Source organism: Diospyros lotus, chromosome 15 (assembly GCF_014633365.1).
Source record: "Diospyros lotus cultivar Yz01 chromosome 15, ASM1463336v1, whole genome shotgun sequence".
NCBI lineage: Eukaryota > Viridiplantae > Streptophyta > Magnoliopsida > Ericales > Ebenaceae > Diospyros > Diospyros lotus.
Window position 1 is genome coordinate 642,078 of NC_068352.1, and position 67,461 is coordinate 709,538.

General features: G+C 33.9%; 5 protein-coding genes across 6 annotated transcripts; 3 read left to right on the forward strand and 2 right to left on the reverse strand.

Annotated features, from left to right (window-relative positions):
• Positions 1–2,868: 2,868 nt before the first annotated feature.
• On the forward strand, positions 2,869–4,765 carry LOC127792525 (scarecrow-like protein 23). Its single transcript, XM_052323046.1, has one exon. The coding sequence runs from the start codon at positions 3,233–3,235 to the stop codon at positions 4,586–4,588; it is 1,356 nt and encodes a 451-aa protein (XP_052179006.1). The 5' UTR covers positions 2,869–3,232; the 3' UTR covers positions 4,589–4,765.
• A 2,672-nt stretch (positions 4,766–7,437) lies between these two features.
• On the forward strand, positions 7,438–13,527 carry LOC127791497 (uncharacterized). Its single transcript, XM_052321408.1, has 2 exons — positions 7,438–7,821; positions 13,147–13,527. The coding sequence occupies exons 1-2, from the start codon at positions 7,496–7,498 to the stop codon at positions 13,349–13,351; spliced, it is 531 nt and encodes a 176-aa protein (XP_052177368.1). The 5' UTR covers positions 7,438–7,495; the 3' UTR covers positions 13,352–13,527.
• A 379-nt stretch (positions 13,528–13,906) lies between these two features.
• On the reverse strand, positions 13,907–22,884 carry LOC127791496 (uncharacterized). Of its 2 annotated transcripts, XM_052321407.1 has the most exons (6): positions 20,162–21,334; positions 20,016–20,076; positions 18,826–18,910; positions 15,148–18,408; positions 14,863–15,021; positions 13,907–14,738 (listed from the first exon to the last, which is right to left on the reverse strand). In XM_052321407.1, the coding sequence occupies exons 3-6, from the start codon at positions 18,868–18,870 to the stop codon at positions 14,490–14,492; spliced, it is 3,714 nt and encodes a 1,237-aa protein (XP_052177367.1). In that variant the 5' UTR covers positions 18,871–18,910; positions 20,016–20,076; positions 20,162–21,334; the 3' UTR covers positions 13,907–14,489. The 2 variants fall into 2 exon arrangements, with proteins under 2 accessions (XP_052177367.1, XP_052177366.1); XM_052321406.1 differs by lacking the exons at positions 20,016–20,076; positions 20,162–21,334 and adding an exon at positions 22,711–22,884.
• Positions 22,885–38,990: 16,106 nt separating this feature from the next.
• Positions 38,991–57,931, reverse strand: LOC127792641 (uncharacterized). Its single transcript, XM_052323230.1, has 16 exons — positions 57,746–57,931; positions 57,481–57,621; positions 55,820–55,911; positions 48,414–48,510; positions 46,831–46,874; positions 45,080–45,168; positions 44,046–44,137; positions 43,817–43,963; positions 43,482–43,629; positions 43,257–43,333; positions 42,477–42,548; positions 41,420–41,467; positions 41,160–41,287; positions 40,892–41,048; positions 40,252–40,462; positions 38,991–39,257 (listed from the first exon to the last, which is right to left on the reverse strand). Exons 1-16 carry the CDS (start codon positions 57,854–57,856, stop codon positions 39,208–39,210), a joined length of 1,704 nt encoding a protein of 567 aa, XP_052179190.1. The 5' UTR covers positions 57,857–57,931; the 3' UTR covers positions 38,991–39,207.
• A 4,310-nt stretch (positions 57,932–62,241) lies between these two features.
• On the forward strand, positions 62,242–66,813 carry LOC127792410 (probable pectinesterase 8). The gene is made up of 5 exons (XM_052322884.1): positions 62,242–62,677; positions 62,767–62,938; positions 64,485–64,691; positions 65,140–65,399; positions 66,599–66,813. The coding sequence occupies exons 1-5, from the start codon at positions 62,271–62,273 to the stop codon at positions 66,765–66,767; spliced, it is 1,215 nt and encodes a 404-aa protein (XP_052178844.1). The 5' UTR covers positions 62,242–62,270; the 3' UTR covers positions 66,768–66,813.
• The last annotated feature ends 648 nt before the right edge of the window (positions 66,814–67,461 follow it).

Below are 67,461 nucleotides of genomic sequence, written 5' to 3' on the forward strand. Positions count from 1 at the left end.
AAACATCTTAAACATATTTTCGACTATTAAAATTTAGATGAATTTTGGGTGTCGAAGACTTTGATAAACAAAGTTGTTAAAATTGAGATTTTAAGTGAGATTGAAGAATGGTCTATAAAATCAAATCGTAAAATCGTAAGATTTTAAAAATAATTAAAAGTTCCTTTAATATATCTTAAAAATGACATAACTTTATAAAGAAATAATTAATATTACTTAATAAAATAATTATTACAATTTACCACCATATATGTACCTATTGTAAAATTTTAATATTAATTTATATATAATATAAATCTAAAAAATTACCGACTTTATAAATTTACCATATTCGCCATCAAGTTTATAATTTTGAATCACGAAAAACTCCAATTCTATAAAAATCTAAATTTATAAATTAATTAACTCATTTAAAATTACTTGATCGGTCCAAATTAACTCACAAATTTAGTAATAATACTAATAAAAGTCACGAGCAAGTGAGAAAACCCGAGAAAGAATGAATGAATGATCAAAATTTTAATATTAATTTATATATAATATAAATCTAAAACCTTACCGACTTTATAAATTTACCATCGAGTCTATAATATTAAATTGCAACTCACCTCCGATTCTATAAAAATCTAAATTCATAAATTAATTAACTCAATTTGAAATTATAAGACTCATACAAACCGACAAGTGGGAAAACACTAGAATGAATGATGAAGAATAAAGTGAAATCCATACTTTTAATGGACAAATTCAAAGTCTAGGCGGCGGCCCCCCCCGTGATTTACCCTTCTAGTCAAGTCGCCGAGTAGTAGACTTTAAACAGGGATTAGTTAGTGTAATTCTTGTAAACTAAGACCTTTTTCATAGTATATATAATAATCATAGTGTAATAATGATAATAAAGAAACAAATAAATGAATAAATATGGTGACAAAAGGCATTCAATTTGGCATGACAAGACAAAGTCTCGTGTCTTTTTATAATCTCCCACAAGTTTCAAGATTCCAATGATGATGTAACGTAAATGCCACGTAATTGTTAAATATTTTTGTTAATATATATTTATTAACATCTAACGTATTAATAAATTTATTAATAAAAAATATTATTGTCAAATTTATAAAAAATAATAATTAATAGGTACAAAAAAAAATTTCTGTACAAACAATCTGATACTTAATTCAAACACTAAATTCCTGTTCTCTTTATTATTTTTAAATCGTTTTCAATTTTTATTTTTTAAAATAGTAAAAATGTGCTTAATTTTATATTTTTAAAAATATGTTTTTGAAAATGATAAAAAAATTTGTAAAAAAAATTTAAAATAATAAAAAGTTATTTTGTCTGTTTTCATCACAAATACATTCAAAAATTTTAAAATACACAAAATGCTACAAACAAAATGAATACATTTTTAACAATCTTAAAATATGCACTCAAAACATAAAATTAAAAATAAATTTAAAATTTAAAATTAAAAACTAAAATACGAAAATAACAATTACTAAATACTTGAAGATTGTATTGAGATCAATATAAGATGTATAATTCTTTTAAAAAAAATTCATCTATTTATAGAAAAATATAAAGTTTTTCTTAATCTCCTAAAATTAACCGTCTTTCATATAAATTTTATCTTAATATTATGAGATTTAAAAAGATTAACATTATTGAATCTATTAGAATTAAGATGTTTATTGTTGACGTTCAATTTCAACTGACCTTGATTCGTTTTGGACTGCGATGAGTAAGTCCAAAGTGCCAAAAAAAAGAATACAAAGGTTTCAGATGTGAGTCAACACTAGGATTTTTACGTGATTTGGCCAAAATGATGTCTACTTCACGATCGTACTCTGATTATTTTCTCAGAATGGCAGTGTCCGATTATTTTTTCTGTCTCTGCCCCTTATGATATTTCTGATTCTTATTTATACTGAGGGGTCTTTATAATTTAAATAACATATAAAAATACAATGATTACATAATGGGGGACAAACAGCCCTTATCGTCTACACAAAATCGGGAATGGGATCCTCATTACGAGGGGCATGAGTTGTTGCAGATAAAGTGAATAGTCCCTACTTCTGACTTCTCAGCAGCTTTACCACTTATGCGAGCTGGCAGTTTTAGACCAGCGACCTGGACGGTCCAACGAACTGAGGGTTTTGCTAAGAGCTCGTCAGACGATTGTTGAGAACTCGCTGGGGGCTTCATCGGGAGCTCGCAGAATGCTTACTTTATGAGTTTCAAATTTTGGTGGTTTATGGGCTTTCTTTGACGAGGTCGCTTGCGTTATTCTAGATTCCGGGCGATTGGGTCAACCCATTGGACTGAACTTGGCCCCATAAGAAGTGATGTGAGAATAGCGTATAACATTTATAGATAATACTTATCATTTTCGTAAAACTTTTAAGAGAATTTTTGAAAATCAGAATTATCTTGTTTGTACTTTATTCGAAACTTTTTTTGGAACAAAAGAAAATTATATATTTTTAATCTAAAACATTATTTTAGTCTTTGAAATTTTTTCAATTTTTTAATAAACTTTTCCCAATGATACACCTATAATTATTTAAAAATACAATATAGTTAATTTCAATTGAATATCATAATAATGTTAATTATTATTTTGATATCAAAAAAATATCTAATCTTTTAAATAAAACATATTTATTATATATATATTTTTTAAAATACATATGAATAGACATGACATATATAAATTTATAATAATTGTATGTAAAGTTAGTAATAATTTTAGATATAATTATTATAAAATTGTATATGTCACATCAAGGATTATTTATTAAATTTATCTATAAATATAATATTATATATATATAATATAAAAATGTAAATATTTGGCAAAACAGTGGTCACAAGAACCAGACTCGTGAAGACGGACGAACAGAGAGAGGGAGAGAGAGAGATGTCGATACCTCCAAAAAGCCCCAAACCTTTTATCTCTCTCTTTCTCTTTCTCTCCGTCTCTTTCCACTGAATTCGATTCCATGGTGGTGCGTCTCTGACAGCAAGCAGGGTTGGGTGGTCTTATCTTCTCTTCTCTAACCCCTCTCCCTCTCTCTCTCCACTGCAACTGTCTGCGCAAACTTGGTTGTCTCGTCGCGGCAGATTTGTCAATTTTCACTCGAACGGTTTCGGGAAAGGTACTTGGACCTTCGATTCTTTTCCTCTCTGATCTGGGTGGGGCGTGAGATTCAGGAATTCGGTGATCATGCTTCAGAGTCTGGTGCCTCAGTCCCCCATCAATTCCAACACCACCACCACCACCAACAACCACCCTGCGGCTAGTAATTCTTCCTCCATGAGAGCCAAGCGCAGCGTCGACCGTGGAGAGTCCTCCGGCGACCACGACGAGGACTCGTCCCGGAAGCGCGTGAATTTGTCCGCGGAGGCGTCTATTTCCGGCGAGAAGACCGGCGCCGCCGACCAGGACGAAGCGCTGGTCGACAGCGAGTCCTCCGGTCTGCGGCTTTTAGGCCTTCTGCTGCAATGTGCCGAGTACATCGCCGTGGACAACCTCGACGAAGCCAGCGATCTGTTGCCGGAAATCTGGGAGCTCTCGTCGCCGTTCGGGTCCTCGCCGGAGCGCGTCGCGGCGTACTTCGCCGAAGCTCTGCAGGCGCGAGTCATCAGCTCGTGCCTTGGCACCTACTCTCCGCTCAACATCAAAGCCCTAACCCTTGCCCACAGCCAGAAGATCTGCAACGCTCTCCAGTCCTACAATTCCATCAGTCCGCTCATCAAATTCTCGCACTTCACCGCCAATCAGGTCATCTTCCAGGCGCTCGAAGGAGAGGATTGCGTCCACGTCATCGACCTCGACATAATGCAAGGGCTCCAATGGCCGGGGCTGTTCCACATCCTCGCCTCCCGGTCCAAGAAACTCAGATCAATGCGAATCACCGGCGTCGGATCGTCGATTGAGCTGCTCGAAGCCACCGGCCGTCGCCTCGCCGACTTCGCGAGCTCCCTCGGCCTGCCGTTCGAGTTCCACCCGCTGGAAGGCAAGGTCGGCAACATAACCGACCTGAGTCAACTCGTGGTCCGGCCGGGCGACGCCACGGTGGTGCACTGGATGCACCACTGCCTGTACGACATCACTGGGAGCGACTTGGGGACGCTGAGACTGCTGACTCTTCTCCGGCCGAAGCTGATCACCATCGTGGAGCAAGATCTGAGCCACAGGGGCAACTTCCTCGGGCGGTTCGTCGAGGCGCTGCATTACTACTCCGCGCTGTTCGACGCGCTGGGGGACGGACTTGGTGCGGACAGCGTAGAGAGGCACCAGGTGGAGCAGCAGCTGTTCGGGAGCGAGATCAAGAACATCGTCGCCGTCGGGGGCCCGAAGCGCACCGGCGAGGTGAAGGTGGAGCGGTGGGGAGAGGAGCTCCGTCGGATCGGGTTCCGACCCGTGTCGCTGGCGGGCAACCCGGCGGCCCAGGCGAGCTTGTTGCTGGGGATGTTCCCGTGGAGAGGCTACACTCTGGTGGAGGAAAACGGGTGTTTGAAGCTGGGCTGGAAGGATCTGTCGCTGTTGACCGCCTCCGCCTGGCAGCCGTCCGATTAGTTTACTCCGTCGTTTTCAGCCGTCCATTTTGGAAATGCCAGTCGGCTTGACATTGCAATCGGGGCTCTCTCTCTCTCTCTCTCTCTCTCTCTCTTCTCTAATAATAGGTGCTGAAGAGGCAAAGGGTCCTCCTTTTCTTTCATATAACATAATTTAATTCTTTTGAATATTGCAAAATGTCTATTTTTTAATTTGAACACTTTCTAATAGTATTTTGCATGATTTTTAATAATAATATAATATAATATGTTATTATCAAATGTCACACCAAATATTAATATTCTATGTCTAAATAACATTTTTATAAATAATAATAATAATAATAATGATGATGATGATGATGATAATGGCCCTCCTCACCTCACCTCTCCTTATGGTGATGGGATCTACCCTACTTGATGTAGTAGTTTAGGGTATATAATTGGGATTCTTTAAAGGGATTTTTAATCAAATAAGGTGGGCATAAGATTTATATATATTATCTTATTGTATTTTACTTATGAGATTAAGATCAATATCTATTCATTGGGTTTGAAGATTTCTTACAAAAATTTAATAGGATAAGATTAAGAATGATATTTTTATATTTTTTTTGTCTCATTCATTAAGTAAATCAATTATATATATAGGTATATAATTGGAATATTAAAAATATATTCCGTGTTACACATATATAAATAATAAAAATACATTTATTAACAGAGTTTCGTGATATTAAAATACAAAATTGGATTATAAATAGAATATATAATGTACCAAAATTCATACTTAACCATCTATTGAGTTATTCCACACTTTCTTTGGGTGCAAAAGGTAAAATTTATTACCTTAAGGGCCTCCACACACTGTCCCATACACGTAACATGGGTTAATGACGGAATACGGCAACATACCAGGTAGGAGATACAGTGTATGGTGCCCACAAAGAGCCACCTTCATAGGAGGGTGAAACTCCTATATTGCAACTACCATGATTCAAATCTGCATTATTGGATGTAATTTGTTACCTGAGAATTAATCGTGTCACGCACGTATAGAGGCTATTCCACAATTTCCTAGACCTAAATTAGAGGTGGAAATTGATAGCATGAAAGGTGGCTTTTTAATCAAATTAACGAGGGGGTGTTTGGTTTTGAGCTTATAGTTGAGTTGACTTTAATTAATATTTGACACTTTAATTAGATGTTTGGTAAATTAAGAATTGGTCAAAATTGGTTGAATTAAGTGAATTGTGTGTCTTAAACTCAACCTCACTAAAATCCTGCTAGTGAGTTTAAGACTCTTGAATGTGGAATTAAAAATTTTTTAAAGACCAATTTTGTCTTTATTATAAAATATTCTACACAAATTTTATTTCATTTCATATCCTTTATTTTTTTTTATTATATTATATATATAATATTTATGATTAATTTTATATTGTTTTTAGTTATTTTGCTATCTTAATTTGCATCAACTTAAATATTTACCAAACATTATGACATGTTTATTTGTAAAAAAACTATAGTGGTTTTCGTAAAATATCTTTATAGATATAAAAAATTAAAAATTGTGTCCAAGATGATTTTTTAATTATAAATTTAATATAATTTTTTTCTAAAATTATATTAAATTTTAGAAAAATATTTTACAGATGTTCTCTGCTCATTTATTTTATGACATTTTCGTTGTTTTTCACTTATTTCTTGATAAAAACATGCTTGTCTAATTTGATCCCCCGCTTCGAATCTTGTCGACAATATTGTTTCTCTTTTGCTTTTTTTTTTCTAAATTCACAACAAGTCTCTTTCATTCATCTTGTTTGTGTTTTCACAACCATTCATTTCTGAGCTATTCTCTCCAACTTGTCATCTCCTTTGAAGCTATCGTCGGAACGTCATCACTATAGTTCGAAGTTTCTCTCTTCGTTTATTTGAAAAGACGTTGGTTGAGACTTTCAAATAAAAAATAATATGATTTTCAACACATTCTCTCATTTTCTAAAGTCAAAATTTGGTCTTATATTTGAAATAAATAAACTCATTTTTCATTTTTCTCTAACTTTATGTTGAAATGGAAAAATGGAAACAAAGATAAAAACTATAGATAAAAAATAAAAAAAAAACAATATTCACAAGCAATAGCTCATTCACAATTGCATTAAATTATTGTCATGTTTAAAAGAAAATGAGTTAATTCCGATATGGACGAGTAGTCTCACCCTCTCATTTGGAGACTAATCCCTTTGCCACCCGTAATTTAAGAATTAAAAGAGTTAGTGAGACTTTTAACTAAAACTTATTATAAGTAATGTCAATTCTTTCGATAATACTTTCATGTAATGCAAGTAAGATGCTTAAATTAGTCTAGTTAACCTAATTTTAGGAATAGCTGCTCGACATACTTTCTTCGCTCATAAGTATTATTTAATTTCAAAACAATCTTACATTTAAAATTCGTATCCCTGTTAAATGTATAATTTTTAATTTTTTGTTACCAAAAATAGAAAAGAAAGAAAGAGAAAGCGTTTTTAATTGATCTCGACTTGATAAAATTGAAATTAATAAAATATTTAAATCAAAAATTGAACCGATCTGATTAATGTATAAGAGTGTATATATAAGAGTGTATATATATATATACATTACATATACATAATATATTATTGCATTTATTTAATTTTTAGTTCGAAATTAGAATTAGACCAATACGGATAAAAAATGAAATCAAACTTATTTATTCTTAAATTGAATTTAATTTTTTTATTCAAATTAAAATTAAAATTAAAATATAAATAAAAAGGGTGGAAGAGAAAATGAAGAGAAATGAGTGGCCCATAATAGGAATGGGATTGGATTGGACCGAATCCCTTCCTCTTTCCTTTCCCTTAACGCAAGGCGGCTGGTTTATTCTTTCGTTCCCAATCCCATGGCGTCTCTGCTTGGCGTTGGTTCTACTATTCCCCACTGTTACAGCCCTAACTCCGTACCCAAACACTCCCCAAATAAAGCCCTTCCTCTTCTTCTTCTTCTTCGTCTTCCTTCCTCGGACTTCCTTTCTTCTTATCCGGTATGGTCAACTAGGGTCTTGACCCTCGACTACGAGCGCATCAGCGAGAGGAGAGCGAGGAGGAGACCGGTCGTCAGAGCGGCGGGGGAAAGCATGAGCACGATCACTGAGAAGCTGGGAGTGAAGGTTCACAGAAACCCTCCCGAATCCAAGCTCACCGAACTCGGTGTCCGAAATTGGCCCAAGTAAGTACTTATATCTCTCTCTCTCTCCCTCTCTCTCTCTCTCTCTCTATATATATATATATATGTATGTATGTATACGGGCTTATATATGTTCGATTGGATGTTAATTTGTTGCTCGAATGCTCCAGATCCCGAACGTACTAGGCGCGTCTGTCTCTCCCGCAGGGCTTTATAGTTATGGTGTCTGTATTTTCAACAGAATTTAAATTATCAAAGCTTCTCAAACCGCGTTGAGTTGCGTGTGTCTAGTTCTTGTTCTGACATGATTATCGTTTTTGAAAGAATTGAAAAGTTGCCTTGCTGCACATTGAACTTGAGATGTTTTGGGATCAATTTTCCAGGAATATGATACGCTAAAGAGCCATGCGACCCAGCAAGACTTGGTCAAGTATGTTTAATTGTTTTAGTTGCTTTAGTGGGTTAGATATTCTTCTATTTTCTAGCTTAGTGGAGTCATGTACAGGTTTATATAAGAGCCATCTTGAATTTGTATTGTTTATGTTGGTTAATAAGAATGATCTCATTCCCTCTATTTGTCCTATTTTATCTCTAAATTCTATGCTTACAAATTCTAAACCCAAATTCTTCTATCATTTGGTATTAAAGCGCGGTTTCGACCATGGACACTCGTGGCAAAATCAATGCTGAATTTTGTAATGAAGTTCACAAAATCTTGGCCTGACACGAGTCAAGCATCGACCATTTTCACGCTACTTTACAAACGGTGTTAATCGAGCTTCTAGCTCTCCGACACTCATCAAGCCCAACCACTCGCCAACTTGAAACCAACCCCTTTGCAGCTCAAACAACACCAATGACTACCCCCATCAACACCTCAAATTGTCATTCTCAAAATTGAACGGCGAAGACCCAACTGGCTAGGAGGCAAAGCAATACTTTGATTTCCAAAGTATTGAGAAGGTATTGCATTATAGTGGCATAGGTGGTTGACAAAATTCTATGGTCCACTGACATGAGAAGAATTCACCAAAGCTGTATTACTCCGTTTTAGCCCAACCGATTGCGAAGATACCTTAGAAGCCTTGACTCCCCTTAAACAAACTTCAACAATGGCTGATATTAGGAAGCCTTCGAGAAACTCTCCTACCAAGTAGATAGCTTGCCTGGAAATTTTCTAATTGGTTGCTTTGTGGCAAGACTTCGAGATGATATTCGCTTAGATGTAAAAATCAAACAACCCAAGACCTTGGCAGAGATAATAGGAGTTGCTTGGCTAATTGAGGAACGAAATCAACTACAAAAGATACCAAGCCAACCACTTCACACACAACCAAAATTAGGACCCAATAGTTCTGCTAGAGTTTTGGGCCCCCCACCCACGCTTAAGAGTAGCACCAACGCCATTAATAATGCTAGTCCATTCAAAGGAATTACGAGCCAAGAAGTCTGAGAACGTAGGGAAAAGGGTTTATGCTACTACTGTGATGAGAAATTCTTTCTCGAACATCGGTGTCAATGACTCCAGTTTTTCATGCTTAAAGACATCCTCGACTTCATCCTTGTGGACAAGGATAATTTGAGTTGGGGGGTGGGGGGGATGATACGTGCAATAGCCATGCGACCTAGCAAGACTTGGTCAAGTTTGTTTAGTTGAGACTTGGTCTCTTGAATTTGTACATGACTCCACTAAGCTAGAAAATAGGAGAATATCTAATCCACTAAATCAACTAAAACAACTAAACAGACTTGACCAAGTCTTGCTTTTATATAGACCTGTATATGACTTCGCTGAGCTAGAAAATAGTAGAATATCTAACCCACTAAAGCAACTAAAACAATTAAACAAACTTGACCAAGTCTTGCTGGGCCACATGGCTGTTGCAAGTATCATTTCCCTCTCCCCCCACTTAGATTGTCTTTGTTCGTAAGGATGAAGTCGGGTATGTCTTCAAGCATGAAAAACTGGGGTCGTTGACACTGATGTTTGGGAAGGAATTTTTCATCATAGTAATATCATAGGCTATTTTCCCTATGCTTTCAGACTTCTTGGCTCGTAATTCCTTTGAAGGGACTAGCATTATTAATGGCGCTGGTGCCGGTCTTAAGTGCGAGCGGGGTGCCCCAAACTCTAGCGGAATTGTTGGGTCTTGATTTTGGTTGTGCGTGAAGTGGTTGGCTTGGGATCTTTTGTAGTTGATTCCGTTCCTCGATTAGCGACTCCTATTGTCTCTACCAAGGTCCTGGGTTGTTTGATTTTTACGTCTAAGAGGATGTCATCTCGGAGTCTTGCTACAAAGCAACCAATTAAAAAATTTTCAGGCAGGCCATCTACCTGGTGGGAGAGTTTCTTGAAGGCTTCCTAATAATTTGCCACTGTTAAAGTATGTTTAAGGCAAGTCAAGGCTTCTGACGGATCTTCGTAATCGGTTGGGCCAAAATGGAGCAATACAACTTTGGTGAATTCTTCCCATGTAAATGGACCACAAAATTTTGTCAACCACTCGTGCCACTGTAATGCAATACCTTCTAAATGAAAAGAGGCTAGCTGAACTTGTTGGGTAGGTTCAATATTCTGGAAATCAAAGTATTGCTCTGTCTTATAGATCTAGCCAGTTGGGTCTTTTCCGTTCAATTTTGAGAATGACAATTTGAGGTGTTGATGGGGGCGATCGTTGGTGTTGTTTGGTGGAGAAGAACCTTCAACTACAAAGGGGTTGGTTTTAGGTTAGCGAGTGGTTGGGCTTGATGAGTGTTAGAAAGCTGGAAGCTTGGTTAACACCGTTTGCAAAGTAGCGTGAATATAGTCGATGCTTGACTTGTGTCGGGCCAAGATTTTGTGAACTTCATTACGAAATTTAGCATTGGTTTTGCCGCAAGTGTCCATGGTTGGAACCACACTTTGATACCAAATAATAGAAGAATTTGGATTTAAAATTTGTAAGCAAAGAATTTAGAGAGAAAATAGGACAAATAGAGGGAATGAGATAATTCTTATTAACCAACATAAACAATACAAATTCAAGATGTCTCTTATATAAACCTGTACATAACTCCACTAAGCTAGAAAATAGAAGAATATCTAATCCACTAAACAGACTTGACCAAGTCTTGCTTTATATAGACTTGTACACGACTCTACTAAGTTAGAAAATAGTAGAATATCTAACCCACTAAAGCAACTAAACAGACTTAATCAAGTCTTGCTATTATATAGACCTGCACATGATTCTACTAAGCTAGAAAATAGGAGAATATCTAACCCACTAAAGCAACTAAACAGAATTGATCAAGTCTTGCTATTAGACACACCTGTACATGACCCCACTAAGCTAGAAAATAGGAGAATATCTAACCCACTAAAGCAACTAAACAGACTTGACCAAGTCTTGGGCTGTATCAGAATAGTTCTCAAAACCTGTTCAGCAAATGCTCTTGAGTTTATCTGATTCCGGAATGGTGCTTGGATTGTGTTCTTTCTAGTGATTTTTAATTGTAGATTTGGGGGAAACAGATGTTTGCAAAATTTCTATACTGACCTCAATAGATGAGCAAGTTGAGATAATGGTTTGGTGAGTGAATTTGGGTTGAGAATAAGATAGTATCTGCACATGAAACCAATATTAGGGCGACAGTTATTTGCAATGAAAATGACTTTATTGCTGTTATTGTTACTCTTTTGATAAGTGTTTTGTCCATTTCAAGAGGTCATAGCTCGGATGATTAGAATTTCTGGAGCTTAACTCAACAAACTGAAGCTTTGGTCATCAACATGTTACTTCTATCTGTTTTTTGTTCCCTTTAATACAACAGGATATCTTACCTTTTACCCTATGGTTTAGGAAGCTTATTCTTTTAATTACTATTATTGGCATGAGGGAAAAATGGTTTCATTTTCTAATTGTGGGTTGTTGTAGCATGAAGGTATATTGATCGACCTGTGTTATTTATTTTATTTTTTTGCTAGCATCAACCCCTGTTTTTGTATTGCAATATACTCAATCAGGATTTAGTTTTTATAGTTAGTAGTTATTATTATTGACGTCAGGGAAAAATGATTTTGTTTTCTAACTGCGGGTCGTCGTAGCATGAAGGTATATTGATCAACGTATGTTATTTATTTGTTATTTTTTGCTAGGATCAACCCATGTTTTTCTAATGCAATATAAATCAGGATTTAGTTTTTATAGTTAGTAGTTACTATTATTGACATCAGGGAAAAATGATTTTGTTTTCTAATTGCGGGTCGTTGTAGCATGAAGGTATATTGATCGACCCATGCTATTTATTTTTTATTTTTTGCTAGGATCAACCCATGTTTTTGTATTGCAATATACTCAATCGGGATTTAGTTTTTGCAGTTAGTAGGTGATTATCTGAATTACTATTACTAGTACTACTGTGGGATCAATTAGCTCAGAACTGTCTCTGATGCAGGCTACTTAGCTAATATCTGCAAAACATGCTCCTCTTCCAAACAAGTTCAATTTGGTTGATTATTCATGTAATTGGTCCCCCTGTTACTGTGGCATAGATCAGTGTGTTGAACCGGGAGTTATATTTATTGAGTTAAATCCTTAGAAAGAAAACATAGTATGCTGGACATTCCCTTACTAACTAGATGGTCCTTACAATTCAAAGTTAAATTGAACATGCTACATGTAAATTTATATTCATATATTAACCATTTGGTGCCTCTTAACATGTCAAACTTGGCCAAATCCACATTTTTCTTGTTATTGTACTTTCACGTTTTTTTTCATGTGCGTATCTGAACTTTTTATTATTTCGATTACATCTTTGAATTTGATTTTCGAGTCAATATAATCTTTGTATTTTGACATTTTTTTCGTATGACAACTTAAATTTTTCGTTATTTCGATTACACTAATGGATTTGAATTTTTGACTTAATTTAATCCTTGTTCTTTCATGTGTAAAAAAAAAAAAAAAAAGTAGAATGAGATGACAAGGTACATGTTATACTTTGATCATGTCAAAGTACATAAATTAAATTGATTCGAAAATGCATGTTTATGGGTATAAACAAAATAATGAAAAATTTAGATTATCACACGAAAAAAAAGTCAATGTATAGGGGTTAAATTAACTCGAAAATACAGATATAGGAGATGTAATCGGAATAATGAAACGTGAAAGTAAATGACAAAAATATAGATTTGACCAGTCAAACTTTGTTGGATGCATATAGATAGATGTGTAGCCACGGTTATGTGACGAGTAAATATCCTTTCTATCCTACATGGTAAAGTCAAGTAAAGGAAGCTTAAATCAGAGATATGGTGTGTTGCTTCTTCTTGTGTATTGGGCATCTTTATGATGTTTTGTGGACTGAATAATAATATAGGTGGGGATGCCCGCCGAGCAAGTTCCCATGGACATACTCTAGCAAGGAGGTATGCTATCTGCTGAAGGGAAAGGTGAAGGTCTATCCGGATGGGTCGAAGGAGGCGGTTGAGATTGGTGCGGGCGACTTGGTGGAGTTCCCGAAAGGATTGAGCTGCACTTGGCATGTCTCGGAGGCAGTGGACAAGCACTATTACTTTGAGTAAGGAAAGTTTTACTCTTTTACGATGATGAAGAAGAAGAGCCTTTTGGTTCAAGTCTGAGTGGCAGGCAGGCACACTTTGTTTTGTATGTATTGCTCCCCTAACTTACTATTATGATGAAATTAAAAATGTCTGTGATGAAGCCTGCCTTTATATATATAAAATAAAATTTCTATTTATGTAGTGTAGTGTTATTATACTACTATGGTTAACCATTCAAATTGAAACCCCACCCGTTCCCATGGGAGCCTAACCGTGTCGTGAACTTTTTTTTTTTTTTTTGTGGTGTGTGAACTGTGGGGGTTGAAATTTCCCATATCCCATTCACAAGTTGACATGTCAAAACATAGAATTGGTCTAATTCTATGTTATATCTCTCTTTTTTAAATTAAATTATGAGACTTATTATTATTATTATTTAATTTTGTCATTCAGTCATTAATTTTATTCCAGCGCTATTTAAAATTTAGATACCAAATGAGTTGTAAGGGAAAATTTTCAATATTGCTGACTACAAATTTTGTGATTTTGATTCTTTGTTTGTCATTAATTCTATAATTGGAACAGAGACAAGTAACCAGCGAGTGATGTTATTGAGAATTAGCTCAAAAATAAAAAATAAATAAATGGAAAAACCTTATCCTTGTATTATATGCGCCTACGGCTGTCCCAATAGGATTGGAGGTGAGTAAGGTAAAGCCAAAAAGAGATATTTCTTAGCTCAAATTGCCATTCTCCCTGAGTGAAGCACGACACACACTTATTGGAGGTAATAAATCAAACACTATAAATAAATAAATACACATGACATGAAAAAAAGAACTGTTTCTCGCTCTGCATACAGGTAAAGGATAGCAATGAAAAACCAATTCCCTTACCAACTTCAAGCAACCCACCCACCCACCCACCCCCCCGACTCTGAAAACATACCAACCAACCAACCCACCCCAACAAAAGAAAAAAAAAAAGAAGAAGAGAAAATTCCCATTCTGCTTGCATAAACAAAACTACAATAAATAAACGCTCCTTCCCCACTCCTCCTCTCTTGAGAAATTCAAAAAGATGAACAAAAAGAAGAAATGGCAGAATGTAAATGGAGGAGCCAAAACCGAAAAAGCATGGAAAGCCGTAACTAACAAAACTAATACTTTTTGCCAAGAATTATACCGATGATCACGGACACCAGCCCCACGGCTAAAATGACTTTAAAGGTCGCGAGAGGAGAGGACTCGGTGGTTTGAATCTCCAAGGACGCTGGTGGTGGCTGTGGCTGTGTAGATGTGGATTCCAGCTTTTTCTTGCTCTTGCGTTTTGATGGCGTTGAAATTGTCGATCCCATGTCCCTGGATTTGATCTCCACTCCTTCGTCCTTTGCTTCACCGTGTCCTTCCTGCAACATGTTATGTCTCAGTGCATGCTTATAATTATATATGTACATTGAGGCAAGTGAATCAGCATGGGCATGCAGGCATATATATGTTATCTCTAGGAGCAGTAATTGGGAGAAAGCAAACCTTTTCTTTGGATTTAGCATCAGCGAGCTGCAATTTGTGCTCAAGTTCTTTCACTTGGTTTTGCAAGAGCACGACCATTTTGTCCTTAGCTTCAAGCTCTTCCAAGGAAGACTTTACAGCAGCTTCCCTTCCCAAATCTCTTTGAGACTCGGCTTCTTTCTGTTAACGGGAATTAAAAAAAAAAATCAAAGAATAATTATTCAAACAAATAAAATAACTAAAATAAAAGTAAACAAAAGGAAAGACAATGATAATAATAATGTTGTCAAAAGACAAAAAAAATACCTGGGACTGTAGCGTCTGTCTCTCAAGCGCAAGCTGCTCTTTTAAATCTTCTATCAGTTTCTTTGACGAGTTAAGCTGTTCTACAGCTTCATCCTTCTCACTTGCTGCTGCAGCCAGTTTAGATCGTAGATCATTTAGTTCGGATGCAATCCTGGCTAGTTCCTGAGTAAGGTTTGAATTTGACTCAGCTAGCTGTTCTCTCTCCTTTTCAAGTTGACCTTCCTTCCTTTGCATCTCCTCAATGATGATTTCCAGACCCTCCAATTTCAACCGGGTCTGTTCCAGCTCAATTTTTTGAGTTTCTGCGACACCAGAAGCCTCGCGCGCCTGTTCTTCGTGCATCTTTATTTGCTCTTGGAGTGCGTCTAGCTTTTCGTTTAGGTCTCTAGCTTCTAAATCTCTCTGACTAAATTTCTGAATTGTCCCTTCTAACTCTCTTTGAGTCTCTGAAACCCGGGCTTCAGCTGCTAACTGGAGTTCAGATGCTTTTGAGTGGTGATCTGTTAATTCAGCAACCTTACTCATGTAAGCAGCAAGTTGCTGAGCAGTGCCTTCCTTCTCAGCATGAAAAAGATTTAGTGATTCTTCAAGGTCATTAATCTTGCTTTTTAGCTGCGCATTGGTCTCAACTAGCAGTTCATTCTCTGAAGAAAACTGTGCAGCTTTATTCTCTTCCTCTGAAAGTTTTCTTTTGAGTTCTTCGTTCAATGTCTCAGAAGAAGATAATTTGGTCGAAATCTGATCCAATTCTTCCTTCAGAAACGCAGATCTTTCGGCTGCTTCAGCTATCTGCTCTTCGAAAACCTTCGCCTGACTTTCAAGAATTTTTATTTTCTCATACAGTGAGTTAGCCTCTGAATCTTTGCTGGAGAGGTTTGCACTTGCTTCCTGGAGTTTTAGCTCTGTATCCCTGATTAAAGACTCATGTAATGTTTGGAGCTCTGATTTTCTTGCCGTAGTTTGCTCTAATACTCCACTTTGATGCTCTAGTTGCTCCTCAGCAGACTTGAGCTTCTCAACAACTTCACTTTCTCTCGTCTGTGTATCTTTAAGATCATTTTCCATGATTTCGAATTTCTGTTGTGTTAGACTCAATTCACTCCGTAGGACTTCAAGGAGAGTTTCCGCTTCTGCATGCTTTTCACTGGAACTTTTAAATGCATCTTCTATATTTTTCTTCTCATCTCTCACAATATTCAAGGAATCAATTAATTCTCTTTCCTTGTCATTGGCGTTTAGCAGGGCAGCCTCAAGGCTTGATGCTTGCGATTGAAATTTCTCGAGTTCTGGTTCAAGCTCAGATATCTTATCAAAGTATTTCTTTGACTCTGCTTCTGCATCTCCACATTTTTTTTCTAACAAGCTTATTTGCTCTTCAAGCTCCTGGATTTTGTATTTCTCTGTTTCAAGCAACAGTTCCAGATCACTTACCCTTTTGCCAGCACCCTCTACTTTCAAATGGGACTTCTGGACTAAATCTTCTAGTTCAAGGCTACGTTGATGTGTCGTATTAGCTCGACCCTCATGCTCAGTGCATTTTTCTGAAACAGCCTTCAGTTCCAACTCCAACTCAGAATTACGAGAAGACGATTGATTCAGGTCAGATTCCATCTGAGCTATCTTATCCTCATATACTTGTATTTGGCCACTCAGTTGCTTCTTTTCTTCCTCAACCTCTCTCAGTGTTTCACTAAGAACAGTAATTTTCTCAGAGAACTCTACGAGTTCTCTTTGAGCTTCATTGCTTTTAACCTCTAGCAGATTGATAAGTTGCTCTAGTTCTATATTTCTCTGTTCTGCAGTAATAAATCGTGCCTCAAGCTCTTGCAATTGTGATCTAGCAGCTTCTGATGCTGCATTTGAGGCCTGTACTATGGTTTCCAGCTCAAGATTCTTTTGTTGGGCAGTGGTTGCTGCATACCCAGATTCGTGATGGAGCTCTTCTAGAGATTTTAACTTCTGCTCCAGCTCAGCATTGTTTGCCAGAGCTTGAGAGAGGAGAGAATCCACTTTACAGAAGTTCTCATCTGATAACTGCAACTTCGTCTCCAGATCATTGCATAGTTCCTTCATCTGAATAGCATTACTGTTTAAATCCTCCAAAGCAGCTTCAAGAGCTTCTTTATCTTTGATTACTATGTGCAGTTCATCCTGTACAGTTGAAAACTTTGCTACCTGATCTTTTAGCTCGGCTTCTAACAATTCCTTTGAATGCAATTCCTCCTGCAGCTTCAATTTGACGTCTTCCAACTCAGACGACCTAGTTTGAAGATCTTCTTTTGTTGACAAGAACAAATTCTCAAGTGTTGACATGTCCTCCTTTACACGAAATTCTGAAGCCTTTCTAATATCTAGTTCTTGGGTCAGTTCATGCATACGAGCTTCGTTTGAAGCAAGCTTCTGCTCCATTTCAACCAACTGTGATTTTGAAAGCTCCAACTCTCCACGAACTTCAGAAAGCTCAGCTGCGGTACTGTTGAGTGCTTCCTCAACCTTCTGCTTGTCAGCAATCATCTCATAAAGGCCCTTGAGTTCTTCCTGTAGAGAGGCCATCTGATCTTCCATTTCTTTTGCACTAAGCTTCGCAAGTTCAAGCAACCTTTCAAACTCCAAGGCCCTTTTTGTCTCAGATTCAGCATGTGAACCACTTTGTTTATGCAATTCCTCAAACTTGCGTGCCTCGCCTGCTGAAGTTTGCAGCTCTTGCTCTAGCTCCTGCCATTTATTTCTTGATCCCTCAAGCTCAAGGCTAAGATTGTCAAATGCTACCTTCACATTGGCCAACTCCTCATGCTTTGCTTCTTGAGCATGCAATGCCTCTTGCAAGTCATTAATCCGTTGGTTGTATCTCTCCTCAGCTTCCACGATCTTCTGCTGCACTTTCTTGTGATTAACTTCGAGTTCTTCATATTTCTTTCCACTTTCTTCCAACTTCTCCTTTGTAATGGAGACTTCATCCTTCAGCTGGGAATTCTCTGATTCAGAATGCTTCAGAGCCCCGGCTACTCTTTCCAATTCAAGCTCAAGTTCTTTTACCTTCTCTTGCGCTTCAAGAACTTCTCTACTCAAGAATGAATTGTTTGAGCTTTGTTCATTGTTGGAAGACTTCTCGTCTATAGGAGGTGGCTGTTCAGAAGTAAGTGAAATATCCTTTACATCGAAGGATTCCCTGTCCACTTTTATAAATTCTCCCTCCAAGGCCGTTTCTTCCTCCTCTTTTTTTCCTCCTTTTGGATCTTGATTCAAGTTCCCATCAGAAATCTGCAATAAGATTTTCAAAGAAAAAGAGCTTCAAGCACCACATAAAGGAAAATTATGTGTGTTCTGTTGAATTTTGTCCTTTCCTAACAGCTGGTAAGGAAGTACCAAAAGAATACAAATACGAAGCGGAACATTTAGACAAAAATACCTTAGTAGTCTTAAAAGCATTTGAATCTAGAAATTTACAATAACAAGTTCCAAAGTGCTTGGGCATAGCCCTACCAAAAAGCAAAATGACAATAGTATCTTACTCATGAAACTAACAGTTAATTATAAGGTGATCGGACCAAAGGTTGCATGAATACCAGTAAACAAAAGAATCAGTCCATGTAACAAACATATGTTGCATACAATTTTTGGTATCTCATAACAAATAGCAACCTTGGTCGGATAAGCATTGCTCATCTTTTCAAATACCTTCATTATTGGTATCTCTGGACTTGCTTGCAACTCTTCTTCCATGTCCGAACGTATTGCGCCTTATGTAAGATTCCTTGCGAGCCTGCACAAACATATGTTCATAATTAGAGCAGTCAAGAAGAAAACTGGGCCATCGCAAGTGGCAAGTGATTTTTTGTTTCACTACAAGGCACATGCTAAATGATAAAAGAAAACCTCTATTAAATTTCACTTGTAGAAAATAGGCAGACAACCATACAATTTGTCCATCTGCAAGATTCTACAGTTGGTCTGACATTAGATGTCAAGTTCTTCTGTTTCTGACCAACCCAAATGAAATTAGTCTATTCGATCATATTTGAATTTGTGAATTGGGTTAAATAGTGTGCCAAAGTAGGCCTACAAAACACTGATTCAAATCCAATAGAAATGGTCGATCTCCTTTCTTCATTCCAAGGCAGACTTTTGTTTTTTGTTTTGGAAGTTCTCCTTTTTCGTGAGCATTTATTCCCAACCTCTACTAATTGTGGTCTTGCTAGACCAGCTCATGCTGTTAGCCCATACCATTGATAACAGCCAGAATCTTATACAAATCAGGCTGAAATCAGACCCATACTAATGCAATACATTTTCGCTCATGAAATGAAGAGTTATTAGTATATGCCGTTTTTCCATTTGACAAGTGAGTTTCCAATATTATACTTTCGAGCAGGTTCATAACGAAAACAAATCATATATAGCGCATGACCCTCTTGGGACGAAGTTTATAGATCTTCTAATGAGCTTTCCTGATTCGACTACCCAAGTAATTCTTTATATACATTTGTATGAGTGAGCAATAAATATTAGCTACCTAGTCATACCACGCCATCAAAAAAGAGAGTATAATTGTGATAAATGTTTATATGCAAGGGATGCTAAATGATTATAGAAAAATACGTACATTCAAATATAAGAAACCAACACATGAAAGTATTTTTTTTTTCAGAGAAACACATGAAAGTACTAAAATATAGAATGAATACAATCAAATAGACGAAATCAAGCAGATCAAGTTGGATCATAGAAGAAAACGCGATCATTCTCTTATAACTAGCTCTAACTAAATTTTGAAGTAAAAATAATCATACAAGTTAGACTTAATTATTAACTTATTTCATAAAATATCAAATCTAATAACTAAACTACTTACAAGTAGGTAACAGTACCTTATATTAAAAAATATGGTTTTTTTGGTACTCCTCTTCCTCCTTGCACCATCCCGAATTCCTATGATCGATCAAATGTTAAACAGACAAAACGGGGACAGACTCGTTGTCTTTTGAACGAGCAGCACATTGAAATGTTCACTCACCTAGTTTCTTTGTCATTTCACTGATAAACCGAGGATTGAATAGGTTGGACCTCGGGTCGTGACGAGCAGAATAAATCACGTGTTCCGCGTATTTCAACGTGGGACCAGGCCAACGCCTAAGTAAATAAAATGATCTCGGAATCCTAAGCCTCCCCTTTGGATAGGATATGGCATGCAAAACCAAACTATTTTTATATGGAGGGTTATTTATTTTGATATACTCGTACTCTAGTTTCTTCTTCGGCCAGTCAAAAGAAACAGCCGAAGGGGCATTGACTGTTCCAGAAGCTGAGAAGCGCTGAGGAGGTATTTCCGGTCCAAAGCTATCTAAATCAAACGCCTAACGGTCTCCAAACAGTGAAGAAACGCGCAAGGAAAAATAGGAAAATAAAAAAAAAATGATATAAAGCAACATGAAGCTGTAAGAACTAAAAAGAGAACAAAAAGTAACAAAGGAAAAAGAAAAAGGTGTGCCCGCAAATAAAAAGAAAAATATAAAACAATGACGAAGAAGGCATCATTAGATGGGTGCAGGGGCCTTCCAGTTATTAGTGCGCGGAATGGGGCTTTTACTTGGACACGTGTTCATGGACAGCGTGAATAGAACACCGTTTAATTTGCTAGTGGGGCCAAAATAGCATTCTTAGAAAATTTTAGGCACAAAAATATGATGAAAACTAGAAAGTCAAAAATTATCGACACAAAATGAAATATAAAAAATCATATATAGGATGACAGCAATAGTGTCATAATTATCAACCACTTTGACGACATTTTACCTGGCATTTAAATATTAACGAATTATACATACCGCAGTTACATATAAAATTTTAACAGAATAAGAGGAAGGAAACCGCGGTGCGACTATGTATTTGGGTGAAGAATAGTTTTCCATGAGTAGCAATTTAAAAATTCACGCTCGGGTCAGAGCGTCAGGTGCAATTCTTTACCCACTCTATTTTGATTTGAATGGGTTCGCCTTGGAAAGGTGTTCCCACGTCATCGACCACAGAATTCTTCCTCCGAGTTTGAGTGCTAGTGGAACCCACCACTGGAGGCAGGCTGGCACCGCTCTCTTATAAGTCTTATCTCGGATCTCAATTCTCAGCTCTGATTAGTCACGATTACGAAACTGTCGATTCCACTTTTACCTTAAACAGATATTACCATTTACTAAACAAAGACAAAAGAACAATTTAGCCAAAAAAACAAAGACAAAAGAACAGAAGTATATATAACTGTTATGCATTTTAAATCCCTACATAATTCTTTAGATTTAAGTGTAAAACTAAGATTGAAAAAAGAAATCATAGTTGACATGTATCAACTATAATTTTTATAAGAAACTCATAATAATACTCCTAGTTTAAACATTTTACTAATTAAATTTAGTACACATGCAGTCGAATTTTACAAATTCATTCACATTTCTGTTTGGTCCAACGTGTAAAGACGTCACCTGTTGACTTTAAATTCGCAAAAAAAAAAAAATTAATGTATTTTTTGTCAAACACAAGATATAAAAGGTTTATATCATAAAATTTTTATCAGAATTACACGTAACCAACTAAGAAAAGGACGGAAAGCATGATGTTGCTGGAGCAACAATAACTTCAAGTTGAAGAGTGAAAAACCCAATAAATAAAGAATAAAATGGTTTGAGTATATAAAGAAAATAAAAAAAACACTCCGCAAAACAAATATCATGGAAAAGGAAAAAGTCGATTGAGAGAATAATAGCTGGGTACCAGCCGTGCTTGAAAGAAGACAGGTATTGAGTTCTTCTATAAAGAAAAGGTGTAGAATATTTATATTTTTTTCTGAAAAAATGAAAGTGATTTATGCAATAATTTATAAATGAAAATTAAGGAGAAAAAAAAGAAAGTTTATCATAAAAAATTTAAAGCGACCATACTCCGATGAGAAGGATCATCAGATACCGGAGTAGATAAGGAGAAGCAGTAAGAGAAATTCCTTTTCCTTCTTTCATCGAGAACAAATAAGGAAAGATCGGCAGGGCGCAAACTTATCATAATTAGCAGATCCGATTTCCCTAACTTCAAATTCAAAGAATCAAGCAGAGGTATTCAAGTTTTCTACGATTTTCTTATCCTCCTACTCCTACTAAAATACAGATAATACGATCGGCGGTTTCAATAAGGATCGATCTATCAATTCAGAAAAGCCAAGCGATTCCTGATCCCACTGCTCCGTCGATCAAAGAATCAACCAACCAGCAGTGAACCGAAAACAAATAATCTCAGTAACACACTACACAGAACTACAAGACGGAACCGAACTCGATGAAATCGCAGATATACATATACACAATCTTTACGTGTGTGTGCATATTAATATAAAAATAACTATAAGTAAACATCATTTTGCAAGCAGATCGGGGCGCTCCACAGCCGATCTCGTATAACCGCCAGGCAGAGGAAGAAGAAGAAGAAGATTGATGAAATTGAAGCAGCACAAAATCTCAAATGACAGTAGCAGGACTAAGACCACTCCTATATAAAATACAAAAAGCAAAAGAGATCACTTACTTGCTTGGAGATGAATTCGTCGCTTTACGCGCGGACGTGCTTTTTCTCTCAATTATTGTTGCTGGTTCTCTTCCTCTTCCTTCAAGAAACAGGATCTCAACTGGAGAGAGAGAGAGAGAGAGAGAGAGGTGAAATGAGAAAACGTGAGAGAGACGCGGGAGGAGAGATATACCGTCTTGGGGTTGGGTTTAAATAGTAGAATGAAATTTAGGATGTCCTGTACAAAGCAGTGCTCTCCGCCGGGCCCTCACAACAGCCATTTGAGACAATTGTTTACTTGGAAAGCTCTCTCTTCCCGGACACTTTGCTCCTCCCCTTCCCTCTAATTACGATATTACCCCGACCTATTTTTCCCTTTTTTTTAAATTATAAATTACACTAATAGTATTTAAAATTTTACATATAATTTTAATTTTGTCACCACAATAGTATTTAAAATTTAATATTTTTAATTTTTATCAAATTTTATTAATGAAAATTAATGTAATATATCTTTAAATATAATTTGATAAAAAAATTAAAAAAAGAGACTGAATTTTAATAAAAATCAAGATTTTTAGTAATTCTAGTAACAAAAATAAAAATATAATTACTAATTTATTATAAATTAAAAATTAAGAGACTAATAATATAATTTATTTTATTTATCCATAAAAGTTGATTATATTAGTGATACTTTGCTTCAATTAATGTGGATTTATTATAATTAAGTCGGTAAATTTGACGATCTTAAGTTAGATTAGAATTAATGTCAATTAACTTTAAAAATAAAATAAAAATTAAATTAAATTAAATCAAACCAATCACATTATTTAAATCAATTCTACAAAGAATGAGTGACATTTCGATTAAATTAAAATAATCGAATCGAACTGTTCAAGATTGACTTATACTCATTGTTTGAACAATATCGAACTGATTGTTGAGACTGATGCTCATTGTTAAGACTTAAGAGAGTAAAATCATAAATTATTTTAACAATTGTATTCTGTTTTTAATAAGTTAAGGGGGTGTTTGTTAACTAAGATAAGAGGAAGAAAATGTCAGATGTGGGAAGCATTTCGGATGTTTGGTCTTTCCAACGTGTTTGTTAAGCTTATTTGACCATTTCCGAAAAAGGCATCACGTGACCTCTTATCTCCCCCTTTCAAGATAAATTTATCCGACCTCCCCCATCGGATAAATTTATCTGGCTCTTTCAAGATAAGTCTCAATTACTTATCTACCTCTTGTAAGATAGTTAATGCTATTTAATGCATTTTAAATATTTAAATTTATTAAAAAGCTTATTTATTTATCTCTTATAATTAATATTATTTAATATATTTTTAAATTATTATATGTTTTGACAATTTTTAAAATTTAAATGACATTATTCATTTCATTAATTTTTAAAATTTAAATTTCTCTCTCTCTATATATATTTTATTAACTAATATAATTCATTTCATCAATTTTTAAATTATTTTATTTAATTTTATATTTTATTATCTATTATGAAAATATGTTTTGGCTATTTTTAATTATGTAGGTGGAATTATTGTAATCCTAACAATTATTATTTATACTTTTCAACTCTTTTTAAATTTATTTTTGAACTTGAATTTAGAAAATAAAATATTATTTTTAATTTTAATCTTAATTTTTTTGACAATTCATATTAATCATAAAATACTATTGTAATCATAAATTTGGTAATAGGGATATTTTGGTAAAAAAACCCTTATCTTGGTGCTTATCATATGTATTAACAAACATGTGGAAAGAAAAAATACAGTTACCAATGGATTCTAAAAAATTTAACAAACAGTCTGATAGAAATCTTGGAATGCTTCCCGACCTTATCTTGATCATTCCATATCTTGGTCCGGAAAGTATCCCAATCTTATCTTGATATCACCTTATCTTGCTCATTTTAATAAACGCTCCCTAAGAAAACATGGTGGGATGTGGTGGGTTGGTGTAATATTTTCTATTTTGTCCCTACATTAATTGGCATATAACAAGGTTGCCCTCTCATGGACACGACGATGTACACACGATATGGTTACGAGGCACCACAAAAGTAAAAAAAAGTAGGACACGAAAACATGATAATATATATACACACATCATGTTATTATTATTCTATATAATTGTAAAAAAACGTAATTCGTAAATTCAAAATTCGCAAGATTATATAAATAATTAAAATAATTACAAAAGAGTTTATCATTAAATCCCCACAATGTATAAAATACAAATTGTTTATCAAATTTCAAATATTTCTAAAAATTGTAAAATTGTTATTTTTTTAAATTTGTTGGTAGGGGCACATCATTATCCCCTTTTATGAGAGTGTTTATAAATATCTGATATGTCTTATTAGAGTATTTGATACAGATGTTCATAACTTTTTTAATTTATTTTAATAAAATCACGTATCAAACATGTTCAAAGTCATGTCAGTAGTCATCTCCCTGTCTAACATAGCACAAACATTGCAATCTCCCTTTTCTTGATGTGTTCTTGATACCTACTTTGAGTGATAGAGGAGATAAATATATGAAATGTTGATCACACTAGGTTTGTTCAAAATCGAGTGTGTTTAGTAATTGTCCTTAACCATGAGTTTGTCTAAAACTTACTTGACCTGTAAGGGTGGGGTGTGGTCTCTTTGTATATCCTCCACGATCTAGACAATCTCGAAAACTAGAGGTGGAGCAAAGTAATAATAAACAATAAATGACATACCTATCTTTTATAATTCATGTATTTATATAAACATATTGTAAGGTAGAAAAAATGCTATGATATAGGAAAGATCAAATCTTGACCCATGGGTTGTTCTTGATAAGTGAAAATCTTAGTTTGAATCAGGTCAAACCCGATTATTCGAGGCAGGTCTTTTACTTAAACCTAAGATGCTTAAGTCAAATTTTGATTTAAATCTAGAATTATATATATCTGTTTGGCTTGATTCAAATCTAAGTATTTTGAAACACGTGTCACTCGAAAACCACTTTTATTCTCAAGTTGTATTGCTAGTTTGTTTAATTTTTCTTTAATGGATTTAAAATTTTAAATTTTAAACAACAAATGATATGGTCAAATAACTTTATCTAAATGCAACCGAAGTTACTTTAATTTTCACAAATTTAATCTATAATAATAATAATAATAAAAAGCATTTGGGTTAATGACTTAACGAACAAGGTTTATAAAAAGAAGTATACATAATGACATTAAATAATAAAAATGGACCACAAGGGTTTATCCGATAATAACCAAAATTATATAGTGTTTAAATGAAATTTAGCCTTTTATTTCTTAAAATAAAATGAGCAAAACCTAATCTAAGAAAGATTAATATATTCGTCATCCAATTTAGGACATTTGAAAAAAAATTCTACTAAGAGTTATATGAGACATTACCTATTCTATTACCCTAAAATGAGGTGACCACCTAAATGAGGACATATTACTCAAATGCGAAATCTCAAGTCTCAATATAGGAAGAGACTTATTACACGAGATTACCACCTTGAGTGATGGTTCCGATTGTATTTCCATTCTAACGAATAGCTCCAAACTCTTATTTACCTCTAATATTGGTTTTCATACCCTTTTTATTGGTTAGTGTTGTGTTATAAGCAAAAGTTTACTAAAAGGTTAAAAAATTTCAAAAGCCTAAAATAATTTTTTGGGCTAAAAGGTGTAAATTTTTTCAAAATCAGGAAATTTTGCACAATGCGCAAACTAGATAACTTCGACATTCGAAAATCCATCTGAATATTCTAAGAAAAGGATAAATAATTATTCATAAAGAATTTTAATTCTAAAATAATTTTAAAATACTGGGATAAACATTATCCATGAGAATCTTAATCCTGATGGGTTGAAAAATATAAGAATCCTAATCCTAACAAAATCATGAAAGATCAAGATAGATGTTATATGTGAAAAATCTAATCCTGAACTAATAAATAAATAAGCACTCATTTTATAAAATATACGTTTTTAATATTAGTTTCAATACATGCTTCATCATTTTTAGTGTCTGACTTAAACATTGGAATATTTGCGTGGGGATCTCCCTGTGCCCTTTAACTGTTTTCTTTCTTGTAGACTCAGGCAGGTTGACGACGACATTTCTAATCAAATAAATTTATTATTGTATCTCGACAAGAACAGGTAGAATGTATTTCATCATTATACCCTCAAATTAAATTGCTAGTTTGGTGATGAGTCCAAACACAAGCCCTAAATGTGAATTTCAAATGAGCTCAACCATATCAAGCAAAACCAACACAAATTAAATGCACAAAGGTCTTGCTATTTCCACAAATGTAAGTTCTAAATTGCATGCCAACCAAACAAGAAGTTGTTTTCAAATTAACATCAAACTCAATAATTTCTCATGGCTTTTCACAAATAGGTGTTATGGACATCAACCAGTCATGTGAAAAACAACTCTCCAACTAATTTTCTCCTCTACCCTTTTGTTTTTTTCCATTTTTACCCCTTCACACTTTGCTCAATCTCCATCTACATCCTATCATAAATTTTGATGACCATAAATCCACACCCATTATTCTTCAAGTACGAATACATTCTGGGTATGTGTAGGAAAGAGCAAAAATTCAATTTATTCGAACTAATCGAACCGAATCGATCAAACTTGTCAGTTCGATTCGGTCTTTTACTTGTATCGATTCGGTTCAGTTAATTTTTCTCAAAAGTTTGATTTTTGGTTGAAAGAATCGAATTAATTGAACTGATCGAATTTTAAAACGATGTTGTTTCGATGTTTATAAAAAGACGTCGTTTTCTTCGATTTTGTGTTTTCTATCGATTACTTTAGTTTTCTTCTATTTTTTTTGTATTTTTTCAGTTTAATCAGTTTGGTTTTGTTTATATGGTTTGAATTTGATTTTTTTAGTTATTGACTAGTTCGATTTTTTGGATTAATTAGTTGGTTTGGTTTAGTTTTGCTCGTTAGTTTGGTTTAATCAATTAATGAATTTCAATCGATTCGATGATTGAATTGACTATTACACACCTCTAAGTGTGTACAATATCATGCACACCAAATAAACCAACTAAAGATTGATAGATTTGTATTTTAGAAAAGTTCAATCTCCTATAACCAGTGTGACGAGCGTATCCACTTAATCACTAAACTAGTTGATTTTCGTTTTACCCCTACCAAATGGCTTCTATTTCGGTGTCAATTTTTTTTTTTAATCATAATCATTATTAGTTTTCTACTGATTGAATATAATTGATATTTAAAAATTTATATTTTTTAGTTTTAAATTCTAATTTTTTGTGTTTAATTTTATTTTTATTTTAAAAAGTAAAAACTAGATATATTATTTGATAATTATATTTTTTGTTTATTTCTTTATTTTTCTAATTCGTAGTATAAAGTCAAAAAATTTTAAAAAATATTTTTTTATTTTTTAAAGAGAGATTAAATAATGTGTACCTTTACATTTGGTATATTCTAGTCTAAGAAATTTATATTTATAGTTTAAATAACTTTAAAATATTTTGATAACAAAGAAATCTAGCATTAATGAAAACAAAAAGTTAAAAAGTAACAATTATAATATTTTAAATTATTTTAATATATTAAATAATAAAAATACCAACTTACTTTATCGACGACAAAGGTCGAGAGACAAGCAAGAGGTCATAATTAGGTTAGGTTGAGAATATATGTGATTTGTATTTTTTTTATTTTTGAAATCTATGAATTGTAATATATAATTAGATAAATATATATAAGTATATAACTATATTAGGCTAGAGTAGTGTACTCGACAGCCATTGATGCACGAAAACACCAAAAGGGTATCGTTTCGATATTTTCGAAACGTTTCTTATTCCGAAATATCAAGAAATACTAAAAAAATGTTTCGATTTACATATTTCTCCTGCATTTTTGTTTTTATTTTTTTTAAAAAATATCATTTTTTATTTTAGTTTCGTAACATATTCATTTTTTATTTTTTTTTGTGTAACCTAGCCGATAGCGATTTATTTAAAACAAAAAAAAAAAAACACAGATTCTTTCTCTTAACATATTTTCTTACATGGAAATTATGAAGCAGAGATGAGGGCTGTTTGGTCATTGCATGTAATAGGAATGAGAAAGCCTCCCTGTGACTGTGAGTCGCACATGGCCGGACGGCCGGCCACTGGCGGCCGACCAAACCGCCCTCTCGGACTACTTTACAAAAGGGGCGGTAGCTGTCACAACCGAAAGGGACATTACATTGACGGATTTTCTGTTTCTTTTGTTTTAGCTCAAATTTCTTTGTTAATGGAAGACATTATTTACACATTTGGTTGTGATGTTGATATATTAATATATTATTATATTTTATGCTATAATAATATAAATTACATACTTTAATATCTATATAATAAGGTAGCATTGTTTTTTAATCGTCTCGACACACAATGTGAGAGATATTTTTTGCATGATTGAGATTAATTTTCAACAAGATCGATGGCTGAAATCAGTTTAGAGGATATAATTCCCCTCCCCCTCCCCCCCAAAACTATCACATCCCCCGCTAACACACGCACACAGAGCCACTCACTCAGTGCCCAACCCTTTCTTCCATCTTTCCCTCTCACACTCCATCTCTGCCCAGCCATTCTCTCTCTCTCTCTCCCTCTCACATTCACCCACCCACCCACATCATTGTCGACCCACCGGCAGTCGCTCAATTGCCGTTGCCCGCCATCGCACAGCCTTCGTTGCTTGCTTCCTCCACAACCATATTCGCCAACGGCTGCTCCGCCATCACTATCGTCCGTGCTTCCTCTGTCGTCGCCAATCTTCCACGGCCGTGCTTGCCGTCATCATTGGCGGTGCTTCCAGATCTCACGGCCTGTGAACGTCGCACCGTCTCGGCCGTGCTCTGCCGCCTACTTCCAATGCGACCATGTTTCGCTGCCGACAGCCATCGGTCTTCTTCTTCCTTCGCCAGTCGCTGTTGCTTGCCTTTGTCATGCCTTTCTGTTGATTTATGGGTCTTTTGCTTTCTCTCTTCCAACGCCACCTGAAGCTCTGCCTCCAACTCAAAGGTATATATGTGTATGTATTTTGTGTGTGTATATGTTTATATATACATATATTTATGTATGCATATGTATGTATGCTAGCATTTATGTCAAATGGTGCTCGTTTCTGTGCATAAATGAGCAGCAAATGTATTTTGTGTGTGTGTGTGTGTTTACATACATATATTTTTGTGTATGTATGTATGTACGCCAGCATTTTTGTCAAATGATGTTTGTTTTTGTGCATAAATGAGCAACAAACAACGATAATCTCATGGCTTATCGTTGTATATGTAAGATTAAGATTAATAGGCTGTTTGGCTTACCCTTTTTTAGTAGAGCTTTTAAGTGAGGTTGTTGTTAGTATAAAAGTTGTGAAATATTTAAGTTTATAATGTATTTAGAAAAATATGCTTTTAAACTGTCAATTAATAGTTATGCGTTTGGTTTGTACAAGTATAAGTTGTTAAAACTTGACAAAAAGACTAAAATAGATATGATGCTAAATAATACAAATAAAATTTATAAAAATTTTATTTTTTATAAAAAAATTTATAAATTAATTTCTAAATGTTATATAAATTATACATATTTATTAAAAAATATATTACTACAATATATATTACATCTTTTATTTTTTTTCTTAAAAAATATTACCATGATTATATATATACAATATATATACACTCACTTACAGTTGCAACAGTCGATTGGGGAAGAGAAGGCGGCAGTGATGGAGGGTCGCCGGCGCTGGGTGGCGGATCTGGATCTGGAAGAAGGATTGGTGATAGCACGTTGCAGCGGCTCAGTTGGGCGGCGGCGGCAGTGATGGAGGGTCGCCGGTGCTGGGTGGCGGATCTGGATCTAGAAGAAGGACTGGCGATGGCGCGTTGCAGCGGCTCAACTGGGCGGCAACAGCAACGATGGATCTGAAGCAGAAGAGAGGGAACCTGAAGAAGATGATGGGAGAAGAAAGCTTCTGAGGGTAGAATGGTATTTTTCTCAGTCAACTTAACAGCATTTTTTGCCAAAATTAGGGGTACCAACTTCTTCAAAACGCTGTTATAACAACTTTTCAACCATATAACATTTAAGCTAATTATTCTATCCAAACGTTTAATTGTCAAAAGTTACATAACTTATATGCTGCTTGTGCAACTTATAAACAGTTAAACTGCTAAGCCAAACAGCCTCTAAATGAGCAACAAACACGGTGTGGTGTGTGTATGTATGAATGTATGTATGTATGTGTATGTATTTAAATAAGCAGACAAAAGATGTTCCATTGTTAATTAAATGTATCTTTCAGTTATGTAGCGTGCGCGTGTGTGTATGTATTTTGTGTATGTATTCTATATATAGATAGCTAGATGTATTATGTGTATGTATGTATGTATGTATATGCACGTACCTTTGTGTGTGTAACTCTAATTTGTATATTTCGTGTAACTCTTCCTTTGTGTGTAATATATATATATATATGTATAGTTGAAGCAAGAGATGTTGGTATGAGTTCATAATATTATCCTCTGTACCGGACAAGTGCAGGACTTCCATGATGCTTTCTTGCTTTCAACTGCTTTAATTTAACTGCCAAAAATTCAAGTTTCTGATCCTTCAGTGCTTCCTCTGCAAAAGAGTAAATGGTTCAAAAATGTTAGCATAATTTATCTACATGTTTATGCACAATGTGGAAAACTAACAACAGAATGAGAGACGTTAGAAACATGTATTAACACTTCAACAACATAAACTTGAAACAAGGAATATAAAACAGCCGCCCCCATGGGCGTAGTACAATTGGTTCTCAGTTAACAGATTGCACTCAAGAATACAGATTCGAGTCGTGACAATTGCAGTGTGTGAGTTTCACCTTTCTGTGAGGGTGGTTCCTTGTGGGCACCATATACTGTGCCTCCTATTTGGTGCGCTGTTCTGTACCGTAATTAAAGTTTCTAGCTAATAGTTTCTTTCTCCTTTCTCACTTCATTTCTTTCATGTTCCTTAGAAGTGTGAATGCTATGATTAAAGTTCTTAATTGCTTCAATTATATTTATTTTGTATGGACACATCTCAAACAATTTAATATGAACTCATAATCTCGAGTAGTGAAGTGGGCGAGTTTAAATGAATGAATTATTTCTTAATAAATTAACTTTGTATTAGAAATTTTAGAACTCAAATATTGGAATATAGTGATTGTAGTAACACTTTCGTCCTTCTATTAAATTAATCATTTCTAAAATATATAAATTACTTATTGAAAAAGAGAGCAGGAGTAAGTATTAAGTTTAATATATAATATTTATGATAGTTAGTTAATTACTTAAAAGAAAACAAATGAAATTTATCAATTAAGAGTTATTGATTGTGAGAACATTTTGGGACGGTCGGGGAATAGTGGCGGTCGGGGACTTTTCAATTTTTTAAAATTTTTAATTTTAAATATCAATTAAGTTAAAATTAAATATCAATACTTAATTTTTTTAAAAAAAATTATGGACCACAACATTTGAAATTTTTTAAATAAAAAAAATACCAACAATGTAAGTTTTAATTTTTTTTAAAAAAAATTATGGACTACAACATTTGAAATTTTTTAAATAAAAAAATTACCAACAATGTAAGTTTTAATTTTTTTAAATATGTATAATTTAAGAATTTGACATTTAGGATTACTAATTTATACTCGTACCTAAAGGCACGATGTAAATAATATTAATAGTGTGTGTGAGAATATGTGTATGTCTGCATATGTGTTCGTGACCATGAGAGGGGAAGCGGCCATCAACGGAGTGGGGAGGGGGCGACCATTAATGGCAGCGGGCGGGGAAGGGGGGGTGGCGGGGGCTGCAGGGGGGTTGGCGATCTCCATGGTTGATTAGTGATTAATTTTGTAAAATTTTGTTATAATTATAACTCCCGTTTTGATTTTAAATTGGTTTAATTGAATAGTTATGTGTAATATATATATATATAATATTATAATAAACATGTAAATATAATATATATATATATATATTATAACATAATACATATACTCAATGGAGTGCATGCATGGAGCATCTATATAATATATAAGTATATAATATATCATATAAATATATATAATATATAATTTAATAACACTCAATTGTTTGTTTGTAGGCATGAATAAGGTGAGCTTGGAGATTCAAATTGGATTGAAGAATGAAGAATTAAAGTTCATAAAGAATTAAACCCTATGAAGAATTAAGCCCACGAAGAATTAAGGACCAACTTGAGCAACCCATGGAAGACATCATTTGGAGAAGGTCTAAGAATTATTTTTAATCCTAATGAAGATCAAAATCCAATTGTAGAAATTTATTTTTTTTATTTTTAAATATTTATTTTATGAGTGCTTTATTAGGTATGTTTTTTAGCTAAAATTCATTTAACTTTAGGTGTGTATTATGGCTAAAATCCATTTAACTTTATAAGTGCTTTATTATGTATGTATTTTAGCTAAAATCTATTTAACTTTAGGTGTGTATTATAGTTAAAATCCATTTAACTTTAAGTGTATGAGTGCCCATTAAATATAATTATGTTTAGTTGAATAATTGAAATTGTATGGTTTGTATTGCTTATTGTGGGTTATAAATAATTCACTTGATTGCATTTGTAAGGGTGATTATTATTTTTGAATAAAAGTTTATTTGTTTCCTTAGAATTCTCTATTTGAGAATTGTTTTTTATCTCTCTTATTTTCTCTATTGTTTTCTCTTGTAATCTTATTTTCTTTCTTTATTCTCTTGAATTCTTATGTTATTTATTGTTACTTTATTATCTACCGCCTAAATGGCCGGTTAATTTCTACCTTTAAATTTCTACAATTTTAATTCCTGTCATTTAAATTATTCACCGCCTAAATGGCCGGTTAGTTTTCTGTTATTTTAATTCTTGTCATTTAAATTCTGTTATTTAAATTACGCCATTTAAATTCCTGTCAATTAACTTTTAAATGGAAATGAGTAACTAAATCTAATCTTGAGTTAAGGCAAGGACAGTGTCCAACGCCAATGATTCCCAAAAAAAAGTTGCGTTTTAAATTAATGACATTAATTTAAATTTCAGTATGAGTGTGTAGTAATTATTGAAAAATCATTAAGTTCGGATTGGAGCATAAGCCTAACTTAGAGCTTTTATACCATGTATGAGAATTATTAGAACTGGAAACACTATCATACCCAAACCCGGATGATTAATTTAGTTATTTTGTGTATTAATTACAATTGAATTTATGGTAGTTGCTTAAATTAGAATCCCGTATATTATGTATGGGAATTACTTAAACTAGAACTATCATCATCTCTAATTGTATTTAATAACAAACTCTCATATCTGAAATTAAATTAATGTTACTAACCTTGTCTGCTAAAATTTGGGAATCAACGGGTTGGTGCTGAAATTGTCTTAACTCAAGTGCTATCCAATTTTATATCCTCACATTAAGCATTTATTTCAACTTCTGCCTTACTTTATTTTTTAGTATCTGTTATCTAAAAAAAAAAAAATCATAAAAAAATCTTGTTACCAATTCATCTAAATGTGTGTGCGACATTCTTTTTCTTTTGCCATAAATAAATCTTTCAGTAGACGACTTGAACTCATCTAGTAAATATAAATTTAAATTTGAACTACAATTGCATTCGTACACTAATGAGTATAAACCTCTCACCTAAATAAAAAATATATATAACATTTTTATTGTGTTTTGTTTTGTGTTTTAATTGTAGGGTGAGAGTGCAGCCAATGATCACTGAGGAATAGAGGGAGAAGGGGTTGGTAGCCGATGGGTTCAAGGAATCGAGGTTCCCCGAACCTCGAAAGTCAGGGAACCTGAGTTCCTTGACTCACGGGGTTCGAGGAACACGGGTTACTCGAACCCCATGAGTCGGTTAACCTAGGTTCCTTGAACCCAGCGTCTGCCATGGGCGGTCACCAACGCCTTCCCTGGCCCCATCGGCAACTGTTGGCTGCCACCAACCTTCCATTGGCCATTAATATTCCCTGAACCCAGCGGCTGTCATGGGCGACAATGCCTTTCCCTGGCCCGCTGGCCGTTGATGGTCGCCACCAACCCCCTTCGCCAATCATTGATGGCCACCTCCCTCTACTGTTAATATTATTTACACCGTGCTTTTAGACACGAGTATACGCTAGTATATAAATATTGTTAAAAATATCACAATTAAATATCTAAATAATATTTTTGAATTATATTATATAACATTCAGATCTCCCATCCATTTGTTCAAGTTTGAGATTGACGGATACAAATTTTAGTCACGTGCTTTTCAAACTTTTTAAGTAATAAAACGTTTACATCACTAATGTCGACGTTCGCGTCAAAAACCCTTAAATTCTTAAGAAGATTTGTTTGTTAATGATAATGATTAGGGGTCAACTTTCTTAATGCAGTCTTTTGAAGACAGACATAATTGTATAGTTTTCTTTTTTTTGGCATATACCCTAATATTAAGATATAAACATTTTTACCATTTTTTATTTAATGAAATTCTTATTTAAAAAAAATTGAAATTGATTCCAATCATTAAACTCTTTGATTAAGCCCCACGTTGTTGGGCAAAATGGCACTATCAAGACATAAAATAGAACCTAAAAGCAACAAGATTTGGCAGCAATGTTAAGTCTTTGTTTATCATATATTTTTTTCCATATTTTAGACACTCTTAGTTGGGTTGGCACAAATATGGCACAACAGGGGTGAATTGGATATTTTAAAAATTATTTAAAATTTAATTTTTTTTAATTCAAATGATGTTTTAGTGAGTTAAAATAAAAAATATCAAATATCAAATGCAATACTAGAAAAATATAAAACAAAAATGATAAATAATACAAGAGATTTATAGTTATTTGACTAAACCTAGTCTACTCTACTGCCTTAACTTCTCATTTAAGATTTTTAAATTTACTAAAATTTCCTACTTAATAAAGCAGACTATCTAGCATAAACCGTTAGGAATATAAATCTCCTACTAAACTTGGTAGGCCATTTAGCACACAAGTTATGAATTATAAGAAGAAATGCAATCAAGAAGATATGAGAATTGACACTCTCAGTTACAATATCTCTCAAACAAAATACATAAAGATTAAAACAAGATAATATAATTGATATATGTAGCCGTTTGAGAAAGAAAATGAAAGCTTAAACACTAATGAGAAAAATGAATACAATAGTAAGCTCTTGACATTTAATTTTCATTCATTAGCCTTTTCCATTGCTTACTTGGGCTATATTTATAGGGTTTTTCAAAGTTTGAAGAAAAATTATCTGTTTATTAGCTGTTGGAGCATGCAAAAACTAGCCATTAAATAAATCTGCAAATAAAGCGGTCAATAGATTCAGAAGATCAGTCGACTGTATGTCAGAAATGCACATAAATTGGTTGATATGTTGAAGAAACTGGTAGACTAATTTCAAAAGTGGGCGACCAGATCTAATGTAGTGGCTATCGACTAATGGTGGCCAAGAGCATGCAATTAGCCAGTCGATAGGCATAATACGCCGATCAACAGTTTTTAAGGAAATGGTCGACTGATTTTTAAAGATGATTGACAATTTGTTTGCCTTTAACAGGTCAAAGGATTATAGGCAACGGTCGACAATTTCGCTAACATGATTGACAATTTTGTTGAGTAGCATGATATGAAAAATATTTTAATACTCTTAACACATTTGATTTCAAAATAAATATAAAAGATTTTGTAAACATTAAAAGCATATATATTCTTTGTCATTGATTGAATTGATCATTTTTTATTTTCAAAGATAAAATACAATCAATTTCAAATGCCAAATATACAAAGTTTTTCATCATTAAAGGTAAAACAACACTTAGAGCTATAATTTTGCTTGGGTAAATTATACTATTAGTTTTTGAAGTTTACATTATGTAACAAATTAATCATCGTAACTCCTAAATTTTAATTTTCATTTATAATTTTTTGTTAAATTCAGTTAATAAAAATTGACATATTATATATTAATATAATCTTCAAAATCACTTGATTATGGGATTTGGATTAATTTTCCCATTAAATGATTCTAAGATTTATATTAATGTATAATTTGCTAATTTTTGTTAATAGAATTTGACAAAATATCCAAAGATTGAGTTTAACAAAAATCAAATTTTAGTGATTCTAGTGACAAAAGTTAAAGTCAGTGTCTGACGTATAACAAATATAAAGTTCAAGTATTAATTATGTAAGAGTCATACTATTTGTACATCATTTATATATATTTTGAGTTACATAATGCACACAAATGACATAAATACCCTTCGCGCTTTATCGCATCGCCTTGCCTCACCTCATCGTCTTAGGCTATGGATATTTTAATCATGCGTCTCACCGCCTCATTTCACCGCCTTAGATGAGGGGCATTTTAGACATTGATACATCATTGTGTATAATGATATACTAATAGTATTTTTTATAATGTAATTTATCTTATTATGTCGTATATACTTGTTTTGTATCTTATTATTATTAAAATATTATCAAATAAGCATATTATTGATGATGTTAAAGTGAATAGTGGTCATTTAAAATAAAATAAAATTAAAAATGAAAAGATTCATAGGAAAGTTAGAAGGATGCTTTGTTGATTTAAGATGTATAAAATACAATTAAAGTAATTTATTTATGTAAAAAAAGATTAATAAAGATTCTTATAAAGAGGGTAATGAAGAGAAAAAATTAACAAAAATTCCAAAGAAACTCTTAAATTATGGTTAGACAGTAGAAGGTGAGGATTAAAATTCTCACAAAAGACTCTTTGGTTATTACAAATGAATAGAATGATGTATTCTCTCAAAATAATTAGAAATCCTTTCTTCACATATATGAAATTTGAAATTATTATTTTTACGCGGTCTTCTGTCGCTCGTGTTCTCAATTTTGACAAATGAGGTATATCACATGTGAATCTTTAGTTTTTACCTAAATCAAATATCGAACTCGTAATCCACTGATACTAACCCCATCGTATCACTTTCTCGCCACATGATCTACTGATAAATCACAGGTAGACCTTTAACATTTGCTTACGCCAAGTATCGAACTTGTAACTTATTGTCAGTTGTCGTTTATTGCCATTTAAATAAATTTATTTAAAAACTAAATAACCTTTTATTATTGTTTCAATTTTGATGTAATAATTTTATCTAAAAATAAAAAATAATTTTTTAATATATCCAATGATTATATAATTTTTTGAAAATAAATATCACTTTTATGAGATTTTTCAATTTTTATGATATAAAAAAACATTTTAATCAACCGATTACTTTAACCATCTGTTCTATCAAAATAAAAATGTTCCAAATATATAATAATGAAATTGAATGTTCATTACATCCCATTCACATTCTCTCTCTTTTCATTCAAAACTATTATGCTAAACTAAACATAACCTTAAAGTATAATTTAAGTTATAATAACTTTATACAACATAACACCATTGAGAAATGAGCCACAATTGTCCTAAGGCATAAGTTGAGCGATCAGATAAACAATTTATTAGTGTCAATCCGATAAATTGAGAGTTCGATCTTTGCCCCGCACAAGGACTGAAAGTCTAATTTGCGATTTATCTCTCATGACGTAATCAAGAGCACAAGCATAGAGACCGCACAAGGACGATCATCCCAAAAAATGAACTATAATTAATACAACTCACTCTATTTAGTTAACATTTGTTAAAATAAATAAGATAAGATTAAAATATTTTTCAGAATAAGATATAAAATTATCAAAATAAGATCAGAAAACATTCTAAAATATTTATTAAACTGTTTGTTAAATTTTTTAAAATGCACTAGATGACATATATATTATTTTTTCTTATCTATAAAGTTCAAAATAAATTTATCTGGAAGGAAAAAAGATAAATTTATTTAAAAAATTTCAAATAAAAAGTCACGTGATTTTTTTTTCTTTTTCATGGATCGTCAGAAAAATTTAACAAACACAATTAAAAACACTTTTGTCAGTAATACTTTTCATATTTCACTTATTTTATCTATATCTTGATTAACAAATATTACCTTAATAGAATTAAGCGATGCTATGTTGTTGTATTAAGCAAATTAATTAATACCTGTATCAGCAGCAATATTCAACAGTTATGATGGTCCTAAGCTTAATACTAGGAAGCTCTAACAAGACCACCAAAAATCAAGTGAATTAAGTAAATTGAGAACACATACCAAGCATCCACAATCGAAGAACCAAAGATTTCAGAAAATCATATTATCAGCAGATACAAATACTTGCAGATGTCATATTATTCATAATATACCTCCAGTCTCAACTGTCCTGAGCCAAGAAAAATAGGGAAAGGTCTGATGATGCAAAATTCTGGCTTCAAAGTCATCTGCATTATCTTCCTGGAAGGATGTCCGAGAATGAGAAGTCATGGAAGGGTGGGCCTGCAACAGGAGAAAATACTCAATGTAACTGATGATGGTACTCGAGATTTAATTTAGTTGACGTGTACATTTTACATGAACCACGTTCAACCTTGGCCCAATAACCAGGTCACACTTGGCCTCGGTCCACTGGCTTGGCTTGGCCACCTTTGGCCTTGGTATTTTACAAGGGCCTTGCTCGGCCGAATGGAAGGTCTTCTATAGAGCCAAGGGCAACCAATCTTACTCAGGATTACCTAATTCAACTAGGATTTCCACTAGAAGTAAGGCATAAACTCGTGATCTTGGTTGACTTCTTTTAATCTGACAATTTATCCTAATCTCAATAAATTTGGGATAAACACATTCTCTTAAATCCTAGGAATGAAGTTTTAAGGAGTAAATCTTATCTCCTTGAAATTGTTTAGGATAACCATTGCTAAACGTTGTTTAAAAGGGAAACCAAATTCTAAGCAAAGGATTATCTTTATACTACTATAAATAGATGAGGATTTCTCCTCTAGGTAAGCATTCTCAATTATGTTCACAAACTATCTCTAGCTCCATTGTTTCTCCTCTATTGCTCCACATCTGACTTAAGTATCGGAGTGGCCAGCATCGGGGTAGTCTCACTTTTGCAGTCTATCAAGACCAGTGATCTAAAGCCAGAGTTCCCCGCCATTTGGTCCGTCCCTTTCTCTGTAAATACATTGGTGGTAGTTTTTGTGCATCATCAATAACAATGATACCAAATGATACCACGTTACCATGCTAATGGGATATCAGACATATCGTAATTAAACTAACTCCATGATGGAGAAAATTGATTGAAATTTTAAAAAAGTTCAAACCCAAGACCCAATACCAGCAGGAATTTTAGTTTCCAAATGCAAGTGGTACTATGAAAGATGTAGCAACCAGAAATAGAAATTTTCTCACAAGTTGAAAGAGAAATGTAGTCCAGCCAAGCATGCAAATGAGAGTACTCATATTTTTGGAATGAGATTTTCATTACCTTCTTGTTCACTGAGAATGTAAAAGGGTATATCAGCAACAATTTTCTTGGCACCTTCATTCCAATTGACAGTGCCTGGGTTCTGTTTGTACCCGTGCGAAGGCCGTGAAGGACCCAAGATCGACAAACATATTGCAGGTTCATTCATTAAACCCAGATAATCACGAGCTCGCCTCCAGACCCTCACATCCGATATTTTAGAACGAGCCACCTGTCATACAGGAACTTATGCTCACCAAATCATGTACTCAAATGTTTAGGTAACATATAAAACAATCGCATATCACCATTCCCATAGGATTTCCCAAATTTTCTATCCTCAAAAAGTATTTTGAGCCCAATTTCCATGCTAATATGAATCCATCCCCTGGAGAGCAACTCTATTGTGAGGTTAGAGTACGGGTTTAATGAAGGAACTGAGAAGCAGAAAATGACTTCATGTAACCAGTGTTCAACTGGTACTTGATTTGATTCCGCCCACAACTGGGTAGGAAACAAAAGAAAACAAAAATATTGAGGACAGTTTCCAGGCTTATATGAATCCCGTTGGGAGGAAATCTAGCATGTGGTTGCAGATAACTGATAAGGAGACGCAAACTCATTTCCATAAAAAATTTCAAACGCAACTAACAAGATTAACCTTGGTTAGAGCTACCCGGGCCCTTGGAAGTAATTCGTGGTGATGAGTGGCAAGCTTTGCTATTGCTGTTATAACAAAACATAGAAGTCTCGAGTGTGTTGCTTTTCTGGATGTTGAACGACCAGAGCTAGGTGCTGACTCCCCTAGGCCCAGGCGACTGCCAAACAATTAACATGGAACAAAGATATATAAAAGTCGGCCTGCCACAGCAAAATGCATAAGCAGGTATATCACACAACACAAACAAGCTTAAGCTCTGAAAAATAACCTGGATGAAAGATTTTCATACAACAGTAGTTCCAAACTCTCAAAAAGTTCACGAGCTGCATCTTTGTGAGATTCGCCACCCCCTCCATGTTCCCCTATGGCCCAGGACAATTGTAATGCCAACTCCATCTGTAATATAATATAAATATGATAAATGCACATTGTTTATAATGCAATCCATGTATAAGAAAGTAACTCTTTCTCAAGTTTCCTATCCCCCAACCTCAGAGAGAGGGTGGTTTTGTTTCTTTTTTAACTAACCTTTGCAGGGTTGTCATAAGCTTCTCCAAGTCTGTTGATAATAGGCTTCTGCAGAAGATTAAAGTTAATATATATATATATAATATATATATATATATATCATTGAAGTATTGAGGAAAAAGAAAGAATCAAAATCTTCCATGCAACAACATTCCAGCAGAACCATTTAAAAGTCGCCCACATATTGCATGCTCACTAGGTTGGCAAGCATTCCTTTTGAGATTTCATGGATATACTTGCACACAGAAATAAGTCAGAGAGGATATCAATTCAGCGCCTCAAAGGTAGAAACAAGACAGCAATGTCCTATGTTGCTGTCTTCTTGTTATTGTATTTCTTTCTCCAAAGCAATGTCCTCCATGCACATCTTCATATTTATTATATAATGAAAACAAATGTTATACTATAGCTTGCAAAAAAAAAAAAAAATTGTACAAAAATTTTACACAACCAAAATTTTTATACAAAATAATTATACAAATTTTTACCATACATTTGTATAGAAGCGTCTATACAATTTTTTTATATGATCATTAAAAAAGAAAATTTTATACAATCAAAATTTTAAATTATAATTTTGTATATAAGTTTTTATCCATCTTTCTCAGATTTTTGCACAAAATTTTCTGATGTAAAGGTTTATATACAGAATAAAATTTGTTTTTTCAAAATTTGCTTTTATAATTTTTTTGAATAAATTAAAGTATTGTATTTAATGGGTAAAATGGTAATTAATTTGGTTACTAACCATAAAGAGACAAATGCTAGTAAGGGAGGTAATTGTAATTTTTGAAGGTGATGCCTAATGTCTTTAAACCACTTATTAGGGATTGCCATTGTAATTTACCCTTTTTTAAATTCTCCATGGTCTCCAAAACCAACATACAAAACAACTCTCTCCTGGGAATTGAGCAACATAACCACGTATCTTCAGGTAGCATATTATTAAATACAAAAGAAACAAAATGATCCCTTGCCACATACTAGGTAAGAATAAAAGTAAATAATGAGCTTATAATATAAAATATTTGTTGCCACAATTGTTCTAGGAGAATACCTTTAGAAGTGCAACAAAATTAGGTGATCGATCAAATGCAGCAAGCATAAATTGTAAGAGCCTCTTTTGAACCTGTAAACATGGACAGAATACCATGAGTGTTTCAATCACAAAATATAATCAATTAAAAAAAAAAAAAAAAACTGTAGCATGCAGAAATGCAACCAATTTGCAATTTTCTATTTCATAAATGTCTGTCAAATTCCCTGGCTGAAAAACAACATTTTTTTTATTTCTGTAGACAGCCAAATATCAAATAAAAATTAAACAAGATGGACAGAATATATTTCTAAAGTTATAAAATAAGACCATAGATAAAAATGATAGGTGAGCTAGAACTCATGTAGGGATTAAGGCTTGACATCTTGGTTTTGGGAAAAATATATTTCCAAATAAAGGAAAAACACGGGAAGGGGGGGGGGGGGGGTGATAGCATTGTGCTGCTAATGAAACATAGATTTTTACTAAAAGGGAACATCATCTATACAACCAAAATGGTGACGCTAAGATAAAAGATATATTCATAACAATTATCTGCTATAGGTAATGCACATTGTTATCTTTATTTTTCTTATTATGCATTTGCATATGGTACAAGGAAAGATTTGGGCAAGTTGCATGACTAAAAAGAAAGAGACTATAAAAAGAAAAAAAGACACCATTGATTTCATGCTTTCAACCCCTTTTAGCATCCAAATATATATCACAATGTTTGCCAGGACAAGCCATACAGGAAAACCAAAATAGAAATTATGTAAAGATAAAACTAATTAAAACTACCTCATAAGAGAACACTTTATCTGGAAAGAGAGTGGAATTTCTTGCCATAAGTAGGGGAACTAATGCACATATTAAAGCTGCAAGAGAGAATAACTATCATAAGGCGCCATTTATAAGGAATTATATTTCATTATCCTTCTCGTACGTTTTGCAAAAGGAGGTTTCCTCTACACAATGAAAGAATGACTTTGTTTAAAAATCAAGATATGAAACAGTTGAACTTACAATCATTAACATCTCGCACAGCTATAGCAAAGTAAGCATCAAGAAATTGAGGTGTCATCTTGAGTGCTTCTTTCAGCCTATCAGACTGGGGGGTGTTTGCAGCAGCCTGCAATACTGCAGTGACCATAGGAGAAGCCCAATGGCGCTCCTAAAGAATCAACTAGGCTGTTAAGAATCAAGTTCTTAAGCTTGACAATGAAGCAAAAATTGAGAAGCAGAAATCATTTCAGTAATTCATTCCTTGTAATTACATGGCAACATTAATATTTAATTTCTCCATGCATCCCATTCTTCAAATATGCAATATCAAAGATAATAAACAGAAGGGACCATACAGCAAGACCATCATTTTCATCCTTGAGGAGATCAAGAAACAGTGGATCAACAACAGCCATTGTATTGCTATCCTCAGATTCAGAGTCTGCCCCTCCATCCCCTATAGTTGATCCAGTATAAGCTTCATCCATAAGCGCAAGCAGCATCTGCATCCAAGAGGATATTGTCAATTGTGATCACAAGTGCTAACTTTTTCTAGTATATATTTCCTGAAGTTCCAAAAATAACCTCAGGAGCCGTACTCTTCTGGAGTGAAGCTATGCTGCTGCCAATCAATGATCCTGAGTTCCGTTCCACCTTTTCTAATGCCACCACCAGTACTGATAGAAAATCAAGGGACACATGTTAAATTAAATAAGGGGAAGAAAAAAATAAAATTTTGATTCCTCAATTGGGTACAATCAAAATCAAGCTCTATGTAAGAGTAACGGGCAAGTTTCACATATTTTGTTCATATGGATACCACCAAAACACCTGTGAAAGTTAATTTGCACAAACTCTTTGCCATGAAAAAGAAAATGAAATTTGTGGGAGAAAATGAAATTCTAACATGTCACACCACCATAGCCTCTTAAAACAGAAAGGTCTTCACACTTATATGTCACACCACCATAGCCTCTTAAAACAGTTGCCAGGATTATGTCATACCAAAGAAAAAGGTTACAATTTTATATGTGCACTTCAGCATCTCTGTTAAAGTTGAAAAATAGTCATGTTGGCCCAAATTTTGTTTTCTCATCTTTTAATTTCAAGAAACCAATTTCTGAATACAAGTTGAACAACAACTAATGATACTAGCCATGTCAAACAATTCCTCATTTTCTAGGTATACCAAGCCTTAAAAAATTTGGTGAAACAAATAAATATTCTTAATAAAAGCCAACTGTAGAAACATGATTAGGCCATATTCAAATGTTCAAAAAAGTACATTCAGTAGCATGACAAGCATTGCTGAGTTTCAGTGCAATAGTTATTACCTACTTTAACAAAAAGAGAATTTGAATTTGCTTGTCAATTGTAGGGAAAGAAACCCTTCCACAGATTTTTTTCAACTCCTAAAAATTTCTTCTTGAAGGCTCTCATGGCAAAACTCTTTGACTACATCAAGATATCAATGGTAGTGAAGTACAATGGCCAGGCAGCTAACAAAGCAGCAAAGCTTCAATTAGTGATGCAAGAGAAGGTAAGCACTCAAAAAGAAAGGAAAAAGGAAGAAGAAAACAGCAAAATATAGCTAGAATGGAATCCATGTTCAAACTCACTTGGTAAGTCTACAAGAGATGGGAACAGTGGAAGAAGTGACCCAGGGGACATCAATGCAGGAAACACCCTCAGAAATGATTTTTCTAATCTGTTTAACATTCAGTCAGTCAGTAATGCTCATGCTGCAAATTCAGTGCAAATTATCTAGGAGCATTCTGTTTGTCATGGTTTATACAATTTGTATGTAAAAAATAAAACCAAATACCAAATTAAATATATGGTTTCAGTTGTCAAATTGCATTTCGGCTTATACACATTTGTGCATATGGATGAAATAAGGATGGAGAACTTTGCAAAAAAGAAGATACACAGAAGACACCAAGGAATAAGATCAGAATCACAGTTCTTGGAAAGAAACTCCAATAAAATCTAAGAAAATAATAATAATAACAGTGAGGCCAGGACCAAATTTCATCAATCCTTCTATGTTATTGTTCTTCTCCTCCCCTGGGTTGTCAACTTACAAGAACGTGCGTTCATTCATTCATGCACCTGACCCTATTTTACTCCTGTCCCTTTGATTACTATTATGGTCAAACTTACAATCTCCTGCAGAACAGGAATTAAGTCATGGATGTCACAAAAAGGCTTACACGAGATGGCTTGTTAAGTGCTAGTGCCCAGATCCAATAAAATTCAATTTGAAAGAAATTAGAGGGTGGGTAGCAAATCTGGATCCTATTTTTTTTCCCTATTTCATTGCAATATTTCTTTTGGGATCCCAATGACATAAAACTGTTATGAACTGCTCTCTCTCTCTCATTTGACATCAGCATTAATTATATTATGTAAAAGTTCACACTTGCCCCAGTTATAAAACGGAAGGGGCACAATAACTTAAACAACAACAACAATATCATCGAAAACTATTATGTCACTATTACATAACAGATCTCATAGTCCTTTTATATGGTTCACATTGCCCCAGTTATAAAATAAGGGGCACATAACTTAAAACAACAACAATACCATTGAAAACCTTAATCCCACCATGTGGGGTAAGCAACATGAATCCTAGCTCTCTAATCATCTCTATTCTTGGCCATATCTTCTATAAGGCCATATTAACCCATATTATGTTGTCCAAGGGTTTTCCACCTAGTTGTTTTACTTTTTCTCTACTTTTCGGACTACAAACTTATTTCATTCCATCCACTTGTCTTGCACATCTATTGGTCTTTTTTTTCACATGGTCAAACTATCTTAATTGAGTATTGCATATTGTATCATCAGTAGTTGCCATGCTAACCTTAGTATAAAGAATCTCGTTTTTAATATTGTATTTTCTTATCTACTACATATCCACCATAATGTCATCGTCTCAATGACATTCATATTTTGCATGTTGGTACCTAACTATTCAAAAATTTTAGGCATGCAACAAAGATGGTTTTATAGCTGTCTAACAGAACCTTCTTTTTTTTTCCCCTGAATGAATAAAACTTTCAGTTTTACTTTTAAGGATTTTTACCATCACACAAAATACTCAAGTAGAAAATAGAATACATATTTTTTGAAGCACCATTAATGATGGTGTGATTTAATTACTAGCTGGCAATGTACACCACAGAAGTAAATCCAATCAGCTATCACTAAATTGTGCAATGAAAGTGGTAAAAAGATCAACAAAATTTGTGCTAATCAAAACTACGACCATTTCCAATAAAATAAGTTACTTAAAAAATAAGTTTTCTGCTCAACAGAAATATCTTTGAAAAGAATAGAACAAAAGGATAGCCCAAGAACTTACTTCTCTCCGTTCCACGCAATTAGCTTGAGCATTAATGGGAAAAACTGCAAATGCAAGATTGAAATTACAGAGTTATGGCAATAATTTTATGTCCATGTTTCATATTTCTTATTACATTAGATCCATCAAGACCTAAACTCTGTAGTCATAAAATTCACAAAGGTAAAATGTCTATTAAATGGCTGTCGTATTGGTTCAGTGCATAATAGAACTTCAGAACTGAGTCAGTCAGTCTCAAGTTGTCATTATTTGCATATAAAAGGCATTCTAAAGGAGTCATAACTCAAAAAGTTGATGATGCAACAGGATAATCTTGAGCATTAGGATGCCCTTTAGTTACTTGGCCACCCATTTGCTCACTTGGATTTTTTCTCACTCACTTTAGTTCTATTACATATTTTAACTCCTACTCTCCCATCTCACATATCAAAACTATTATTTTCACAACACAGACGCCAACCTTCTACACATGGTCAGAACCATTATTACCAAAGTGTATTTGGCCCATAAATTACTGCAGAAATTTCCAGTTAACAAAGAGGTTGATTCATCAAATCACTTATAGCTTGATGATGATAATAGAATATTTGAGCTGTACTTCAGTTGAAATGATATCTTTTAAGAATTCACTAACAAATACCTAATCTAATAATTGAAATAACTTCAATCTTTGTATATTTTTGTGAGTGCCTCACCAAATTATATTTTTATGAAATTAATTGATTTCAATTTCAAACTACTCAATAGCTACTATATAAGAAAACAATTAAGAATATGGCATGCTGTGTGTGAGTTTAATTAGTGATTCCAATTCCAAGTTCAACTGCTATTTAATTAAAAATGATTCTGAAAACATAGTCACGGCACAAGGACACACAACATTATGGCAGCATTTTTTCAGCACATTTTGTTTTTGGGTGCACTCTAAATTGGGCAAGGTCTGAGAAGTTGAAAGGAGATTATAGAGGGATTAATGAAGGACAAAAGCTCATTTTCATTAAGTAAAGATAGAAAAAAGCCAGAAGCTTGGTGTGACGCCAATTCAGCATAAGATGACAACATAAAACTCATACATCCCCAAATATTAGTACATTATTTTAGGTTGAAGGTACTGCAGAGATAAGAGGAGCTTAGAATCTATTAATGTGGAAAGCAAAAAAGATTGCCAAGAATTTCTGTCTTTTAATGGGCTATCCTTTTAGGTCACTGACAAAACCACTCATTAGACTGCAGTATCGGACTCAGTTCAGGGGATATTACTAAGGTTGGTTATTCACGGTCCATCCTCACCCTTGGCTGTTAAATACATTGCATATAGAAGCTTTCCCTTCAGTCACATCACTTGGATGAGGAGTGCATTTTATTTATGAGACATTAAAAATCATCACTGATAAACTAATGGCAAAGTAGTCATTATAGTGAGCCCATGAAATTCTATACATACAGTTGCATAAAAACATAAATTCCAAAGTTGAAGTTAAAGTTCCAATAAGCTGGTTAGTATTCTCTGATTTTCATGCAGGGAATTACAGTCTTTTGCATTTGATATTTGTAAATAAGAATGCAAAAACCTCAGATCATACCTGAGGGAGCAACGTAGGAAAAGAAGTCAGAAGTTTTTTCTGGTTGAGATTGAGAAAATCTATTGTTGCTTCTGCAACAGCAGGGTCTGCAAACTCACTGGAATCAGACATTGGAACAGGATGCCATCAGTTGACTATCAAATGTATGATAAGAATGGCATATTATTTTAAGAGAGCAATTGCCAACAATGAAAATAGATTCAAGTTTTCTTGATAGAGTTAAAAAGCATAGAGCACAACATCACCACCTAAAGATTGCATGTGAATCTTCTCCTGAAACAAAATTCTCAGGGGAAAATATAAAAGAAGGATTAATATGAGGTCATAAATACTTTATAATTTTGCTCTCTGTAAGAAAAGGGGGGAAAAAAGAAGAAAAAAGCAATTGAAGGGAAGGCTGTAGCCTGTGCTAAGTTACAAACAGGCATCTGGGTGGTGGTAAAATCACAAATAGCTCTAACAAGCGAGAAGAGCAGCAATGGTAGTCTTTTATGTTATTTTCTCTTACTCCACCCTAATCTTATTCTTCTCAAGAGCAAAAAACAGGAGAATAATTTCAGGAACTTGAAGTTCCAGCCAACAGTGTTGAGACTCTGCATTACTTTCTAAAAATTGAAATTGCAAATACAAAAATTTTATGAGGGGGATCATTCATCTCAGATGAAAAGATCAATGTATAATGATCTGAAACATAGAATCTTATAATGAAGTCTGTAGTATATACGTGTTATATGTATTTTCTGATCGCATGAAGCAGGCTGGTCTCGATTCAGCAGGTCGGCCCAACCTCCTAAAGCCCAAATAGGCCCAACGCCGAGGTCGTCAGAGCTAGGTCGCACGTAGCCTAACTCCGAGCTCAGACCGTGGAACCATGTGAACTCCCAGCAACGCTCTCAGTTTGCAGACTGCAGAACCATGCGAGCTCCCAACGACGATCTTAGCTCGCAGGCTGACCATTAAGCTCGCATATGCAAGAGGACCACGGAATAACTAGAGAATAGTCGTGAGCTAGGCATCATTCTGGCTGGACTGTCCAGGGCCCAATCCGTCCCCTCTCTCTCGACCCATGTCTTGGCCTATGCCGGTCTCATCCTGGCCTATACTAGCCTACAACAATATCATTGCAGCCTCTACTGGGTATTCACGTGCCCGACTCCATTCACGTTAATGAGGGTCCGGTCAATACCATGCTGCCACCTGGGAACCCCCACTGGCGCCAATATTCAGTCTCATCACCTGCAGATGCACAACGCATGCGTACGGAGGGACATCTCCTCCTCCTATATCAATAAGCTATTTTCAAAGCCAATGTATGCTTTCCTTGCTAACCTACTGATACAAAGCTTTCTCTTTACTCTCTTACTTACTTAAGCGTCAGAGTACTTGCAAGTGCCAGCCGCCGGAACACTCACCGAACCACTTCAAATTCCTTGGTACGCCTTCTCTTCTTCCTTTTTGTGTTCATTTCATCAGTGCGGGCAAACGAATCACGATCAACCAATTTCCGACGTCGACAATACGTCTTTTTCTTAATTATTTAGTTTACAAAAATAAAGTAAGATCGTGTTAGAAGAGAAATTTAAAAAGCTCTTAGTTAAAAGCAAGATATAGCTGGTCTTTTTTCTACACAAGCATTAGCAATAAACATATCAGTTTCTTTATTACTTTGCTTTTTGTAATTTATTCATAATCCATATCTATTTGACATTCTTAGGACATGTAGAGAAAGCTTTTCCTTCAATTGATGTTTAAAAGGGCACCCCCAAGGCACAAGACAACCCACTTTGCAAGGGTCAGGAGAGAGTCATATTTGTGTGCAACTTTTCCCTTGCTTTTTTTGTGGAGAGGCTCTTCCATAACTCAAACCCACGACCTTCTGGTCACAAAGGAGCAACCTTATTGTTGCTACCAAGGCTCACCATCTGCTTCAAACTATGTTTACAATTCTAATTTCTATTAACAACTTAATTGACACTTCTTTGTCTGTCCAATTACATGATTTTATTTTTAAATTCCACTTGACACTTTTCTCTTTTATTCAACATTGTTTTTCAGACTGCAAGATAGAAAATTCATCATCTCTATCCTCATCTCTATGTTAAATCAATCATTGTTTCCAACCACATGCTCCGAATTTTATCCTCAAATTTGTTCAATTTTTCTCACCTTGCCACAAAATTATATTTGGGTTGGTTGGTACTCAGCACTGGAACCAAGCTTCCAACAATTGTTTGAGCCTAGATCTGGTGCACAAGTTAAAGAATCTTCTGGCTTCACAATGCTAATCAAAACTTAGCGCCACATGACTCAAGTTGATATCCACCCATAGATCAATAGTCAAAAACCAATGAAAATCAAGCTTTCACTAATATATTCACCTAGATCTAGGAACTGCTTAAACAAATCTTTTTTTATTTTGTTTCCAGTGAAACCTTAGACACTTATGCGACCAGGGTTTCCATTCTCCCATTTGATTAAAAAATAATCAATAGATGATGTTGATATTTGATGCTCGGATTGCAGTACCTTTGAATTGTGATAAAATAAATTGTTGGTGGAACCCTAGTAAAATGCAGGAGTTCATAGAGGAAAAGTTTCAGAGGAAGCTCCTTAATCAAAGCACCACAATCACTTATCAAAAGCAGTTATTTTCCCAGATAATATATGCCATTAAAGTGTATGCATGGAGATCAACTTCAGCTCCTAAATTTGCATTTCTAACACGTAGATAGAACCTCAAGAATGTAAATATTTAGTTTTAAATGCAGGAGATCACAGTCAAAACTGTTCACACACAAGCCCAGGGACACATTTTCCATAAATGTAAAAGAAAGAAGGGGAAGATAATACTAATATCTTTTTTGATAATTAATCATGTTATAAAAGTGCAAGGATAGGGCATGACCGATACAAAAAGGACTCCGATACAAAAAGCACTCAACTGTCTTACATGTAGGTTTTTTATCCATGAAATGCATAAAGGTGTTGAGAGAGAATGTAAGAGTCCTCTGACACCTCTCCAACCAAAGTTAAAGAGAAAATTAGGGACCTTTCTTTTTTCAGTAATAACAAATCATTAAAAACACTCTACAAGATGAACGGAGCAGGTTTCAAGGATGCAAAACAATCTACAAGGTTTCAAAGATACAAAACAGTTTGACACTAGGAAATGAATTCCCAACTCTGTTAAAAGCACTCAAATTCCTTTTGTGCCACATCCACCACATGACAAAAAAAAAAAATTACTGTAACGTCCCGTCCCATTAGTATGTTATGGCTGCTTAGACAGTATTATTCTAGGAATTTCTTATCATGTGAGAAATAACTTGGAGAATTATTTGATAGGTGCAAGGTGAGGCTTAAAGGACTAAGGAGGAATTAAGGAAGTCAAAGGGAATGGGCTTGACAAGTCAAAGAAGAACAAGCCAAGGGGGTGGAAAAGTCAAGTCAAGGGAAGTAAGCAAGTCAAAATTGGTGGGGTGAGGAGGGGTTGCTGAAATGCAAGGTTGATACCCCTCAAATTCATTGAAATTAAATGCAAATGTGGGATTTAAATATACTTAAGTGGGTGGGAAATGGGGGGGATTAAATTAAAGCAAAATATTAGGTAAACATATATAGAGAACAAATGTTTGAAGAAGAAGCAATTTGAGGCGGTGGAAGATCGGGAGAGGCTTCTCCAGCTGCTAGGGTTCTTCTCTCTTCCAATTCTCTTCTTCTTGTGGCTGATAGGGTTCTCAAGGAAGGGAATTAATCGGTAGGGATTCAATTTCCAGCCATCCTTAGCTTAGAAACTCTGTTTTCCTCTGTTTTGTGGCTTAAAAAGGATCTAATCTTCCTCGTATGGCAGCCTATAAGTCAGGTTGAAGGTAAAGAAGGGCTAGGAATTGATTAAGAAGGAAGCTAAGGCAAGTTCTCTTCCTTTCTATTGATTGGAAAGCTTGTATTTCAATCTTTGAAATGATTTTCATAAACCTCTCTGTTTTGAGTTGCAAAGTAGCTACATGATTGTAATTTACTTCCTTCCTCTTGGTTAATCTCCTTGTAAATGCTCCCAATGGGACTTATTCTCCCTACTTTTCTTGGGAATGATGCCTCTTTTGCTAGGATGAAGATTTGGCAAGGTTTTGAACCATCTTGCCATGGTTTTGACTGTGAGAAGCAGAGTTCTGGGAGTTTTTTTTATTTTGTCTGTCGACCGATTGCTCCAGTTTTTGGTCAAATACTTCCTATAAGCTTAAATGCCCTTTTTTCTTCCTCTTTAGTCATGTTTCCCTATCCTTGAGTGTACCCTATGCATTTCAAACATGGTTATATGATTATGCTTGGCATTGTGCATGTTATATATAAGTGGTCCAATGCATGGGTTTTGTGGGATATGATGTTTATGCTTATACATGGCATGGTTTTGGGAAGACATATGATACTTGATGCGCGCTGCTAGGGGTGTTCATGGTGCGGTTTGACCGGTCTGAACCATTTTCAGCAAGCCAAACCGCTAGTGCGGTTTTCTGATCAAACCAGACCGCATTTGCAGTCTGGTTTGGTGCGGTTTACCGCGGTTTGAAAATAACTATTAACAACATATAATATAATATAAAAATATTGGAAAGAATAATTATATATTATTATAAACTATTATAATTGGTTGGCAATTATAATAGTTATATATTATTATAAAAATTTTATAATAATAAGGGTTGTAGGGGTTGTTTGGATGATTTTTATTATAATATATTTTTTATATTTTCTTGGGCGGTTTGGTTTTAAACCAAACCGCCAACCGTACAAACCGCAAACCGTGCAGTTTGTATAACCACCAAACCGTTTTGGATCGCAAAAAAAAAAAAAAAATCGATCGGTTCGGTTTGGTTTGGCTGGTTTTCGCGGTGCACCGGTTTTTTTGAACACCCCTACGCTCCGTGGATAGGATCTGCTAGGATATATCCTTCACGGCATTAAGCCGGAAGCTGGAGTGGGCTGTAATGCCAGACTTGTGTAAAGCTCGAGTGGGTTGCAATGCTGAACTCGTGTGAGACTTCGATCTCTTTTACGGTGTCAAGCTAGAAGCTCGAGTGGGCTATAATACTGGACTCATGTGGGACTTAGATCCCTTGGTATGATTATATTTATAGCAAAGGTTGTGGGAACATGCCCTTATTCATTATACAAGTTCATTTGTGGCTTGATTCTAGCATATCATGGGTGCATGTTGTTACATGATCATGGTGCATATGACTTAGTCAGTAGACGTTTTGTTCTTTTGAGGGTCATGTGTTATTTTCTTTTGAGATGCTATGGGTGTATGGTCCTGTTGTATATGACAATACTTGATATACAGTTTTGTATATATAACCCTGATGTCGATTATGAGATGATTGTGGTGTTTTCCTTCATGACTCTAGCAGGTACCATTATTTCTGACACTTCCTCTTGGTTTCCTCGGCTGGGGTCATCATACTTACAATGTCCTAGACATGGCTACAACTCCTCTTAGACATGCACAACCCTAAGTTAAAAAAGAAAATCCAAAATTGAGGGCTGGTCTGAACCATTGAATACACAAGGGGGGAAAAAAAAATACAACCACCTTAAGAAACTATACAATGTAAAAGTTGATGCTCAATAAATTCCACAACCATCTTCCACAAGTAATAACAGTTTGTAACCTGTAACCTCTCAGCCTCACTCCTACAGAATGTCATATCATAAAAAATAGAACCCAAAGTGGTAGTCCAAACAAAAAAAAGGTGACCATGGGGAAGCACTTGATATTCATAAACCCTTCCAAAAGAGAGAGGCCTATTCTCCTTCATTGCAAAAGGTTCCATATAATGAGTGACAGAAAAGATCCTTCCAGGAAGAACACCAAACTGATCTGTCCTCCCCCTACCAAGTCACCTAATTGTGTACCCAGCTTACTTAAAAAATAAAAACTTATCAGGGAATAAATTCCCAATGCTGAAAATTTCATCTAAACTAGGGAGACCAGACAAGACTCCCAGAAGAAAAGGAGAAATAATCCTTCATCTTCTATCCAACTAGCAAAGATCAGGGAAAATTTTGCTATGCATACAACTAAGACATCATATATCTTTCTAGTACTTAACTCTAGAACTGGGCCTGCTTCAAAACCTACCTGATTGTAGAAAGCACTCCACACTCTCATAATAGCCCTCAAGGAATATGCCCATGCTCCAACTATTAATCAGGCACACATACTTTCATGCTACAACTTCACTCCACGAGCTACCACCTCATGAACAAATCACCTAAGCTTATGTTCCCAACCGAGCCAAGTTTATAAAACTTAAGCTTCCTAGTCCCCAACCCTCCAACAGCTTATCAACTACAATCTTACCCCAATTAACTAAAAGTTAAATCCATCTTTCATCACCCGAGAGGAAATCCCTTTGTAAATGTCAAGTCTATTCACCAATAGAAAGGGATAGTTAAAATTGACATAGCACAAGTAGGAAGACTAGAAAGAGTAATTCCAACAAGTGTAAGCTTATTTTGTACAAGCCACAAACTCTCATTGTATTCTCAATGATACATGCCAAACAATTCTACCTTGAATTGCAAACCTAAAGGCAGATCCAGATTATGGGACAACAATTTCACTCTTACCTAGATTCACCCAGAACAGACCAACCACTTCAAAACAATGAATGGCTTGACATTTGACAGAACCTCACCTTACTGGCTAGGAAGTTTTAGAAAATAATGGTGCCATCCACAAAAGAAAATGAGAGACCTCCACCTCGCTGTTCATCTCACTGCCTACATCAAAGCCAGTAACCCACCCCACCCCAGCTACCTTGTGCATAAAGAATGATGCAGGAGCATATTCTTTGATTTACTGGTGTTTTTATTTTTCTTATTTGTTTAGCTTATGGTTAGTATCTATGTTATTAGCTTTAATAAGTAGTCATGTGACGTTTTAATATACATGAACAACTAAGATTGGAAGGATTCCTTAGCTGTTAACAGCTGGAATTTATTACTGGCATAACCCTACTATAAATAGTATTTTAACACACTTTGTATGCGGCCTTTTTATTCTAATTTAATGTTTGATGTTTTCCTAAACCCTACTTTTCGTATTATTGTTTCAGCTTTGATCTTTGTTTTAGCCCAAATTCTGCACTTATTTTGCTGTTTCTTCTTCTCACTACGTCAGAGAAGTACATTACATATACCTTTCTTTTTGAATTCTCAAAAAAGATGAGACAATTTTCTTGTTTTTTATTCTTTATTCTTTACCTTAGAATGTACTATTTCTATCTTAACACCAAACATAACAGTAACGTGTCATTACAGATTCACAGTAATTCATAGATGAACCATGACTTTACCAAAAAATAAAATATTAGAAGAAGAAATATGATTTAACTACGTCTTACCGGCTCAAACATGAACGGAAAAAAGTTCTCAGATTAGAATCAGCATCATGTAGAACCACCTCCCCGAAATCAAGGAAAAATTGAAGAATGGCCTGAGTAACAATAAAGAGTAAATCAATGTCAAAAGGAAGAACTAGGAGAGAAGCGGAAAAATAACCAAAGAAACTTTAAAAAAGTGAGCACTAGCACAGTTAAAAAGAAACATAAACTTTCCCAAGGTGTGGTCAATTCAAGTCGAACTAAACTGAATCAAAAGTTATCACCTGTGCCAGGAAAATATGAAAACATAGATCTTTAAGAAAAAGAGACAATGTGTCAAAACAATAAAAGCAACAAATAGTCAACAATACACAAGTTTAAGTGTTCAAAATAATGTCCAAAGCTTGGCAAACTTCCAAATGCTATATGAATGGTATCATATTTGGAGGGGTTATAAAGGTTTCCCTCAAGGTAGCTTCATTTATAGCAAGGTTAATTGCCTGCTTTAGCTTGGATCATTTGACCAAGCAAATGGGATTGAAAGAGATTCATACAAGCCAAAAGAATCTCTTCTTTTTTTCTTTTTTATTCTTTTGGATGGACCACCAACAGGGGCCAAACCCAAATACGGCAAAAGGACAAACCACAAAATATAGGAGGCAAGCTCATAGTGTTGAAACAGTGGAACCCCTGATGCACAGTTTCGGATATTAACTTTGATCATTCTCCTTTCCAGGTTCAGATCCATGGTCTTCCTCCAAATAAGTTGAACATATCGAGTGCTCAAAGGGTTGAAATTTGTTGGACCATCTGGAAGAAGTGGATTGCAGATTCACTCTTGGGACAGGTTGGTGATTTTTAAGATTGGAGTACAACCAAATATCACTAAAACATCTCTTAACTGGTTTCAAGCTTCAGCGCTCTGATTTGGACAATATTCGTCTCAAATTCTTGTATAAGAAATTGGGAGATTTTTGCCTTCGTGTGACCTTCTAATTCATAAAAGGTCAGATTGTTCTCAGAAATCTTGTAGTTGAGACAGCCAGTCTGTACAAGCCCAACCTCTCAGAGGTACCAATCCTTCTTGGCAACGCATTTAAGGTAAAAAATGTTTTGTCAAATATCAATTCATTTTCAACTACTTTTGAAGCCAACCAAAGAAATGAATGAACAAACCTATCTTCACTTTATTTTCTTTCTTTTTCCTCCAAAAATCCAAGTTTAGTCATAGTCATTGGAGTACAACTAAATATCACTAAAACATCTCTTAACTGGTTTCAAGCTTCAGCCCTCTGATTTGGACAGTATTCTCGTCAAATTCTTGTACGAGAAATTTGGAGATTTTTGCTATTCGTGTGGCCTTCTAACTCAAAAAATGTCAGATTGTTCTCAGAAATCTTGTAGTTGAGACAGCCAATCTATACAAGCCCAACCTCTCAGAGGTACCAATCCTTCTTGGCAACACATTTAAGGTAAAAAAATGTTTCAACAAATATCGATTCATTTTCAGCTACTTTAGAAGCCAACCAAAGAAATGAATGAATAAACCTATCTTCACTTTATTTTCTTACTTTTTCCTCCACAAATCCAAGTTTAGTCATAGTCCATCGTTATACTTTCAGGCAAATTCCAACTATTTACAATAAGAAATACTAAAAAAGATTCAGGCAATGAACCAGTACCAGTAAAAGAAGGCCGTTAGAAGTTTGAGATTGAGAAATTGAAGCCACCGAGCGTTGAAAAATTTTGTTAAGCTGCGGGTAAACTCTGGCTATCAAATCTTCAGATTTCTCAGCTTTACACAATTCATGAAGCTTCTTCACCTAATCACAAAAACACATAACAACAAACACATCAAAATCTACACACAAAGAAAGGGAAATTGTAAGATAACAAAAGAAGAAGTTGCAAGTTGAAAGAAAAACGCATTCGAAGAGAAGAGCAAACCGAATTCAGGAGAGAATGATCGGAAGCAGGATCATTGGCAAAACTGGAATCTCTGGCACTCGAAGATAACGCCCTGAGGTGAAAGTCCCACTCTCTGTCTCGATCAACCATTTCCAGCGCGAATTTCTTCCTCCGAGCCTCACTGAAATCGAAAGCACTTCTTCCCAGGAGCCGAATTCAAGTTGCAGAGCACAAAGTACAACTACTCGTTGGATGGGCTGGGCCTGACCCCGATTGGGCCTCGGCCTGTTAGCTTTGTGGACTCAGATATTGAACACGATACATTGAAAATTGAATCATGCTAGATGTACACCCTATTTTGTACATCTTGAGTTATATAAGGGGGTATTATGACCAAAATACCCTGTGCCTCACGCGCTTCTATGCGCCTCATGAGAGGATTTTTTATCATAATACTCCATTATGTAACCCAAAATATACAAAAATGAATGTACTAATAACATTTTTCTTGAAAATTCGACTCAATGACTTAAGGTCAAGTTTGGGGTATGAAAATGTAACTTAAATTTTAAAATACTTAATTGGAGAAAAGTTATTTTTACAGTTCGTATGTTACATTTCTAAAAATGTATTTTTTTTTTGGTATTAATTACATTCTCGTGTTTTATGAGAATTACTTTCCCACCATTGAACTTAATAAAGTTTCTCAAGTGACGAAAATATAATTATTTTTTTAGATAAATTTACCTTTACCAAATAATATAAAATCGAGGCGGGGACACAAAAAAAAAAAAAAAAATTAGACTTCTTTTCTCTCATTCTATTGATAGTCGATTATAAGTAATTTTCTATTATTTTTGTCGTCTTACTTTTCTCCCTTCCACTCATCTTTGTCCAATCTTTTTTTGTTCTAATTAAGAGTTTCTTATATATTGTTTACGCGAGAGACACATTTAAATACACGTGCACGTTTTTCTTAACATTTTTAAAATATTTTATTTTCTAAAGTACCAAAAAGTGTTTTTTGGATTGTTTCTATAGTTTTAGAAATATTTCGTGGTATATTCATAATATTAGTAAAATATTGAAAACGTGTTTCTGTCCACAAAGAGGTTATAGACAAAACAAATTTTTGTCGTTAACCACGTATGTTTTTTATTTCTATCTTAAAATTTTTAATTTTTTTCAAAATTTATGTTTACTTTTTATTGAATAATTATTTTTATATTAAAATTTATATTTACAAAGATGCCCCTTTACATTTTTTAATGTGTTTTCCCACATTTCCTTTTCCTTTTCCTTTTTTTTTTTTGAAAAATATCATTTTTCTATATCCGTTTTGCATTTCTATTTTCATATAATCTAGATCGAGTGAATATTTTTGAAAATTTTTAAGTACTTGAAAGTATTTAAAATACTAAACATGCCAACGTTACTTACTTAGGATTTTGATCCATGCTTTACAATATATACCATACCCATCAATGTTAAATTCTCATAAAGCTAACTCCACCAGTTTGCTAAATCTATCATCAAATCCAAATTTGGTGAACCACCCCCAAAATAATGCCTCTAACAACATTTACCATTGCTAAATTCAATCGCTAAATTTTTAGCGAAGCTGAAAATGGTCACCAGCAATGGTGATTGATTTCAAGGACACCATCACCATCTCTCCCTACCTCCGCACAACAACCATCAAAACCCAAAAAAACATGACATCAACCAGAGAAAAGAGGTGCAGGTGCGATGGAAGACAAATCGACCACCAGATCTAACAGTTGCAGCGACCAATAGAGGTTGCGGCAACCATCATGAAGTAGTGACCAATGACGGCTTTCAAAATGACTCCACGAAATAGCTTGTGGTTTGTGATTTATTTTTAAATTTTTTATTTATTTGTGTATTAGATAAGTGATATTATGTATTTGTATATTTTGTTATTAATTTGTATATTTAATTATTAATTTTGTGTACATGTGTATCTGATTATTTTGTATATTTAATTATTGATTTGTGTATTTGATCATTAATTTTATATATGTGTGTATTTGATTATTTTATATATTTGAATATTGATTATGTATATGCATGTATCTGATTATTTTGTATATTTAATTATTGATTATGTGTATGTGTATATTTGATTATTTTGTTAAATAATTTTTTTTACAAAATATATTAAATATTATTAATATTTAATACCGTAATATTTATTATTAAATTGTAAAATAAATAATAAATTTTTATAACAGTTAAAATTATATGTAAAATAAAATAAATAAATTTAAGTTTATTAATAAATAAATAAAATATAAAATCAAATAGAGAAAATAGTATAGAGTTATATTAGAATATACACAATTTTCAAAGTAAAATTAAAATAGAAAATAAATTATTTATAATATAATAGAGAATGGGATAAGGAAGGCTATCAGGGTCAGTTTACACTCGATGTTATTTTTTTTCTCACTATTTATTATTATATTTTTAAAAAATATATCAAAATAGTATTAATTTTAAATTATTTATCAAAATAATATTAGACCACCACTCCGCGTACCATTTGCACATGGATAATGCAAAAGGCTTTCTTAGGACTTAGACTGATTAATTCAATAGTTTAAACGTTATCTAATTAGCAATTTTGAAAAACTATGGGGCCGACATTTTTAAGAGGGAGCTAACTAAAAAATACTAATGTTGACCAAATAAAAGATGATTATGTCCTTAAATAATTCTTGAATTTTCAACGGATGCCCCACATTGCAATGAAACCATCATTGTTAGCTAAAGGTGTTAAAATCATAAAATTGTAAGAGGGTTTTCGACATGTAAAATTATAAAATCGAGTGCGATTCAACTTCAAAATCATAAAATCGTAAGGATTTTTAGTGTAAAAAATTATAAAATCGAGAGTTTAACAACCACGTTGTTAGGAACTATCATTTGTCATTGAATTGCTCTTGTTATTGTTATTATCAATTATTATTATCTTTTTTTTTTTATGCACATTTGATGGAAGAGACGAAAAAAAAAGTGACGTTGACATTATTTTGTCATCTCCTTCTACGTTCTAGATAAAGGTAACAATGGATTGCACTAAAATCCATCTTAAACTAAGTTTCATCCTCTTCTCCCTTCTTTTTTTTTTCCATTCTTTTCGTGGGTTTTAGATTATCGAAATCTATTTTTCCATCCTCCACCTCTCTTTCTTTACCAAATAAATAGAAGGAATTGAGAAAACATTGGAGATAAAGAGTTGAGAAGACGCCAAAGAGAGAGAAAACTGAGAAAGCCCTAAAACAAAAAAAGAGTTGAGGAGACATCAAAGAGAAAGAGCTGATGAAACACCAAAAAATTATCACGTTAACAACTGTGTTTATCATTTGTTGATTAGATATTTAAATAAGTGATTTTATATTATTTAATGACGCTTTTAAAATTACAAAAATTTAAAATTTAAAAAAAAAACCATAAAAATATACTTTTACCCTACATACATACATACATTCGTGCTCAAATACAGATATATAGAGACACATGCACTCATGCATACACCTACATATACATTCATGATTCACACCAATATATGTATATATATATGTATGAAATTAATTTAAAAAAAATATTTTACAGGCAACCAAACACCAAAATATAAGATATAAAATAATTTTTTTGGGTATTAAGAAATTTATTTTCATATAAAATAGAGTGAAAGTATAAATGCACTCTTATTTTTTTATCAAAAAATTTTATGGTGCTTAAAGTTTTCAAAATGTCCCATTAAATATTTCTACTTCAAAAAAGTAAAATTATTAAATATCTTTAATTTGTATTAAATTAAATTTATTTTTATATTTTATCAAAAACGTTTGTGGCACCCGGAGTGTCTAATAATTTCACTTATTAAATTTTTTAAAAAAAAAACAGTTTGCAGTGTCATAGAATTTTTTTTTTGTGGTAAAATACGTAGATATGCTTAATAAGACGTTTTGAAAGTTTGAGATATCATAATAGTTTTTTTTATAAAGTATAGGGATGTATTTATGCCTTCATTTTATAAAATATTTTATATTTAAACAAACAAAGCCTAAATAAACATACAAAAATGTACGTAAATTTACTCTTAAAATGTTTGAATTGTAATAATAGAAAAAATCACTATAAATTCTCATCAACAGTAAGTCTTACGTTCCTCTCTTTGAAAGGGTTGGTAGAAGCTAGCTAGAGGCGGGTTGATCAGCTGCCGGCCGGCCGTCGGCAAACCCATGCCGATGACTGATTCCTCTCTGCAGACTACATTGCAATCCTTGGAAATTTGGCGTTGGGAGGGACAAACGTGAACTCTGTTCCCAACTTGGCGCTGCGGCATGCTCTTTCCAAGCATCGATCGGCCCAGCCCAGGACGACGTACGTGGTTTGCAAGAAATGCAATCAATTCTTACACTTGAAGTGCGTTTCAGCTCTGTTGTATGTATCTATCTATATATATGTACTCTAATTCATCGCAAGATATCATCGATCGCGTCTTTGCTTTTGCATATATATCCCCAATCAGGAAATGAGTTTGAGATGCAGATCTCTGCTGATCGCTCTTCTAATCGCCATTTTTGCAGCTTTGATGTCGACGAATTATTTGATCACTGCAAAGCACTCTTCATTGCTCGGTTACTACCTCGGCGCAGATCTAAGCCTAGCGGCGTTCGTTGCAAGCAAAATCCACGGCCACGGCCACGGCCATCGCCATCACCGCCATGATCATCGTCGCGATCACGACAGGGACGACAAAGGATCTATCTGCGATGATTTCCCGCCTGATTTTCCCCCTCCGGACACCAACACTACCGCGACTCTCTGCGTTGATCGCAACGGCTGCTGTAATTTCACCACTGTTCAATCAGCGGTTGATGCAGTCGGAGTTTCCAGCCCGAAGAGAACAGTAATATGGATCAACTCCGGCATCTACTTGTGAGTTGGTTTCGCCTTCTTTCTTCTCTCTTAACAGTTTCCCTTATCTCGATCAATGTATCTCTGAATCGCCGTCTGATCAAGTGCAGTGAGAAAGTCATTGTTCCAAGAACCAAACCGAACATCACATTCCAAGGGCAAGGGTTTCTGACAACCGCAATTGCTTGGAACGACACCGCCAATTCTTCGCATGGAACCTTCTACAGTGGCTCTGTTCAAGTTTTTGCCGCCAATTTCATCGCCAAGAACATTAGTTTCATGGTAAGACTTTTCAACTCTTTGCTTTCATAAAAATATAGATATTAAAAATATATACTATAGGTTAATTATAATAAAAAATATAATATTTTTAAAAAAATTAAAAATATATCTATCGACTTCAATACCAGATAATGGTCAAGTACAAGATCTCGACTTATACTTAAGAATGAATATTTTAAAATGTTGAAGCTGAAGTAATCGAACTTATGTAAAAAATTAAATCTAATTAATCAGACAAATATGAAAATCGAAAAAAATAGAGCAAACATAGAGAAGAGTATTTGGGTCGATATTCGATGATGTTATTTTCGGTCTTACTCTTATTTTGAAAGAAAGAGGATTTTTATAATCAAATTTGTGACATTTTAATTTTAATTGAATTATATTATTATTACCATTTTGCATGGATGTTTAAAATCAAAGCATCATTATGATTGTATTCAACCACCGAATAATTAATGTAATTATATTCACCAAAAAAGAGTGTCGTTTTTATTGACAAAGTTTGAAGACCTCAACGAGTTCTTAAATTGAGTGTTAGAATTTTATTGATTAACTTTAAGGTTTAATATTTAACATTTAACTTAATCAAAATTTAATGCTTCACATTAATGCAGAACACTCAATTTCCTAATCATTATCCGAAAATGAATTAGTTATAATTTTGCAAAAAAAAAAAAAAAACAATTACAATTAGCCATTTTGAGCTGATTGAGTGACCCATTGAATTTCTAAAGATTTATCATTATTTTTTTCCGCTAAATTCATATTTTTATCCAAGTAGTTTCGCACTTTTTTTATATGGTCATTCAAACTTTTTATCATTTCGATTATATTCTTATATTTGCATTCTCAAGTCAATTTAATTCATATTTTTTTTATGTGATAATTCGAATTTTTTATTATTTCAATTACACCTTTATACTTATATTTTCGTGTAAAAAATATTAAATTAACTTATCTGACTTTACTTTTTTTTTACACATCAAAATACATAAATTAAATTAACTTAAAAATACATATATATTGGTGTAATTAAAATAATGAAAAGTTTAAATTACTATATAAAAAAAATATCAAAGTACAAGAATTAAATTAACGCAAAAAATAGAGATCCAAATATGTAATTAAAATAATAAAAAATTTAAAAAATTACACCAAAAAAACATAAAAATACTATAAAAATATGGGTTCGCCTTATCCTTCACCAAACAACATAGATAGTATGTAGTCTTCAGGAACATAGCCAAGTGATAAAGGGGTAGATTGAAAAGCTTGTCTGGAGATTCCTAGTATGGGTTCGATTCCTAGGGGAAGCAAAAATACTTCCTTCTGAGAGAGGATTTTAGAAATGATATTAGTGGTGTTTAGACTTATCACTCTGATTACTTTGGCACATCTCTCGATTTATCTACTTAGTGTAACTCTAGGGACGAGGTGGTTGAGGATGCCCATTACAGTAATGGGGTGTAATCCTCCCCCCAAAAAAAAAAAAAATAAATAGATAGTATGTAGCACATAACGTGTAAATTTTGGGGGTTGGCAGAACGTGGCTCCAATACCAAACCCTGGGGACGTAGGAGCACAGGCAGTGGCAATTCGGGTGGCAGGAGACCAATCTGCATTCTGGGGGTGTGGTTTCTTTGGAGCCCAAGACACCCTTCATGACGACAGGGGTCGACACTACTTCAAAGATTGCTACATCCAAGGCTCAATCGACTTCGTTTTTGGCAATGCCAGGTCCTTCTACGAGGTACGTATCTTGTTAATTGTCATGTATTTAAATACCAAATATGTGAATATATGGCCAAAATCTATATTTTTCTCCTTGTTTTTTTTATTTTTTTATATTTATTCAATTTTTTATTATTTTAATTACATTTATGTATTTATATTTTTAAATTAATTTAATATCTATATTTTAATATTTTTTAGTATAATAGTTCAAATTTTTTATTTTTTAACTATACCCATATTTTTTTATATTTATTCTATTTTTCGTATAATATAGAGATTAAATTAATTTAAAAATATAAATCTAAATGTATAATTGAAATAACAAAAAATTTAGTTAACGGCATAAAAAAATCGAACAAAAAAAAGGAGTTCGGCCATGTGAATATTATTAATTAATAAAACTAATTATATTGACGATAATGATTAACCATGGATGCATGTTGCATGCACCTAATTGAATTCAGAGCTGCCAGTTGACGTCGATTGCGAGCCCAGTGCCAGTGGGTGCAAGAGTGATAAACGGAGCCGTTACGGCGCACGGCCGAGCTTCCAGGGAAGAGAACAGCGGCTTCGCATTTGTGAACTGTACAGTGGGAGGCACGGGCAGAATATGGCTGGGGCGAGCATGGAGACCCTTCTCTAGAGTCGTCTTTGCTTTCACTGCCATGACCGATATCATCGCGCCTGAGGGCTGGAATGACTTCAATGACCCTACCAGAGACCAGTAATCTCTCTCTCTCTCTCTCTCTCTCTCCCCTATTATATATATATATATATCATATATGCATATGCGTATAATGCTACAGAATTTCATCCAAAAATGCTAGTTGATGGTGATTTATGAGGTAAATCACACCAAAAGTTACAAAATTTTGGTATTCTTTTCAATTTGATCACTAAACTTCAATTTCTTATAAAATGATAATAAAACTTTAAAATGTTTTGCAATGTGATCACTAAAATAATTTTTTGATGATTTCTAACTGAAATTGCTGACGTGACGATGAGATGACGCTGATGTGACCATTGCCACGTCAGCAATTTTGGTGAAAAATTATCCAAAAATCACTTTAGTAATCATATTGCAAAACATTTTAAAGTTTTATTATCACTTTACAAGGAATTGAAATTTAGCGACCAAATTAAAAAAGATACAAAAGTTTTGTAACATTTGGTATGATTTACTCGATTTATGAGCTCTTGGAATCGATTAATATTGATAGAACTCCCATAATTTTAATTGTATTCCATAACAGCAAATTATAGTAACAAAACTAAAACAATTGCACTCCAAGGAAAAGGAAGAAAATATACTAATAGGCCAATTGGAGAGGACCTCTCCTCTGCTCGACAATCTCCAAATTTTTCACCTCCTCTTTCTCTCATCCTCCCTCCCCTTTTATACCTATTCCTCATTTCGTTTTAGCCATGTGAATGAATATTTTTCTCTAATCAACTTTTTAACTCTTTTGTCCCCGAATCAATTTCCTTGATTGCCTCTAATGTTTCCCTCCTTTTACGTCTTTGATAGGTGTGAATAACAGGAGTCCTAACAAATATATTCAAAATTCTTTCAGTAAACTATTAATATGAGACTGAGTCATGACAAACTCTTCTCCTCAACCCAAAAATTATATCAGCCAATACCTAAGTAAAATACATAACATTTTTCTGACCCACACCAACATGTCAAAAGAGTAGGCTGTTAACTACCAATAGACACCAATAGACAGACAGACATCATTCACTAGCAGGGCAATCTTTGCATCAACTTGTTCAAAATTTTTAAAAAGTAATCTAACACAAAATTCTAGATAAAACAAAATTACCAAACATGTTATGCTTTCATTTTTTTTAAATTTTATTTTATTTGCTTTTATTGGTTAGTAGAATTAAGGAGTGTTTGGTGAAACTGGATTGCAGGACTGTTTTCTATGGGGAGTACAATTGTACAGGTACAGGAGCTAACACAAGCTTGAGGGTTCCCTACGCACAGAGACTGAACAATAGCCAAGCATCTCCTTTCCTCAATTTGTCTTTCATTGATGCAGATCAGTGGCTGCAACCTTACCTCTCTACTACTATGTATTAGTTACCACACAAATACACATTTGTTGATTGCTTTAATTTATATATCATATTCATATCATTCTTATTCTAATTACCATGTCAGGTCACCCCATTCAACCCGCAATATCAAGCTCTAATCACTCTAAATAGACAGTGGATTTCATAAATTTTAACTTTATCCATCCAAATATCTTTTCTATTAGAATTGAAAAGAAAAACAAATAGGTGTTGAACATAAAAATATTAACCACAAAAGAAAGGAGAAATTTCTAAAAATATTACAATTTTTAAATATTTTAATAAAATACTATAATTTTCAAATTATTTAATAAACTATTACATTTCTTCCAACTCAACACTTGAATTCCAAGTAAAAACACAGATCTTTTGACAAATTAAATTCGCTACTAAGAGTGAGATACAACAAAAACACGCTATTCGTAAAAATAAATTTAATTTATTTCAATTTTCACTTTTTACCCATTATCTCGACACTTCAACAAAATCTTTAATTTCATTAAACTTCTTATTGAGAGTAGCGTGATTTGTTATATCTAACTATTATTAGTAGCAAGTATGAGGAAACTTGAAAATTTGCCTTAGTAGTATTAAAGAAAAGTGTAAAAAAATGCTATGTAAAAACAAAAATTAAGACAAATTAAACTCAATATTGAGAATAGACTATTTTGTTATATCTTCTTACTCTTAATATCGAT

What these genes read in the sequence shown, in the direction of transcription:
- LOC127792525 (XM_052323046.1), top strand. Translation starts at nt 3,233, where the DNA reads ATGCTTCAGAGTCTGGTGCCTCAGTCCCCCATCAATTCCAACACCACC.
- LOC127791497 (XM_052321408.1), top strand. Translation starts at nt 7,496, where the DNA reads ATGGCGTCTCTGCTTGGCGTTGGTTCTACTATTCCCCACTGTTACAGC. An exon ending in GGTGTCCGAAATTGGCCCAA is followed by an intron (nt 7,822 to 13,146) that starts GTAAGTACTTAT and finishes ATAATAATATAG; the next exon opens with GTGGGGATGCCCGCCGAGCA.
- LOC127791496 (XM_052321406.1), bottom strand. Translation starts at nt 18,870, where the DNA reads ATGGAAGAAGAGTTGCAAGCAAGTCCAGAGATACCAATAATGAAG. An exon ending in CAGAGATACCAATAATGAAG is followed by an intron (nt 18,409 to 18,825) that starts GTATTTGAAAAG and finishes ATCTTATTGCAG; the next exon opens with ATTTCTGATGGGAACTTGAA. An exon ending in GACAGACGCTACAGTCCCAG is followed by an intron (nt 15,022 to 15,147) that starts GTATTTTTTTTG and finishes TCCCGTTAACAG; the next exon opens with AAAGAAGCCGAGTCTCAAAG.
- LOC127792641 (XM_052323230.1), bottom strand. Translation starts at nt 57,856, where the DNA reads ATGGTTGATCGAGACAGAGAGTGGGACTTTCACCTCAGGGCGTTATCT. An exon ending in TTCCTACGTTGCTCCCTCAG is followed by an intron (nt 46,875 to 48,413) that starts GTATGATCTGAG and finishes TTGCATTTGCAG; the next exon opens with TTTTTCCCATTAATGCTCAA. An exon ending in ATTTTGTTGCACTTCTAAAG is followed by an intron (nt 41,468 to 42,476) that starts GTATTCTCCTAG and finishes AATCTTCTGCAG; the next exon opens with AAGCCTATTATCAACAGACT.
- LOC127792410 (XM_052322884.1), top strand. Translation starts at nt 62,271, where the DNA reads ATGAGTTTGAGATGCAGATCTCTGCTGATCGCTCTTCTAATCGCCATT. An exon ending in CCAAGAACATTAGTTTCATG is followed by an intron (nt 62,939 to 64,484) that starts GTAAGACTTTTC and finishes GGGGGTTGGCAG; the next exon opens with AACGTGGCTCCAATACCAAA. An exon ending in AATGACCCTACCAGAGACCA is followed by an intron (nt 65,400 to 66,598) that starts GTAATCTCTCTC and finishes ACTGGATTGCAG; the next exon opens with GACTGTTTTCTATGGGGAGT.